At 37.6% G+C, this 64,330-nt stretch overlaps 2 protein-coding genes across 22 annotated transcripts; one reads left to right on the forward strand and one right to left on the reverse strand.

Annotated features, from left to right (window-relative positions):
- The first annotated feature begins 14,251 nt into the window (after positions 1-14,251).
- LOC140879816 (translin-1-like) lies at positions 14,252-34,204 on the forward strand. 21 transcript variants are annotated; one of them, XR_012149525.1, is made up of 12 exons: positions 14,252-14,738; positions 14,895-15,062; positions 15,151-15,324; positions 15,918-16,014; positions 16,077-16,192; positions 17,056-17,100; positions 17,349-17,374; positions 17,936-18,071; positions 18,212-18,294; positions 23,602-23,811; positions 24,193-30,760; positions 31,142-31,880. XR_012149525.1 is itself a non-coding variant. In XM_073283814.1 (10 exons), exons 1-9 carry the CDS (start codon positions 14,717-14,719, stop codon positions 18,265-18,267), a joined length of 840 nt encoding a protein of 279 aa, XP_073139915.1. In that variant the 5' UTR covers positions 14,252-14,716; the 3' UTR covers positions 18,268-18,313; positions 34,067-34,204. The 21 variants fall into 21 exon arrangements, 7 of the variants coding, with proteins under 7 accessions (XP_073139915.1, XP_073139876.1, XP_073139898.1 ...); XR_012149526.1 differs by lacking the exon at positions 23,602-23,811 and having other exon boundaries at positions 24,193-24,256; positions 24,330-30,760; XR_012149527.1 differs by lacking the exon at positions 23,602-23,811 and having other exon boundaries at positions 24,193-24,256; positions 24,339-30,760.
- A 103-nt stretch (positions 34,205-34,307) lies between these two features.
- On the reverse strand, positions 34,308-36,708 carry LOC140879886 (mavicyanin-like). The gene is made up of 2 exons (XM_073283845.1): positions 36,417-36,708; positions 34,308-34,804 (listed from the first exon to the last, which is right to left on the reverse strand). Exons 1-2 carry the CDS (start codon positions 36,601-36,603, stop codon positions 34,440-34,442), a joined length of 552 nt encoding a protein of 183 aa, XP_073139946.1. The 5' UTR covers positions 36,604-36,708; the 3' UTR covers positions 34,308-34,439.
- Positions 36,709-64,330: the final 27,622 nt, after the last annotated feature.

Below are 64,330 nucleotides of genomic sequence, written 5' to 3' on the forward strand. Positions count from 1 at the left end.
AAAATATCGGCAATTTGATTTGACGTGTCAACATATTGAAGTTCAATTTCATTTCGTTCGATGTGGTCACGAATAAAATGATGACGAATGTCAATATGTTTGGTGCGCGAATGTTGAATCGGATTCTTTGTAAGACAAATGGCGCTAGTGTTGTCACGGAAAATAGAGATTTTTGAAAAAGAGACGCCATAGTCGAGCAATTGATGCTTCATCCAAAGAATTTGCGCACAACAACTACTGGCAGCCATATATTCGGCTTTGGTCGTTGACAACGCAACATAGTTTTGTTTTTTGGAAAACCAAGAAACTAAACAGTTTCCTAAAAAGAAACAGGTTCCACTAGTGCTTTTCCTGTCCTCCTTATATCCATCAAAGTCGGCATCACATTATGTTTTTAAATCAAAGAAAGAATTTTTCGAATATCACAAGCCGAGATTTGGAGTATTTGAAAGATATTTGAAAATGCGTTTTAAGGCGAACAAATGTGATTTTTTTGGACATGATTGAAATCGTGCACACAAGCAAACACTAAACATAATGTCTGGTCTACTAGCAGTAGCATATAATAAGGAGCCAATCATACTACGAAAGGAAGATTGATCTACAGTTTTACCATTTTCATCCTTGTCGAGTCTGATTGCTGTGCTCATCGGTGTGGATGATGATTTTGTGTTCTTCATTCCAAACTTCTTTATAATCTCCTTGATGTATTTGCTTTGGTTCACAAAGAAATCATCCTTGCACTGTTTGATTTGCAATCCGAGGAAATAGTTAAGTTCCCCCATCATGCTCATCTCAAAGTATTCCTGCATAAGCTTGGAGAAATCTTGACAAAGAGATTCGTCAGTAGAACCAAATATTATATCATCAACATAAATTTGCACAATCAAAAGATCATTTTTGACATTCTTGGTGAATAAAGTAATGTCGATCTTTCCTCTTGAAAAACCATTTGAAAGCAAGAAAGTAGACAATTTATCATACATACCAAGCTCTAGGAGCTTGTTTCAATCCATACAAAGCTTTGTTTAATCTATACACATGATTAGGCAGTAAAGCATCAACAAAGTCATCAGGTTGTTCAATATAAACTTCTTCTTTTAATTCACCATTCAGGAAAGCACTCTTAACATCCATTTGAAATAACTTAAAATTTCTAGAGCAAGCAAAAGCAAGTAGCATGCGAATGGATTCTAGTCTAGCAACAGGCGCATATGTCTCATCATAATCAATGCCTTCTTCTTGACTATATCCCTTAGCTACAAGCCTAGCTTTATTTCTAGTGATAGTGCCATACTCATCAAGTTTATTCCTAAACACCAATTTAGTTCCAATAATAGATTTATCATGCGGCCTAGGAACAAGATACCAAACATCATTGCGTTTAAACTCATTCAATTCATCTTGCATAGCAATAATCCAAGAATCATCTAATAAAGCATTATCAATGCACTTAGGTTCAACATGTGAAACAAAAGCAAGATGATTGCAAATATTATTAAGAGAAGAACGAGTGGTTACACCCTTCGAAGGACTTCCAATGATAAGATCTATAGGATGATCTTTGTGAAGCGTCCAATCCTTCGGAAGTGGTGTTTTCTCAACAGAAACATCTAAATCATTTAGACTTGATGAAGCCATCTCTTCTTCGAGTAATTCTACATCATCATTGTTAGTGCGAGAGACTATTGACATAGATTCATCAAATACAACATGCATAGATTCTTCAACAAGTAAAGTACGTTTATTAAAAACTCTAAAAGCCTTACTTGTTGTGGAATATCCAAGAAAAATACCTTTGTCGGATTTGGCATCAAATTTGCCAAGGTTGTCCTTACCGTTATTATGTATGTAGCATTTGGAACCGAAAGCTCGAAAGTAAGAAATGTTAGGATTTCTCCCTCTCCATAATTCATATGGAGTTTTCTTGAGAATTGACCTTATTGATACACGATTGATGATGTAACAAGTAGTGTTCATTGCTTCAGCCCAAAAATATTTTGGTAGAGAATGCTCACATATCATGGTCCTTGCAATCTCCACAAGTGTCCTATTTTTCCTCTCAACGACCCCATTTTGTTGAGGAGTCCTAGGACAAGAAAAATTGTGACCGGTGCCTTTTTCTTCACAAAAAATTGTAAAACTCTCATTTTGAAATTCAGTTCCGTGGTCACTACGGATCTGTTTTATAGAAAGATTTTTCTCATTCTCAACTCGTTTGACAAAAGTTTTAAAATAATCAAAGGCATCATTTTTGTGGGCTAAAATCAATATCCACGTATAATGTGAGAAATCATCCACAATGACAAATGCATAAAGCTTCCCTCCTAGGCTAGCGTTCCTCGAGGGACCACATAGATCTAGGTGAAGAAGTTCAAGGGGCATAGAAGTAGATATAAAATTTTTGCTTTTAAAAGATTCTCTTGTATGTTTGCCAAGTTGACACGCATCACAAACAAAATCTAATTTTAAATTGAGTTTTGGCATTCCAACAACTAAATCAAGTTTAAAAAGTTTTTCTATGGTACTAGGACCAACATGACCTAGTCGTCTATGTCAAAGAATGTTGTCATCAACATTCAAGGATACAAGGCTTTTAATATTTGATAAAGATAAATTGTTTAAAGAAACCTTGTATACATTTTCACTTCTATATCCTTTGAAATTTATGGATTTGTTAGTCATGAGTGATATAGTGCAGTGTTTGGGGAGTGAATTTGACTTCATAACCTCTATCGCACAATTGACTTATGCTTAGTAGATTATGTTTAAGCTCTTTCACTAGGAGTACATCATCAATCAAGCAGGATTTAGAAATACCTATTGAGCCGATTTCTTCGATAACTCCTTTGCTGTTGTCTCCAAAGGTGACAGTTCCCTTCTCCTTTGGTTTGATGGATTGGAGTAGATCTTTGTTCCCAGTCATATGTCTAGAACATCCACTGTCTAGATACAATATGCTAGGAAGAACAGTTTTCCTATTTTCCTGCAATAATTGATTTTGGTACCCTTTAGTTCTTTTGGGTCCATAGTTTTAGAAAAAAGAGATACAAAATAGACTTCTAAGAGTTCAGTCTCTCATAGCAACATCATCGCCACTTTCTAAGAGTGCTCCCAGTAGTAGGTAGGGCTATGGCCTCTTTAAAAACCTATTTCCTTGGACAGAGCAGCGTTCATCAGGAAGACCAGTCGCAAGTCAAACCGGTCTATGATGAACTCCCTTAGATCATGATCTCATAATGCTGACTGATGAGTTGTTAAGTACTCTTAGGCCTCTATTTCATATAGCTCTTTTGATCATATTGAAATCTTAAAGATCTACATTTATGTCTAACATGACCAATTTTACAACAATAAGAGCATGTAGGGGGTGATCTCATTTTAGCTTTAGCAATGAGACTAGTAAAGTCTATTGATTTCTTTTCATACCCTAAACCACCTCTATCAAAGCTACAATTTTGCATGCTTAGTAAGTTATTCAATTTATTGCTACTAACATTGAATTTGTTAAATGATTTTTCTAAGTGAGCTATTTTATCCTTTAATCTTAGGTTTTCATGCTCCTTAGATTCTAATTCATTTTTAAGGTTTTTATTTTCCTTTCTAAGAGATTTAGTCATATCATACATGAGTTGATATGCATGCAATAGTTCATCATAGGAAGGTACCTCGTCATCGTCGTCGGAGACGATGTCATCATCCTTAGCCATGAGGCATATGTTGGCTTTCTCATCGTCGTCATCGCTATCGCTCCAAGTGGCTATGAGTGCTTTCTTCTTGCCTTTGTCATTTTTCTTCTTGAGAGGGCATTCATTTGCATAATGCCCTTGTTGTTGACAGTTGTAGCATGTCACTTTTTTGTCCGTCTTCTTGAATTTATTTCCTCGCATGAATCTTTTGAATTTCCTTGCGAAGAGCACCATGTCTTCATCATCATCATCTTCAACTTGGCTAGATAAGGCAATCCCCTTTGCCTTGATCTTTTCATCTTTTTTCTTTATTTCCTTCCTTGTAGACAATTCCAACTCATGGGTTTTTAGAGTCCCATGAAGTTTATCAAGGTCATAGGAAGCGGTGTCGCATTTGTGGGATTCTATGATAGCCGTCCTCTTAGAATCCCACTCCTTGGGTAAGGCGCGTAGAGCTCTCCTCCACACTTGTTTGGTTGGATATTGTTCCCCGAGTTGGGCTAGCTCATTGATAATTTGAGTAAGCCTTCGAAACATAGTATCTACATCTTTATTTGATTCCATCTCGAATGTTTCGTATTTGAGTTGGAGTAGATCGATCTTCGTTTCTTTGACTTGATTAGTCCCTTCATGGCATATCTCCAACTTGTCCCATATCTCTTTAGCGGATGAGCACATTGAGATCCGGTTGTACTCGTTCATATCTAAGGAACAATGAAGAATATTCATGACTTTAGCATTTTGAGATATAAGTTTCATATCCTCCTTAGAAAAGTCATGCATTCCCTTAGGAATTTTGACACCCTCAACCTCTTTAGTAGGTATGTAGGGACCTTTCACAGTAACCTTTCAAAGGTCATAATCTACGGATTTGATATATAGGGACATTCGGTTTTTTCAATATCCGTATTTTATGCCATTGAAAAGAGGAGGACGATTTGTTGATTGCCCTTGAGCATAGTCGCTCGCTAGATTTGCCATAAGAACCTTTTTTTTGAAAATATTTTGAAAAAGGTGGCTCTGATACCACTTGTTAGAACCTAATGGGGGGATTTAGGTTCTGTTGGCAACTTTAGCAATTTAAAGCGATTATGCAAATACGCAAGCGGAAGACTTAAAGCAATTAATAATAAGTGCAGTAATAAATGCGTAATGTAAATAAAGCAGTAAAAGGGATAAGAGATGTTTATGGAAGTTCGACGATAAATCGTCTACGTCTCCCCTTCTTGGTTAAGATCGATTAACCAAGGATCCACTAGCACTTTCAACGACTTGGCTTTGATGGCTCCAAGGATAGCCTTACAAATTGACACGATCACCGCGCCGATACAACTCAACACTTGGCCTTAAGGGCTCCAAGGATAGCCACAACACTCGTAAATACACTTGGCTTCACACACAAGTGTTTACAATAACCGAGCAACCAACTCACGAATGAACTTATACAAACAACCCTCGATTTTGAATATATATCTCACAAATATTTTTTTTAACTCTTGTACGAGATGAACTTCTTGCAAAGAGAGTTGAGAGTGAATTGGTGAGTTGAGAAGGCTTCAAATGGCATGTATTTATAGGTGCCAATCCGAACGGGCCTTCGGGTCGTCCGAACCTTGTCTGATTGAAATTCAAATTCTTACGGCTAGTGAACTGTTCGGGTGGTCCGAAGTAATCTTCGGGTCGTCCGAACGGCGGCATTAAATTCATTCCGGAAAATTTTCTTCCGACAAAATCTTCATGGCCGTAAAGGAGTTCGGGTCATCCGAACCTGTATTTGGGTCGTCCGAAGTACTCATTTTGTGGCCTCCGAGAGTGCCTCCGATCTTTATTTAATTTCTGGAAAATCTTCGGGTCGTTCGAACTCACTTCGGATCGTCCGAAGTAGTCTTCGAAGTCTCCGAACTTGTCCTCCGATCTTTATTAAATTTTGGAAATACTTCGGAGCATCCGAAGTTGTCTTCGGGTCGTCCGAACCTGGACAGATTTGAACTTTTGAATTTTTATTCCCAATTTTTTGATTATCGGTTCTTGCTTCCAATATTGTCTATACTCAAAATTATTATTACCTGCAAATTTCTCACTTTAAACTGTTAGTAACGTTTAACCGAGTTTTGTAATCATCAAAACAATTTAATTATGAGAATTGTTAATGCATTAAAAACATTAATCTCATTACACGAGATTTGTATGTGTTTAAGGCGTAACACTCTGTACTTGGTTAACATATCAATACCGATTATACAGTCAAAATCAGATAAACCAAGAACGATACAGTCAAGCTCAACTTCATTACCTTCGTACTGTAGTACACAGTTTCTGACAGACTTCACTGATACTATACCTTTTCCCAACGGTGAAGATATAGACACTACAGTAGCTAATGACTCAACAGGCAATGAATACAATGTAACAAATTGTTCATAAATGAAGGTATGCGATGCACCAGTATCGAATAAAACATAGGCAGGATAACCATAAAGCGAACAGTTACCTTCAATCACATCATCAGGCGCCGCTTGTGCTTGCTCCTCAGTCAATGCAAACACCCTAGCCTGCTGCCTTGGAGGTTGATTCACTGACTGACCTCCTCCTCCTCCTGCTCTACCCTGTGCTGCTGGTTGTGGTTGAAATGAATGCACAAAAGATCCTGATTGAGCCACTGGTCTCAATGATCCAGCACCCTGTGCACCTCCAGAACCACGCTATGGGCAGACTCGTGCAAAATGACCTGTCTGATTGCAAATGTGACAAGTACCAAAAACTCCTCGGCATTGTTCACTGGTATGTCGACCTCCATATTTGGTGCAATAAACATCTGACTTTTGTCCAGCTCTAGACTGTCGAGAACTACTTGAACTAGAAGAGCTACTACCACCTGATCTCTTGAACTGTTTGCTCCTACCCTTGAAGAAACTTTTCTTTCCACTACTGCTACCTCCAGCTTCAAATCAAGGTGGCGGTGGAATCTGTGGTTGTTCTTTTTGTTGCTTCATAGGTTGGGAAACAAACTGAGCTCCTCTTTGTTTCAGTATTCCTGCTTCTGCACCCTTTGCACGATTCAGAGCATCAGCAAAGGTACTCGGTCTTCCCGAATTCACAAGTGTAAACACGTCAGGATTCAAGCCATTAATAAACTGGTCGGCTTGCGCTTCATCACTAACAGCGACATGTGGAGCAAACTTCATCAAACTCGTAAATTTTGCAACATAATCTTCGATATTCATTTGGCCCTGTTGCAAACTTGCGAATTCCGCTCCCTTGTCCTTACGATAAGACACAGGAAAAAAACGCTGATAGAAAGCAGTTCAAAATACAGACCAGGTAATAACAGTACCTTGGTTTTCAAATGCTTTCTTTGTCGCTACCCACCAACTCTTGGCAAGGCCATGTAATTGATGAATTACCAGTCTCACACGACGATCATCTGTATAATCAAGGGACTCGAATAACTGCTCAATATCTTCCAACCAGTTTTCGCACTCCACAGCATTCTCAGTTCCTTGCAACTTCGGTGGTTTGAATGACTGGAATCGTTTCAGAAGTTTCTCCATCGGATTAGTATCACTAAAATCATCAGTAGAAGTACTACCCTGTCCATGTTCAGTTGCTGTCACCGGGACCTGTGCAGCATTCGTCTGTTCAGGCTGATTCATGGCCAATGTCTGTCTAACTCTCGGTGCTGGTCGAGAAGACATATCTGATAATCAAACAGATTAGTGTACAATTCATCATTACATCATAACACAATTCTGTTTCAGTCCCTCCTCTGATAAGCACACAATGACTTCTCAAAAGATCGAGTTCTGATTCAGTGACAGTCAAGACATGCTTCCAATCACATCAAATAAATAGATAGCATACAATTCTTAAAGCTGTAAATCATTTCAAATAATAAACAGGCTTCAAGATTAAATAAATCAGAATAGACGACTCGATCTACCCCGCTCATCTATTCCTAGTCCGAGAAACTTAACGCTCTGATACCACTTGTTGTGGGGACCTCGGGTTGCTAATCTCATCTTAGGCAAATTAATGAACAATTAAACATTCATTAATCATCAATTAAATAAACCAAAAGCAAAGGAATTTTTTTTTTTTTTAAATAAACAGTGCCTCGATCGATCGGTGAAATCTTATCGATCGAGCGGCTAAGAAATCAAAATTCTCGGGTCTGAGTATAATTTGGCCTCGCTCGATCGGTCAACTTCTGCCGATCGAGCGGCCAAGAAAATCCAAATACTCTGTTTGCAAAATACAGGCCTCGCTCGATCGGTGAAATCTTACCGATCGAGCGGCCTCCAACTCCAGAAAACTCTGCATAAATATTTTTGCTGTCAAAACCATACACTATCAATTCTTGTCACCAAAATCAATACAAGGAATGGTTTAAAAGATCTGGAACTTGTATCTACAAATAAACAAGGTCTCAAGCATTTATACATGCATTTATTACATCGAACAAGTTGCTCAAAGGTTAATAGAAAGCATAACTATCTCAAGTTCCATACAATACTTCAAACCAACAAGTTCTAAGGTTTAATGCTCCTAGAGTTCAAGACCTCATCTACAACCCGAGTCCTCACGTGCTAGACTCTCTCCCGGCTGTCAATGACGTCGATGATCAGCTCCTGCTCTCTCTGTTGTCATGCACATATACAAAACAAGACAACAGCCGGATAAACTCCGGTGAGAATAATTCTCAGTATAACCAACATATATATAAAGCGTTAAATAAATTATATCGACTCTATTTAAAACTCGACTCAACAAATAGAGTAATTAACGCTTTGAATAAGAACTGATTCATACAACTTCGAGGCTATCAAGATTCATAAATGATCTTGACATGGATATCCATCTATCGTAGCCATTCAGGGCTAGAAAATAAGGTTAACTGCAACCTTGACATAGAATCAATTCAATTAACATCGTATCGACTCAAATTCAAAGATCCACTACCTGACATGGATCGACAACATCAATTCAAATCAAAAACATAACAAGTATGTGATTTTTACGGGCCAACTCAAGAATAGTCGTTCTTGAGTTTCAAAATCCCTAACTCGCGATGTCGTCATTATACCTTCGTTTATCTCGATTTTGAACTCTTCAAATCTGAAAGATACAACCAAAATGTATATATCAAACTTCATTCCAATCTATCGTATCAAAATCGAGTTGAAAAACATCATAATATCGTCAATCGATTGCATTTCAAACCTCAATCAACGTTCTTTGGTTCAAAGTCGTTGTCTCGAGTCGTTGGCCTTCCAAACTCAACTGAAACCAAAGAATAAAATTCTATAACATTCACATCATCAAGATAAGTGTTTCAGCTTAGCTATCAAATATCAAAACAGTCCAAAAACTCGATTAAACGGCGTAGCGATTGAAAATCGGTAACCGACGTAATCCCGAAACCTTTTCTAACTTCATTTCAATCATTCATACAACATATATTAGCTAATATATCATCAAAATCTTCATAATATCAGCTATAAACAACAATCATAAGCTGGAAATCATGCTTGGACACATTTTATACAAACTCCTCAATCCGGTTTCGAGATAGAATCGCATAAACGTCGATAAACATAATCAAAAGCGTAAAATCTGATCTCTGCCACAAACTGATTTTGAAATCCATATAACACAACATAAAACTTACACGAGCTCGAAGCCCTCGTCGTAAGGATTCCAGAACAATTTACGGAATTGAATTCGGATAACCGGTTCAAAAGTTACGGTAAATCGAAAATCGAAAATTCAAAGAAACAAGAAGGAACTCGGCTCTTTGTTCTTGAATTCTGAATTTGTTAAAGCATGTACACGTATCATGCTGATAATAGAATTAAAATCAGATAACTTCAATATAAATTACAATTTAGTCCCTCAATTCTTCAATAATTGTAATTTGATCCTCGGCTCTTATTTTAATTCAATTTCAAACCTAAATAATTTAAAAATATTAGAATTTAAATCAAAACTTTAAATATTCCCAAATTAAATATACTCGTATTAAAATTAAATAAATTCGGATTAATATTAATTAATCTCGGGCCTTACACTTTTGCTTATTTAGGAGACATGTACATATAGAAGGAGAACAACGAAGAGACCGAGAGAGAGCTATGTGCATGCAACTTGAGAAAGTTCTGAAGATTTTCTGAAGCTCGTTCTGGTCGTGTTTCCTTGATTGCCTTGAAGCATTAGAGAACACTTGAAGATCGAAGATCAAAGAGTGTGCTGTTCTCATCGAGTTTTGGCATCAAAGATTAATTTACTTACTTTGTTTTCTTTATTTTATTTCGTATAGAAGATGTTTTTATCCTTTATTTTCTCACATGTTTTGAGGAAATTGACTTTTACAATAATTCACTAATTTTAGGGTTTTGTAAATTCTTTGATTTGTTTTCTTTGCCGCATTAATTCTCCCAACACTTGTTTTGTTTTGAGATATTTACAGGTGTTTTGAGATATTTACAAGGGGAGGGCTTGTTACATTTCATGCTTCCTGGAAAGATAAACACCTGTTTTGTTCTGAGATATTTACAAGGGGAGTGGGACTTTCAATTTTTGAGCAGCTTGTTACATTTCAAGCTTCCTGAAAGATAACAGGGGAAGAAGATTGGTATGGACTTTTCTGCTTTCGGATGCTCAATCGTACTTATCAATTTATCCTCGATCTTTGTCGGTGTTTTGATGATATGAAATTACACACGCCTACATATCTTATTATTTCAAACTTTCGAGCACTATGTGAGATCAGTCGGTATTAGTGGCCATATATTGCAATTGGCAACATTATGGAATGGCCGCAATTGTTTCAATGTAGTTATATAACATATAAAACGATTCTGCACATTTCAATATGCTTGTGATGTGATAAACCCCAACTTTTTTAATAATTTCGGTATAGACAGTATTGTATCGAAATCGTACGAAATTTCGGTATATCGGATTTTTTTTGTAAGAAAGGTATGAAATTTATGAAATATTAAAATTTCGATATATCGAACTCTCGGTACAGTATCGATATTCATTTTTCGGTTCGGTATACGATATTTTTTTGAAAACTCGGTATACCGTATCGAACGATGGCTACTCATTAATTGTTATTTTATTTTTTCAATTCAAGCATTATATTTTTTCTTATCCCAATTTAAAAATCATTCTATTAGCCTCTTGGCCATAACGCCTGCTCTTTTGCCGATCAAAATGTTGGATTCTAATTATTTCATTTATTATCGATCATTAGGCAATAGTTTGTGAAATTCGTTTTTTTTTTTTATTTTATGATGTGGGAACTCGTAGCCGCTACTTTTTGGTATACACGGGGTAAACCCTCGAACTGACGTAATAGCCTGCAAACCGCGTTAGTCAGATAAACCGCACAGGCAAGCCCTGTGCGACAGGGTAGTTCAAGAAAGTATTGGTAAGGACTAAGGAGAATTGATTATCTAACACTGGTCAATTTCTTGCTTCACCAACTTAGAGGGTGTTTGGCTAAACTTATTAAAAACAGCTTATAAGCTCTACGAGCTTATAAGTTGTTTTTGGAGCTTATAAGTTGTCGTGTCTTATTTTAAAAATAAGTTGTTAAAGTGTTTGGATGAACTTATTTTTAACAACTTAAATATGTTGATGTGTTTGGTATTATAAGATCTTTATATTGTTGAAATTACCAAAAAAGGGTAACATACTATAAAAATAATTTAAATAGTAACATACATTTAAAAATAGTTTTAAATTTATTATAAATATTAAATATATATTAAAAAAATAAAAATATTTTTAATTTTAATTTAGAAAAAAATTTTGATAAATTATGTATAAAAAATGGACAGACACCTTTTAATAGCATGAAATTCGTTTTTTTTTAATGATGTGGGAACCCGAAGCCGTTACCTTTTGGTACGCACTGACTAACACAATAGCCTGTAAACTAGGCTAGCCAGGTAAATCACACTAGGCAAGTTATATGCGACAGACTAGTCCAAAAAAGTATTGGTAAGGAGAATTGATTATCTAACACTGGTCAATTTCTTACTTCACCAACTTAGACACCTTTTAATAGCGTGAAATTCATTTTTTTAAATGATGTGGGAACCCGCAGCCATTACCTTTTTATACACATTGACTAACACAATAGCTTGTAAACTAGGCTAGCCAGATAAATCGTACTAGACAAGTTATATGCGACGGACTAGTCCAAAAAAATGTTGATAGAATCAAACTCATAACTTCTGACCAAATGCTTATACCGACTTAGATATACTTGAAAACAACGTGTAATTCTTTTTTGTTTATATAATATCTAGCATTCGTTTGCTTATATACGTGGATTCTAAAAATTTATGCCAAGTGCGTCTCATTAAGATAAAGCGGTCGTCTCACCTTGCATCTTAAATAATTATGTAAAAAATCATTTTATTATATTTATTCGAGTTGTAAGGACAGTTGTTTTTCTTATTTATGTTTTATACACATCAAACATAGTTTCTTGGAATGGATTACAATTTTATATTTAAGTAAGTATTTTGTGTACGGGTCAACTATGTCCATATTTATAATTACCTAATTTTGAAATACAAAGCAATATTTTTTATGAGTAATTCAAATAGAATATATGTCTCATAAATTAATTGAATTGTGATACCATTTCAGATGAGTGTTTTTATTTTTATTTTTATTCTTCCTACGGTCGACGTATTTGATTTCAGCAGTGTTTAAGTTACTCCATTATGTCACAATGAAGATTGGCGTACAAAAGACAAGTCTTTTCTAAAAGTCAATAATTGATAATCCCATATAACTTTTATAAATACTAGCAAATAGCGTGTGCAATAAAAAAATATTAGCAAAATCAACGGAAAAAAATAGTTTTTTTTTCTAAATTTGTCAGAAATTAAAAAAAAATGAATATAATTTTTGTGTTGGGTTGAAAAAGAGATCTCACCTAGATCCGAAAAATAAGAAATATGTTTAAAACAAAACAAAAGGAAAGATGAATGAATATGTTTGGAGTTTGGGAGGAAAAAAGAATGTGAATTAGTTGGCAGTTGAATTTAGAAACGTGAAAATGTGGAGAAGTGAGGTGAGTGTATTTTTGTAAGGTGATGATAATTCAGGTAGTTTAAAAATTAGACTAAGACACCATTAGTTACTCTACTATGCTCAACCTTAATAAATAGTAAAAGATGCGCATAATAATGTAGGGGTAGGAACAGCCAGTATGGTTTGATTTTATATAATTACGATTTCGTTTTTGTTATACGATTTTTTAAATGTATAATTTAATAACCAAATCATTTAATTACGGTCTAATTTATACGATCGATTTTGAAGTTTTTTAAAAAAATTCAATTCATTGATTATTTATCATTATACGATATGCGTATTGGTAATTTAAATTCAATTTTATATAATTTTTCAATAGATTTTTTGTATTTACAATTATAAATTTTGATTGAATTGTCTTAATTCTGTTTAAATTTTTTTAGTAAATCTAATTTATTTAAAATTTATTTTATAACTTTTCTAATTATATGATTCATACATCAAATTATTTTTAAATGTATACAAATATTTTTAAATGAAATTTTTAGTAAAATTATACTTAGTTAAACAAATTTAATGAATAAAAAATATATAAAAATAAATATACAATAATTTATAATTTTGAGTTATTAAAATTACATTTACTTAATAATATATAATATACTAAATATGAACATTTATTTTATTAAAATACAGTTTAAAACGGTTGAAGATCATAAAACCATAACCAAACAACAATAATTTCAGTTTTATATTATGATTTAGTTTGGTTTTCGATTTCTTAGGTTTGAATTTTCGGTTTTACCGACTTAAACCATATTATGAACACCTCTAGCATAAAGTCATGCAACTAGAAATTATTCATGACATGTAAATTTTAATTTGACTCATATTATAGACATTGAACACAACATATGTAAGCACTATTAGGCAGGCTGCGGAAGGTCCCATTGGTTCAATAATTAAATATGACAGAATTACCGATAGATAGTTTGAAATATGTTAGACGATCCGTAATATTTTTACTGGCTCATTCTTTAGCGTCATTTGTTTTATATATCATTTTTTACATTTTTTTTTGTAAGATGAACGGAGAGTTTTCTTATTAAGCACGCTTAATTTTGAAGTTCTTATGTGATGAGCTTTCGAAAAAAAAATGTACCTTCTTGATATGAATAATATATATGAAATCTTTTAACCCCTCCTCAACCATGTAGTCTCATACCTACACAGTGTCAGAATCCCTCTCATTTCGGCACGGGATCGGTTCATTCATGTCTCCTTCCGCCTAGAAGCCTACCAAGAGCCGCTCATTATCCGTGCAACCTCTTGGCACCGACGATCACTCCCTGCTTCTTCAGCCTCGGATCTTGTCTGAGTAAATTTCTCAAATTAATAATATTGATACGTGTTTTTTTTTAAAAAAATTAATTAAATAATTGCAAGGCAAGTTATTTATTTTACTCGGTGGTGTTCGTGTTTCCACGAAAGTTTGTCTTTGGTATGTCTCTAGCAAGAAGAAGCTTCGCTACTCTCCTTTCACTGAGCCCTACTCTCCGGGTGTTTTTTTGTCATGGACGATTTTCTTCTTCAACATCTGGCGGCGCCGAGGAGCCTCCGCCGCGATCACCAGAAAACTGGGTTATTATGGTTTCAGCGGAAGAAAATCTTGGAACAAGCTTTAAAGATTTTATGCTTGAATTCAAGAAATTGAGGGACGATTTGAACATCATCCGGGACTTCCAGCCCATGGCCTCGAATTCTCAGTTTCACGAGGCCGCCTCTGACTGGGTTATGTTATCATCGGAAGAAAAGATTCAAAGTACATTTTTGAAGATTTTCTGCTTGAATTGAAGGAATTTTGGGACAAATTTAACAGCTTCCCGGAAGAAAAGCTTCAAAGAATATTTGAAGATTTTCTGCTTGAATTCAAGAAATTGAGGGACAAATTTAAAAGCATCCAGGCCATGGCCTCGACATTTACACCTGGTGATTCTTACTTTGTGTACTTTTATACTTCCCATGATATGAATCTTTGAGCTTGTGCAAATGTATGTTGTATAAACTTTAGATTTTTAGAGTTGATTTGTTTAAATTTATAACTCCCATTAAATTAATTTTTATTACAATGTCACTTGGGATCAGGAAAGAAGCATATTGTACCACTGGCAGATTTGGTTCCGTTATATGAAGAACAGTTTGAGAAACTATTTGAAAATTTTAAGTTTGGTTACAAGAAATTGAAGGATGAGAACGTTGAGATCACTGCATCCGAAATTATGTCATGGTTGCAACACATGACCTTGAGATCTGGTGTGATTCTCTATTCGACTTGTTTCTTACATTTCAGTTTTGTGTTATTTTATTATTTTGGTGGGTTGAATCATTCAAAACATATCAGATGTCGACGTGCCACCACCACCAAAACACCAAGTATGTAAAGATGATGTAAAAAAGATAGAAGAATGGACTCATAGAACTTGGAGAACTCAGTACATCATGGGTAGAATTAAGACTGAAGTGCTGTTCATGCTCATGATATATTACAGCATCATTGACAACACTAGTACATCTGGTGTGATACTTTATTTGACTTGTTTCTTACTTTTCATTTTTGTTTGCTATTTGATTTTCTCTATTTTATTATACCAAGTTTTGGTTCCCTTTTCCATCTAAAAATTTTAAGATTGCCGAGCCTAGATACGTGATACTGTATATGAGATAATTCTGATTCAATCGTTGTTGTTTCTGTTGAAGTTACCTAAACTTTGAAATATCTTAGTCATACACAGGTCACTGAAGAAACTTTTGGTAAATTTACACTTTGATGACTGAAAATCCATTATTGGCAAAAACAAGTAGGGAAGAGTAAGGGGCTTTATTAGGCTAAATATGTTTTGCCCTAATGATATGAAAATTTGAGCTTATGCAAATGTATAGTAACAGGGGAAAGAACCAATAGCAACATCTAAAATTAGTTCTCTATAGCAATTTTTTTCTTTCAAATACAAGTGATGGCGTATGATATTTGAAAGAGGGAAGAGAAACATGCGAAGCTGATTTGGAACTAGAGATTTCGAATATTCTTTTTTGCATGTTTATCTTGAAAACTATACAATGTTTGTTCTATTTTTCACAATATTCAGCTGATGTTTGAATACTGCATAGATACTATGAAGGAGGTAAATGACCAAATGAATGTGTTGCGAGATCTTTACATCAAGCTTGGAGAACCATTCGAGGAGCATCCGACGGAATATTTCAGGTAGGAGAATTGATTGCAGTCAAGTTTTTCATATGGATATTTACATTTGTAACTCATAATAGGATTCGCAAGGAATTGAGTGTGATGACACAAAAACTGATCTCAATCCTTGCCTTCGTGCATTGGATGGAAACGGGAACTCCTCTTCTCAAGAGCACAGCAGTGGAAAAGATGGGGTGTATGTTCAAGTTTCTTTATATTCTAACTTGAATAAATATTTCTCAACTTGTTTGATGCACAACATTTATGGACCATTGCATACTTTGAGTAACAGTAGTGTATAGAAGTCATTGTATGTCTTTGTTGCAATTTATCGATGTCTCTCATTATAAATGTGTGAATCGTGTATTGTTACATGAATTGGTGTAAAGTGCTTGAGACAAATTTGATGACACTAACGAGGAAAAATAGAAAGATTGTCCATGTTGCGAGAATTTTAAGTGTTCTTTTTTAGAAAGATTTTCTTTATGTTATACATCAAGTGCAATGATTTTTTTCAGATCGTCTTCTTTCAGATTCGTCTTTTTTCTTGTTTCAAATAAACAATCTTGGTATATGATCAATTTAGTGCTTCTCGTTTTTGAAAGATTTTATGCAAGGATTTAGTCTGATCCCTATCTTACTACTGATTTCCCTATTGGGACAAGAGTTTAGACTCTACTTGATCAGATGGAGATAACTAATCATGTTGCGACAAGATCACCTATAACTTGTATGCTTTGTGAATATATTTACTGTGTAATTCCATGTGTTGAAGCAAATTTTATAGGAACTGATGTTGTGAATACGTGTAAGAGCGAAATATTACTCTGGAATCTGGACTGTTTTACAGTTCCCGAGATCTGTGAGCTACACACTATCGGGGACTAACTTTACATTTATATTCTTTCTATTTTGGAACCCAAGTGCTTTCTCAAAAGGGTGTTCTTGGTGCTCAGGTTTTATTTCTTTTGTCGCTAGGATGCTTAGAGAGTAGCCTTTGAGACGTCCACCATAAAATTGACATTGTTTGACTCTTTCATTTCTTGATCATGCATGCAGTATGGCCACCGGTGTTTGACCTCGATTTTGAGGACTACCTCTTTGGTAAGTGTAAACTTTTGACTAGTTTTGTCTTGATTCTAGATATTGTTTTGGAGAAGTTAATTTCTTCTTTAAAAACCTGTGTTTGTCTGATATGATGGCCAGGATATTGCATGTATTTTTAATGATTCATGCTTACTTTGTTTGATTCTATTTTTATTTTTGTCCTTTGTAGAATTCTATACACGTCCTATTTTGATGAATAGTTCTATACATATTCTGTTATGACGAATGATTTGGTTCATGTGCAGGACTCTGTTTTATGTTAGAAGACTTGGTATGTGCAAACGTCTAAAAACTTTTTATTGCGATGATTTTTTTTAAGCTAAGGTGGGGTTGTCTTCGATAAGAGTTGGAAGACCTTTCCAACTTTTGGAACAAATAGAATTACAAATCACGCATTCTCCTCCGTGGACCATGGCCGGAAGTTATCGAGGCTGAGAAATTTTTAAATCTCGTCTGGTTTGTTTGGGAGCTAAAAGGAAAGAAATGGAAATAAAGAGTATCTTTTGTTTATTTTTGAAAAATGGTTTTGTTATGGTGAGTTTCAAATTATTGTATAAGATTATTTTAAAAATCTTGTGTTAAAATATAACATAACGATTAACATTTTTGGGCTTAAAATATTTAATAAAATTAATTATTATGGTAGTATGTGTTGAGTAGTTGAAAATGTGTTTGGGAAAGAGAATGAAAATGAATAAAATAGCTCTTTTTATTTTGGAGTTTGAAAATTGTTTAAAAAAAATGAAAACGTGCAAGATTTTGGATTGAAATTTTTTCAATTATAGGCGAGGTTCTTGCAATTTTTATTAAAATGTGTTTTACATGTTGGCAGACTAGATATGCGACTACCCTATATTTTGGCGGGGATCATGATTCTTTATCAAACATGGTAATGTTTATGAAAACTGTGGAGAAACCATTTGGCATACTCGATCTGCCGAATGGCAAATTGCGCCAGAAATTTGATGGTAAGACGATAGTGTGGATATCCAAATTATTATGTTTGTGAACTTGATTTTGAGTTGGTTGTGTACTTATAACATGCTAGTTAGTTCAAATTTTGATCTCCCATTAAATTATTATCAATACAATGTTAATTGGGGATCAGGATTGAAGCATAATATTAAAAGAGTTGAAGACATGATGTTGGATGCAGGCCTTTAAAGGAATGAAAAACAAAGAGGTCAAAAAGTAAGTCTGTGCAAGACAGGTAGCCTTTCAAATTCGTGCTTGTGAAATGCTGTTTTGTGTGCAATTTTTCTTAAAAGAAGAGTTTAGATCATCTTTAAATGTAATCTAGCTTTAAGGTCAACTAGAAATATGTTTTGGTTATCTAAAAAGCATAGTTGTGGATGTGGAAATGTCATTCTCAACTCATTTATTTCATTCTAACAGTCAATTTTTCTTTATGGGTTAGCTTGCTTTATAATTTAAATCGTCACATCTAGACCTGGCCAAGGGCCGGGTTGGACCTGACCACGGGCCGGTTAACCGGGTCAACGGGTCCAACCCGGAACGGGGACCGGACCGGCCGCGGTTTTCACTTTGGAAAACCGCCGACCCGGCGGGTTGGCCGGTTCAACCCGGCGGGTCCGACCCTCCGGGTTCGCCGGGTTGACCCAGCGGATTTACCTTTTTAAAATAATATTTTAATTTTATTTTAAATAATATATATTTGATATTCATACATGGATGAGATTTGAACCCAAAACCAAATGATTTTGGGTCTTCATTCTTGCCACTAGGCCAAGTGTTAATTTGTTAATATTTTGTGATTGAATATAATTAAATGTAATAATATTTTTTATACAAGATGTTTAAAGTTTAAATGTAATATATTTTTTATTGAAATAAATAGAGTTTTTAATTGAGATAAATAGAGTTTTTAATATAAGATGTTGAAATATAATATATATTTTTATTGAATAAATATAATAAATTTTTTGTTGATATATATAATTTTTAATATAAGTTGTGAAAAGTTGAAATCCAATATATTTTTTATTTAATAAATATATATATATTTTTTATTAAACTAGATAGAGTTTTTAATATACAATGTTGAAAGTTGAAATGCTATATATTTTTTATTGAATAAATGTAATATTATAAGATGTTAAAAATTGAAATATAATATATTTTTTATTTAATATATGTATTAGCTTTTTATTGAGATAATGAAATATTTGATAGAGTTTTTAAAGTTTAATTTTATAAGTTTTTTTATTATTATTATTTTTTTAAAAAAACAAGGGTCGAACCGGACCCTGAACCGCCGGTTAACCGGACCCGAAACCGGCGGTTCCGGGACCCGGACCGGAACCGGCCACGGGCGGGCCGATTAAGGGTCGGCCTATTGCCGACCACCCGGACCCGGACCCGGCCCGTGGCCAGGTCTAGTCACATCATACTCTGGATTGATTGTGTAGAATCAAATTAATGAATTCAATAATGAAAACCAGAGATATTCGAAGATATCACGTAATCACTAATCCGAGACTTAATCAAACAACTCATCTGAATCACCAAGAACACAATCAATAATATGAAAACTTGAAAGAACAATAAAGAATACTTTCAGTTATGTGGTTCAGCCATTTGCATGACCTACATCCACGGAGGAACCCATAACCAATTTTATTGAATCACCCGAGAAGTTTACAATACAAATATACAGAATGTATAGACCAAGAATACAACAAGATCCCTTTTCCTCTTGGCTCCTATTCTTGTTTTCGATCTCCTGCCTTGTATCTCCTTCTCTCAGGGAGTATTGCGATTATTATTTCTTGTGTATGTGTTCTTCTATCTTGCAATAGTAATTCCCAGCAGCTTATATATCACTGATGATCAGAACCGGTATCATCCCTCATTTCATAGCAATCCATGCACCAGCTGGATCAGTTATCCGGTTACCCAACTAATTGTTGCAACTAACCAACTGCATTATGAGGCCTGAGAAAAATATCCAGTCCAATATACACGATGATTTTTGGCCGCCACATATTTAGGAAGTCCATACAAAACTTGGAGACACAGTACAAGCCCAACAATCTCCACTTTGGATCCAACTTTTGATCTGGAATTCCTCTCCAAGCTATCTTCAATAATTCTTGCTTTGTTTCACTGCTTTTACCAAGTCCATACAATAGTTGAACTTAGCAAAAGGCAGAGACTTTGTTAGTGCATCTGCTGGATTTTCTTCGGTAGCAATCTTCTCTAATCCAACCTCTCCTCTAGTTAGCATGTCTCTTATAAAGTGCATCTTCACATCTATATGTTTTGTCCTTTCATGGAATACCTGATGTTTAGACAAGTAAATAGCACTTTGGCTATCACAATGAACTGTTATCTTGTCTAGCTTAACTCCAAGTTCATTAACTAACCCCTTCAACCACACAGCTTCTTTCATTGCTTCGGTTAAAGCAATATATTCTGCTTCTGTGGTTGAGAGTGCCACCACAGATTGCAAGCTTGATTTCCATGTGACAGCAGTACCATATAGAGTGAATATATATCCAGTAAGAGACTTTCGAGTATCTGTGTTTCCAGCAAAATCAGCATCCACAAAACCAACTACTGCACTTTCATAGTTGGTCTTCTTTTCAAATCTGAGACCAATATCTGTAGCACCTTTTAAGTACCTTAGAATCCACTTTTAGGCTTCCCAATGTTCAATGCCAGGATTAGCCATGAATCTTGATGCAACACTCATGGCATATGTTAGATCTGGCCGGCTGCAAACCATTCCATACATCAAACTACCTACCCTACTGGCATAAGGCTTATTTATCATTTGTGCCTTTTCCTCATCTGTTTCAGGACACTGACTTTTGGAGAGTTTCAAGTGTTGTGCTAGTGGAGTAGATACTGGCTTTGATTTATTCATATTGTACCTTAACATCACCTTCTTGAGATATTCTTCTTGGCTTAGAAAAGTTATATTTTTCTCTCTATCCCTCCTTATATTCATGCCAAGAATCTTCCTTGCTTCTCCAAAATCTTTCATTTCAAATTCAGATTTGAGTTGGGACTTTATCCTTTTGATTTCTGACTCACTTCCACTTGCAATGAGAATATCATCTACATATATAAGAAAATACACCACTGTATTAACTGAACTTTCTCTAAAGTAGATGCAGTTGTCATACTTGCTTCTCTCAAATCCAGTGTTTAACACGAAGTCATCAAATCTTTTGTTCCATTGTCTTGGACTCTGTTTTAGACCATATAAGGATCTTTTTAGCAAACACACTTTATCTTTGCTTTCTGGTTTTGTAAAGCCTTGAGGTTGATCCATATATATTATCTCTTCTAGATCACCATGTAAAAATGCTGTTTTTACATCTAGTTGCTCCAACTCCAAATTATATTGAGTTACCAATCCTAGCATGATCCTTATACAGCAGTGTTTTACTATAGGAGAGAATATTTCATTATAATCGATCCCCTCTACTTGTGCAGAGCCTTTTGCCATTAGCCTTGGCCTTATATTTAAGGCCAACACCTCCTGATGTGTCTTCTTTAATCTTATATATCCACTTGCACCCTAAGGTTCTTTGTCCTTCTGGCCTGTCAACCAGTTCCCATGTTCTGTTCTTTATGAGAGATTTCATCTCTTCCTCCATGGCTTCACTCTACCTGCTTCTGTATTTACTCTTCATAGCATCATCATATGAGTTAGGTTCATTGCTTTCTAACTCTTGAGCCACTGCCAGAGCATGCCATACAAGGTCAGCCTCACCATACTTCTTAGGAGCTTTTATTTCCCTCCTAACTCTATCCCTTTAGGTGCTTAAATCTTCCTGATCATGTTCTTGAGATTGCTCATCTTCTTGATCTTGTTCTGGAAAAGAATCTTTTTTCTGAATCTCCACCTCAACTGGAATTCTTTCTGAGCTTATATGTTCTAGACCTTTATCATATGCTTTCCAGGTGTATCCCTTTCTTGATTCATCAAAAGTTATATCTCTTGAATTAAAGCACTTTGGTCCTTTATCTTCCAGATTCCAAACTTTGTACCCCTTTACACCTTCAGGATAACCTATGAAGATACATCTCACAGCTCTTGCATCTAACTTATTTTGCTTTAAGTGTGCATAGGCAAGACAACCAAAAACTCTTTAAGTTTTTATAATCTGCTGGAGTTCTTTGCCATATCTCCATAGGAGTTTTTGAAGTTTAAAGCAGTTGAAGGACACCGGTTTATCAAAAAAGTGGCAGTGGAGACAGCCTCTCCCCAGAATGATTTAGGTAAGGATGCATTAATCAACATGCATCTCACTCTTTCCAAGATTGTCCTATTCATTCTTTCTGCCAGCCCGTTTTGCTGTGGAGTTCCAGGAACTGTCTTGTGTCTTGTGATCCCTTTCATTTTGCATAGCTTATTAAAATCTTCAGATAAGTATTCTAGGCCATTGTCTGTCCTTAAATGTTTCACTCTCCATTTAGGTTTGTTTTCAACTGCTTGTAACCAGTCCTTGAATCTGCCATATGCCTCATCCTTTGATTTCAGAATGAATGTCCATAGCTTCCTTGAGTAATCATCAATAATAGTCATGAAGTATCGCCCCCCTCCATGGGTTTCTGTCCTTGAGGGACCCCAAAGATCAGAGTGAACATAAGCAAGATGATGCTCAGTAGTATGTCTCCCTTTAGGGAATGAAACTCTTCTTGCCTTACCTAAGGCACAGCTTTCACGGAGCTCAAGTGTCTGAATCTTATCACCTCCCAGAAAGCCTTGCTTTGATAGTTCTTGAAGACCTTTCTCACTCACATGTCCCAACCTTAAGTGCCAAAGTTTAGTCATGTCTTCTGTTCGAACATTTGCTGTGGTGCCAACAATTGTATCACCCTTCAGAATGTATAGGGCATTAGCTTTTACAGCCTTCATAATCACCATGGACCCTCTGGACACTTTCAGTTGTCCTTTTTCTGATTTAAATGAGTAGCCTTCTGTATCAAGAGTACCAAGAGATATAGGTTTCTCTTTAGCTCTGGTACATATCTAACCTTGGATAACAACCTATCCACTCCATCATACATTCTGATCCTCACTGATCCAATTCCTTTGATTTTACAGGCTTTGTTGTTCCCAAGAAGCACTACCCCTTGATCTGATTCCTCTAGTTCCTCAAACCATGACCGTATTGGACACATATGAAATGAACAACCTGAGTGTAATACCCACTCAGTGTTTGTGTCATGGTTTGATACTACTAGTACCTCTTCTGACTCATATCCATCTGATACAATACAACTGATCCATCTTTTTTTGGAGTATCATATTGCTTCCCCTTTCTCTCAGAGCAATTCCTTTTGAAATGGCCCTCCTTGTGACATATAAAGCATTTCAAATTTCCAGTATTTCTTCTTTGACCTCTTGTAACGCCCCGTTTTTATCTTAAATGAGTTTATTTGAGTTAATCGAAGATTACAGAGTTCAAGAGCCGGTTTGATTTTGATCAGGGTCCATTTTGCAAATTTTGGATTTTTCAGGGACTAAAGTGCAATTATCGGTTTTAATAGATATTTATAAGGCTTTTGGACCCATTCTCTTCTCCATCACCTCCATTGCATCGCCTCCCTCCATTAGAGACGCCCCTTTGAGGTTTCAAGCTTTGGGATTTCAGTCCGAACTCGATCCGGCCGTTGGAATTTATTTCTGAAGGCAGATAGAGATCACTGCAGCGAGAGCTCCGTTATATCGTAAGTATTTCTCCTATTAGATGTATTCTAGTTTTTGGATGTTGTTAGAATAATTTGAAATTCGAGTATGTTATTCTTGGCGGAGTTCTGATCGTTTATTATCTGTCGGTTTTGAATTTGAGCGTCGTTTGGAATTGTTATGATTTTCGGAAGCCTTGTTCGAAAATTTGGGTTTGAGATTTGTTGGAATTGCCTTGTTATTGTTGTTTTAGCATTGATTCGTATTGATATCGGTATTGAACTGCTGTCTGCATTTTCGGATGGTTCAATTATATCCGTTTTGCCGTCGGTTTGAGTTTTGAGATTTCGAACCATTTGAGGAGTTGTACTTTGGGCTTTGAGTTTGTTTGATGATGTTGATCATCTTTTGTCTCCGTACAGTTTCGTTGGAGTTGTCAAGCCTGGAGTTAACAACTGTTGAGCGTCAAGAGTTGGACAAAGATCGGTAAAGAGATTACCTTGTACCGTTGTTGTTGTTGTTGGGATTGTTTAGTCTTTGATACAATCTTTTGTTGTAGCTTATCCAGAGTTGGAGCTACGACATTGAAAGATAAAAGCAGTCATCGTTAGTGGGATAGCATACTCGGGACAGCTGGTTCTCGAGTTTCCCCTTTTCAATCACATATTACATCAATACGGGTTCTAGCATGGGGAACTTTGTATTTTGTTGGTTAATTGAGTTTTGTTATGTGGCTTATGTTTCTATGTTTTGATATGCATTCATCTTGAGCCAACTTTATTTCAGCGGGCAGAAAAGCCCTTTTTGTTTAGACGTTTTGGGAGCTATACTGCGAGTGGCCTGGGTGTAGAAGTTCACCTAGTGTCAGCATACTCCGTATAGTTGCACCAAAGTCTAAGGGAGTGGGATACGTCGCACCACCTCGATTGAGAGAGTCGGTGAGTAGTTACGTGATCTCATCGTCGGGATCCCAAAAGCACCGCAGCAATCTCTCGTTTATCAGAATTGATATCCCTATTTAAAGACATGCATTTCATTACGTTGATATTGATTTCGTATTGCCTTGAAAGCATGTTTATTAATTGTATTACTTGTTATGTTGCTTTTTCTGGGAATATCCTTCTCACCGGTTATCCGGCTGTTGCTTTGTTTTGTATGTGTACTTGGCAACATGTGGGGCAGGATCAAGTCAGCGAAGACCTGGTTAGCAACATGAAGGAGAGTTAGATGTGGGACTCGGTCTAGAAGTCTTGTTAGCATGACAATCTAGTTTACGTTTGAAGCATGTTTAGAATTCGAACTTGGATTGGAAGTTGTCTTGCTTGTAGTTAGAACTAGTTATGTTTGTAATTGGCTTGTAATAGCTAGCACCGATGCATGAATTTGTTGTTGGGACTTGATTGTTGCACCATCCGATCTTAAATATTGCGTTGGATTGTTTTTCCCCAGCAGGAGCAGCAGGTGAGGCGCGCCCGCGCGGCCGGCGCCCCTTCCTGGGCAGGGCGTCACGCGCGCCCGCGCCTCAGGAAGGCGCTTGCGCGTGAGCCAGGGCGCCGTGCGCGCCCGCGCGGCCCCCCTTAAAAAAAAAATAAAAATTCTTGCTTTGCCTTTAAGTCTTGGATCTTGTATGCTTATTGTTGTTTAATCCGAGATTAGCTGTTTAGAACCGAGGTCTCACATTAAGAGGTATCAGAGAGTTAAGATTCTTGGTTGAATTAGAGTGAGTGGGGTAGTTCGAGTCCGCATGTATTGGCTCCTCGCATGTGTTTGAGTTCTTTAATTGTTTAATTAATACCATGCGAGTATGCTTTATTATTTAAGAATTAATTGAATTACATGATGTTGTGATTTAATTTATAAAGCATGAACTACTTGAGATATAACTGTTTTTGTTCTCGACGGGTATCCGGTATTCCAAGCGGTTGTAAGGGCACCGAATTGTAGCGATTGAGATATCTTGTGTCCTAACCTTTGATTATTAGATGGGTCCTCGTCGAGTGATAAACAGAAACCCACCGCCAGTTATTCCTGCGACTGAGCAAGCTAGTACTGAAGTTGATCAGTTGGATGCTACAGCGACTCCTATGGAAACCTTGCTGAAGAGGTTTCAGTCTTTTAATCCGCCTTTGTTGATGGGTACTGAGAATCCAGTTGACTGTGAGAGTTGGTTGGATGACATTGATCAGTTGTTCGATTCCCTGGATTATACAGATGTCTGCCGAACCAGGTTAGTCATTCATCAGCTGCGTGGTGTTGCAAAGAACTGGTGGATCACGACCAAGAGATCCATGGAGAACAGAGGTACAGTTGTCGATTGGTCTGTTTTCAAAACTGAGTTTTATAAGAGGTTTTTTCCTGTTTCGTACCGAAAGGACAAGGGAGCCGAGTTTGCCAATCTGAGGCAAGGGAATCTGAACATTGAGGAGTACGTAGCCAAGTTTGACAGCTTGTTGCGTTTTGCCCCGCACATTGCCGATAGTGAAGAAGATAAAGCCAATCAGTTTATTAACGGCTTGAATCCCGACATCTTCACGTTGGTGAACACTGCTAGGCCAGATAACTTTGCGGATGCCATGAATCACGCAAAGGGAGCGGAAGCAGGCTTATGGAGGCAGAAAGGTAATCAGATGGTGTCTCAGCAGCAGAGGCAGTTTCAGAACCAACCATCTCAGCATCAGAATCAGCCACCTCAGTTTCAGAACCAACAGCAGAGGTACGAAGGTGAAAACAGTGAGGGAAACAGAAGGGATCAGTACAAAGCAAGGGGGAAACAGTTCAAGAGGCAGGGGAACAGTTCTTCTAGTTCCAGTGGTTCCAAAAAAATTGGTTCAGGACAGAGTTCTGGATCTTCATCCTTGTACTGCAGCAAGTGTGGGGGGAGACACTCACCGGATCAGTGCGTGGGAGTCTTCGGAAACTGCAACACTTGTCAGCAACCGGGACACTTTTCTAAGGTGTGCCCTCAGCGTAACAGAGATCGAGCTCAAAGTGGAAGTTCATCTCGACCTACAGCTCAGCCTGAGAGGCAGTCTTTTGCAGTGCACTCTTTCCAGCCTCAGCAGCAGAACCGACAGGGAGGTAAATCTGGTGCGAATCAGCCTCCGAGACAACAAGCACGAGTCTTTGCTTTGACAGAGGATCAGGCTCAGGCAGCACCTGATGATGTTATAGCAGGTAACTGTTCGATTTTCGGTTATTCTGCCCCATGTTTTGATAGATACAGGTGCTTCCCATTCCTTTATCTCTGAGAAATTTGTGTTATTGCATGCTTTGCCTACTGTAGTAGCTGTTACCTACTGTAGTAGCTGTTACCTACTGTAGTAGCTGTTACTTCACCTTTGGGTGGAGGAATTGTTTCTGTCAGAATAGTCAGGAACTGTGAACTCTGTTTTGAGGGGAATCTGTTAGAGTTCGACTGTATTGTGCTTGGATTGTCAGATTTTGATTGTATAGTCGGTATAGATGTTTTAACCAAGTACAGAGCAACAGTCGATTGTTTTCTGAAGATTGTCAGATTCAGACCTGAAATGGCAGACGAGTGAAAATTCTTTGGTAAGGGTTCTCGATCTAGAATTCCTTTGATTTCAGTGTTATCTATGACTCGTTTGTTACAGAGAGGTGCAGAGGGATTTTTGGTTTATGCAGTTGATGTACTGAAATCTAGCTCTGAATTGGTTGATATACCAGTGGTTAGAGATTTTGCTGATGTGTTTCCGGAAGATGTTCCTGGATTGCCGCCTATTCGAGAGATCGAATTCAGCATCGACTTAGTGCCAGGTACTCAACCCATTTCCAAAGCTCCTTATCGTATGACACCTATTGAACTGAGAGAGTTGAAGGAGCAGCTTGAGGATTTGATTGCCAAGGGATACATCAGACCTAGTGTATCGTCTTGGGGTGCTCCTGTTCTATTTGTTCGGAAGAAGGATGGTTCTATGCGACTCTGTATTGACTACCGTCAACTGAATCAAGCTACAGTCAAGAACAGGTATCCTTTACCCCGAATAGATGACCTTTTTGATCAGCTGCAGGGTTGTTCTGTCTATTCGAAGATTGATCTGAGTTCAGGTTTTATCAGCTGAGAGTGCGAGAGGAAGATGTTCCTAAGACCGCATTCAGAACGAGGTATGGTCACTTTGAGTTTATAGTCATGCCGTTTGGTTTGACTAACGCTCCAGCAGTTTTTATGGGTTTGATGAATCGTATCTTTCAGCGTTATTTAGATGAGTTTATCATTATCTTCATTGATGATATTCTTATCTATTCAAAGAACCGTACTGAACATGCAGAGCACTTGAGAATCGTCTTGCAGATTTTGCGAGTTGAGCAGTTGTTTGCCAAGCTGTCTAAGTGTGAATTCTGGTTGGATCGAGTTGTTTTTCTCGGTCATATTATTTCTGGAGATGGGATTTCTGTCGATCCCAGCAAGATTGAAGCGGTTATGAATTGTCCTAAACCTACATCAGTACCTGAGATCCGAAGCTTTATGGGTTTAGCTGGTTATTATCGCCGATTCATCGAGGGTTTCTCGTCTATTGCCAAGCCAATTACCCAGCTGACTCAAAAGAATGCGCCTTTTATCTGGACTGCAGATTGCGAGGCTAGCTTTGTTGATCTGAAGAGGAGACTGACCAGTGCTCCGGTTCTTTCTATTGCGAAAGGTACTGGAGGTTTCACAGTCTATTGTGATGCTTCTAACCGAGGCTTGGGTTGTGTTCTTATGCAGCATAAGCATGTGATAGCGTATGCATCGAGGCAGCTAAAGCCGCACGAGACTCGTTATCCGGTTCATGATCTTGAACTAGCTGCGATTGTTTTTGTTCTGAAGATCTGGCGTCACTATCTTTACGGTGAGTCATTCGAGATCTTTTCTGATCATAAGAGGCTTAAGTACTTGTTTTCACAGGCAGAACTGAATATGAAACAGAGAAGATGGTTAGATCTGTTGAAGGATTTCGACTGTGAAATCAAGTATTATCCGGGAAAGTCGAATGCAGTTGCAGATGCCTTGAGTTGAAAGCTTTGTTTTTTATCTCTTTTTACTATTGGTTTTTCTCAGTTGATCGATGATTGTTGCACTTCTGGTTTAGAGTTTGAAACATACAGGAAGACTATCAGAGTGTTTGCAATTCAAGCCGAGCCGCAGTTGTTGATTGCGATCAAAGAGGCACAGAGGTCTGATCCGAGCATTCAGGTTTCAGTAGAGAAAGTTAGAGCTGGGCATTAGTCTGAATTTCAGGTTAGAGATGACGTTTTGTTCGTGAATAACCGTATTGTTGTGCCTGATATTTCAGAGTTGAGACAGCGTATTCTCCGAGAGGCTCATTGCAGTCGGTTCAGTGTTCATCCTGGAGGTCGTAAGATGTACAACGATATGAAGAACCAGTTCTGGTGGAAGAGAATGAAGAGCGATGTTGCGAGGTTTGTATCTCGGTGTTTGAACTGTCAGCAAGTGAAAGCAGAGCGGAAGCGATCGGGTGGTCTATTGCACAAACTATCTGTTCCTGAATGAAAATGGAATCACATTTCTATGGATTTCGTCACGAAGCTACCGCGATCTGTTCGAGGATGCGATGCTATTTGGGTAGTGATCGACCGATTGACGAAGTCTGCTTGTTTTATTCCGTACAGGATGACGTATCGTCATGATCAGATGCCTGAGTTATATGTTAGCAATGTTGTGAGATTGCATGGGGTGCCGAAGTCGATCGTTTCAGACCGAGACCCTAGATTCACTTCGCACTTCCGGCACAGTCTGCAGGAGGCACTTGGTACTCGATTGCATCTGAGTACGGCTTATCATCCTCAGACCGATGGACAGTCAGAGCGGACTTTCCAGACATTAGAGGATATGCTTCGAGCGGTAGTGGTAGACTTTGGCACTAGTTGGCAAGATTCTTTGCCTCTTGTCGAGTTCTCTTACAACAACAGCTTCCAAGCGAGTATCGGTATGGCGCCTTTTGAGGCTTTGTACGGCAAGAAGTGCCGATCTCCGTTGTTTTGGGATGATTTGTCCGAGTCACCCGATTTGGGACCGGAGATGCTTAGAGATATGACAGAACAAGTTAAGATCATTCAGTTGAGAATGAAGTCAGCTCAGGATAGGCAGGCGAAGTATGAGAATGTCAGATGTAGACCTCTAAGTTTCGAGCAGGGAGACCGTGTTTTCCTTAAGATTTATCCCTTCAGAGGCACTGTCAGATTCGGTAAGAGAGGGAAGTTATCTCCGAGATTCATCGGGCCGTACGAGATTCTCGAGAAGATAGGCGATCTTGCCTATAGACTTGCACTTCCTCCGTCTTTATCTGGTATTCACGACGTTTTTCACGTCTCTATGCTACGGAAGTATCATCCAGATCCTTCTCATATTCTTCCGCCTGACGAAGCCGAGTTAGATGAGACTCTGAGCTACTTCGAGCGACCGATTCAAATCCTAGATCGGAAAGAGAAACAGTTCAGAACCAAGTTGATTCCGTTGGTGAAAGTGCAGTGTAGCCGTCACGACATTGAGGAAGCAACTTGGGAGACAGAATCTGACATGAGACAGCGATTTCCGGAGTTGTTCGGATGACGTGAGTTCTTCTTATTGTCTTTAGTTCTTTATTTTATCTTATGAGTTGTGGTTCTCGTTGATTTCGAGGACGAAATCTATTCTTAGTGGGGGAGAATTGTAACGCCCCACGTTTTTATCTTAAATGAGTTTGTTTGAGTTAATCGAAGATTATAGAGTTCAAGAGCCGGTTTGATTTTGATCAGGGTTCATTTTGCAAATTTTGGATTTTTCAGGGACTAATTATCGGTTTTAATAGATATTTATAAGGCTTTTGGACCCATTCTCTTCTCCATCACCTCCATTGCATCGCCTCCCTCCATTAGAGTCGCCCCTTGGAGCTTTCAAGCTTTGGGATTTCAGTCCGAGCTCGATCCGGCCGTTGGAATTTATTTCTGAAGGCAGATTAGAGATCACTGCAGCGAAAGCTCCGTTATATCGTAAGTATTTCTCCGATCAGAAGCATTCTAGTTTTTGGATGTTGTTAGAATCGTTTGAAATTCGAGTATGTTATTCTTGGCGGAGTTCTGATCGTTTATTATCTGTCGGTTTTGAATTTGAGCGTCGTTTGGAATTCTTATGATTTTCGGAAGCCTTGTTCGAAATTTTGGGTTTGAGATTTGTTGGAATTGCCTTGTTATTGTTGTTTTAGCATTGATTCGTATTGATATCGGTATTGAACTGCTGTCTGCATTTCAGGATGGTTCAGTTATATCAGTTATGCCGTCGGTTTGAGTTTTGAGATTTCGAACCATTTGAGTTGTTGTACTTTAGGCTTTGAGTTTGTTTGATGATGTTGATCATCTTTTGTCTCCGTACAGTTTCGTTGGAGTTGTCAAGCCCGGAGTTAACAACTGTTGAGCATCAAGAGTTGGACAAAGATCGGTAAAGAGATTACCTTGTACCGTTGTTGTTGTTGTTGGGATTGTTTAGTCTTTGATACAATATTTTGTTGTAGCTTATCCAGAGTTGGAGCTACGACATTGAAATGTAAAAGCAGTCATCGTTAGTGGGATAGCATACTCGGGACAGCTGGTTCTCGAGTTTCCCCTTTTCAGTCACATATTACATCAATACGGGTTCTAGCATGGGGAACTTGTATTTTGTTGGTTAATTGAGTTTTGTTATGTGGCTTATGTTTCTATGTTTTGATATGCATTCATCTTGAGCCAACTTTTTTTCAGCGGGCAGAACAACCCTTTTTGTTTAGACGTTTTGGGAGCTATACTGCGAGTGACCTGGGTGTAGAAGTTCACCTAGTGTCAGCATACTCCGTATAGTTGCACCAAAGTCTAGGGGAGTGGGATACGTGGCACCACCTCGATTGGGAGAGTCGGTGAGTAGTTACGTGATCTCATCCTCGGGATCCCAAAAGCACCGCAGCAATATCTCGTTTATCAGAATTGATATCTCGATTTAAAGACATGCATTTCATTACGTTGATATTGATTTCGTATTGCCTTGAAAGCATGTTTATTAATTGTATTACTTGTTATGTTGCTTTTATTGGGAATATCCTTCTCACCGGTTATCCGGCTGTTGCTTTGTTTTGTATGCGTACTTGGCAACAGGTGGGGCAGGATCAAGCTAGCGAAGACCTGGTTGGCAACATGAAGGAGAGTTAGATGTGGGACTCGGTCTAGAAGTCTTGTTAGCATGACAATCTAGTTTACGTTTTGAAGCATGTTTAGAACTCGAACTTGGATTGGAAGTTGTCTTGCTTGTAGTTAGAACTGGTTATGTTTGTAATTGGCTTGTAATAGCTAGCACCGATGCATGAATTTGTTGTTGGGACTTGATTGTTGCACCATCCGATCTTAAGTATTGTGTTGGATTGTTTTTCCCCAGCAAGAGCAGCGGGTGAGGCGCGCCCGCGCGCCCGGCGCCCCTTCCCGGGCAGGGCGTCACGCGCGGCTGCGCCTCAAGAAGGCGCGGCCGCGCGGCCCCCTTAAAAAAAAAATAATAATATTAATTTCTTGCTTTGCCTTGTATGTTTATTGTTGTTTAATCCGAGATTAGCTGTTTAGAACCGAGGTCTCACACCTCTCCCTGGCTTCTTGATCTTGATGTAAACTTCTTGCCACTATAAATTCTTTTATCTGATCTTCCTCGAGCAGTAAGGCTTTCCCCTTGAGATTCTGCACTTGCATTAGTTTTCCTTTGGAGTTCCTTCAATTGAATTGCAGACATTACTTCCTCCAAAGTAATTGTTTGATCTCTTCCATACAATAAGGCATCTATGAAGTTTTCATACTTCTTAGGCAATGCATTCAACAGGATTAAAGCCTTGTCCTCATCTTCAAGTTTGACCTCAATATTCTCAAGATCGTCAAGAATTTTAGTGTATTCATTTATCTGATCATCCAGGATCTTATCCTCTCTTATAATAAACGAGTATAGCCTTTGTTTCATGTATAACCGGTTGGCAAGAGACTTTGTCATGTACAAGCTTTCAAGTTTTTTCCCCACAGCAGCTGCAGAGGTCTCCCTACATACTTCTCGAAGGGGCTTGTCACCCATGCACAAGATTATCGCACTGTGTGCTTTCTCCAACAGTTCAATCCTGTCCTTATCATCAGTAGATAACCCTTCTGATTTCTGTTGAGCATCTAACCATCCCTGTTGGATCAAGATGGCTCGCATCTTGATGCGACAAAGTGAGAAGTCATTCTTTCCCGTGAACTTCTCTATATCGAATTTCATAGTTCCAATTCCCATTCGTTTCGATTCCCACGGACGACGCCAATTGTAGAATCAAAACAATGAATTAAATAATGAAAACCAGAGAAATTCGAAGATATCACGTAATCACTAATCCGAGACTTAATCAAACAACTCCTCCGAATCACCAAAAACACAATCAATAATATGAAAACTTGAAAGAACAATAAAGAACACTTTCAGTTACGTGGTTCAGCCAATTGCATGACCTACATCCACGGAGGAACCCATAACCAATTTTATTGAATCACCCGAGAAGTTTACAATACAAATATACAGAATGTATAGACCAAGAATACAACAAGATCCCTTTTCCTCTTGGCTCCTATTCTTGTTTTCGATCTCCTGCCTTGTATCTCCTTCTCTCAGGAGTATTGCGTTTATTATTTCTTGTGTATGTGTTCTTCTGTCTTGCAATAGTAATTCCCAGCAGCTTATATATCACTGATGATCAGAACCGGTATCATCCCTCATTTCATAGCAATCCATGCACCAGCTGGATCAGTTATCCGGTTACCCAACTAATTGTTGCAACTAACCAACTGCATTATGAGGCCTGGGAAAAATATCCAGCCCAATATACACGATGATTTTGGGCCGCCACATATTTAGGAAGTCCATACAAAACTTGGAGACACAGTACAAGCCCAACAGATTGAATTGATTTTACAGTGTCAGGTTTGCAATCGATCTTCTGTGTTTTATTTTATCTACTTAAGTCGGTATGTTGATTCTCAATATATGTGCAAAGAGTTGTTCCCAAGTATACTTGGCTTTTTAACAACTATAGAATTAGTAACTGTGCGAATAAGATTGTGTTGCCTTGGCACCATTGTGAACATAGGATTGGGGAAAGTTGGAGGTGGATAAGAGTGATTGACTTATTATCTTGGGTTGTGTTTGGGCTGAGGGATTTGGATTTGATGAATATATATATTTGAAAGTGGATATCAAATCACTTAAATTTTGGAAGATTTTGAAATCTATTGGAATTATTTACGAGTTTTGTTTTTCTTCAATTGCAGTTCATGGCGGTGGACGCAATTTAGCTCAGGAAAGTTCTAGTAGAGTAGAACCTTGCTGGTCGATTAACATTTTGCTGTTTTGTAATGCTACGTACATATGAAGTACTTTTACTTTTGAGGAATTTGATTTTTGTTTCAGTGATGATCTGGAATTTGAAGAACTAATGCACAACTTAAACCCCGACAGTACGTACACACATCCAAAAACCAAGCTTGAAATTAATGATGAAACTGAACTAAAATAGGAAGATAGAATGGATTGACAGAAGAAAGAACTATGAGCCATAATGAAAAATGGACATAATGTTTCTTCTGGGGATAGAACATTTATTAAAGCATCGGCGAGAAGTCATTCATTTATCGAATATTTTCTTTACGTGTGTTTGTAACTTAAGATATGAAAAATAGTGAGGAAAATTGTGATGGTAATCCAAGCTTGGAGGCATAGAGTGGACTGTGCAGCTGCATAACTGGGAGAAGGTGCTGGTACTTTAACTTGGGCAACCGGCTCAGACGAGGGTCCAGCTGGTACGATTCGTAGGACATTGATGTCGACTTTCTGTCCTGCTTGACAATGTCCTGGTACTCCACACAGGAAGAAGTGGTGGCCATAAGAATCGACAGTTATCGTGTCGTTCCCAGTTGTGTGAGTCGAGATAGGGGAAGACGCATTGCACGCCTTGTAGCCACCATGTGTTACTTGCATCACGTTGTGAAACTGCGGGTGGTACACGAAAACTGAAATATTGAAACCTTTTTAGATTCAAAATTATGATAAAAATTAAGCATCCTTATATATCTTAATGTGAGAAGAAGTAGAAGGGAAAAAGAGAGGTATATATGGTAGGTTCTAGTTTTATTAAATTTTTTTTTTTTAAAAAAAGTAGCGAAATATTTCCTGTGTCGAAAATTATCATTTTTTTTAATATTAATTTTCACATAAATTGACAAAATTAACTCAATTATATGATAAAATATTTGTTGATTAGTTTATTTTTTTTAATTTTTTGCTCCTAAATTTATTATAGAGTTTTATGTGAGATTAATTTTTGAAATTTAAAATATTGGAAAAATGAAAAACGGGAAGATTACCATCGAAAGACTATTATTATTTGTAACATTTACTTAATCCACTTAATAATTAATTTTTTATGTTTTTTTCATTTTGAAATAAAAAAATATATCAAAATCAAGAATAATAATATTAATATAAGGTATTTTGTCAATTTATGTGATAATGGGTTTAAAATAAGGATAAATTTCTATACGGGAGGTTTTTAATTAGCTTCGTTTGGACAATTACTTATAAAAAAAAATTATACACTTTTAAAAAACATTTTTATGGGATAGTATGGCATTAGCCACGTAGTTTAGATTCTCCATCCCTTGTGTGTGTGTTTTTTATTATTATTTTTTTTTTAAAAGTAAAAAGTAAAAAATCCCAAGCAACGTGAAACGAAAGACAACGCACAATGGGGACATCTAAAGGTGAAAGTTTGGGCATCATCATTTATGGCGTGCAATTTTTTAAAATTCGAATCATTGGCAACTTGTAATGTGTTGTGGTCACCATTAACTGTCGGTAGGCTCGCAAAAAAATTGTAACAATAATAATAACAAAAACATTCCTTAATTAAATAGTCGAATTCTTAAGAAAATAAATAGTTTTCGTATACTAAAATATACTCAGTTTAGCCAAATATCATCTTAGTTATCTAACCAAGTTCGTAAACTTTATATAGTACATATTATGGTGGGAAATTAGATCAACACCCTTACGAAAAGTACATAAAAAAGGTATAAAACATATGTACTCAATAAGCTTGAAAACCCTATGTATAAATATTTTTTTGAAAAAAAAAACATTTGGTTCTATATTTTATTTCGAATAAGAAATTCTGCGTTTTTATTTGTATGAAAAAAAAATAAAAACACAACATTCTATTTGATGAGTAAAATCATTCTGACTAGAATACATGTTTTATTAAGGAAATTAGTATAGTTGAATTTTTTTTTATTATTGAAATTCATAATTTCGGCATGCATAAATTTGAGACGTACACAGCAAAATGAAAGGAGGCACCAAACCAAAATATGATACCAAAGCCAATTGGTCATCCATTAATCCTTAAACAAGTAAAATGAAAGTGTAAAAAAGTTGGCCATATTTATTTTCTAGTTGGAAGAAGGCAGCTACGTACTCATTCAAATTGCAATCTAATAATGATTATAATGTTAATATATACATTATCTCTTCATTCTTATCATGACTTGAAAACTTGTACGAATCCAAACAAATAACAAATTAAGAAACAAAATATGAATGATAAGGAAAGATTAGAAGACATGCCTATAACATCACCAAGTTGAAAGTTTTTTGTAGCTGCCCATTGCTTGTAATCCACATTTCCAATGGTAGTCCAGCCGGCGGAGTCTCCGACGGAATGAACAGCCCCGGTTGACAGATCAATCACTGAAGAAATTAGAATGATAAAAAACATGAAATAATATCCCACATGAGATGATTTTTTCTCCATAAATTAAATCTTAAGTTTTCTTTGAGGATATATATAATTGAAGTTGCGAGAACTGAGAGGACGTACACTTTGTTTTATTTTGTTTTGTGGCTTTTTTATAGAGAGATTGTGGGGATATTTGGAGCCTTTCAACATATATATATGAATCCTTCTTTTATAATTCTCTTCTGTTAAGACGATATATATTATATTATTTTGTGTAAAGATATATAAGACATTAAATGATTATACAATATTCTTATTAATTTCATCCTACGATTCACTCGAGTTTTACGAATATTAGAATTATAAATTATTATGTTATATATACACATGTTTATTAATCGATTATCTTTATATTATATATATGTATATTATCATGCCCACATGCCACGAGTAAAATTAATGGTGCCTAGCTAATTTTTTTTAAAGATAAAGTGGCTTTAGCTAGGAATTAAAGAAGCCTTTTTCCCATATCCATTTGTGAGGGAATAAGTTGAGTGGAGAGGTAAACTATGTGGAAAATGAATGGCACACCTCTTCCACTCAATTTGAGTTTTGCACATGATTTTGATTGATAGATGCCATTTCATTTGAAATTTGAAGGCTATTTCAATTAAAATTATTAGATGAAAATCGTTATAAAAAAATAAATATAGTACCATATATATTAAATATAATCATCACAAATAATTTAGATAGTTAAGTAAATTCTTAGAGATTAATAATTCTGTACGTGTAGCTTTTTAATTAGCTTTCCAAATTTATAATCCATCCCTAACAAGTAACAACCATAAATTATCAAAAACTTTCTCTATGTTTTTCTATACCTTTCAAACACGTGTTACTTATTTTCACGTATGATGATTTTGTATTGTGAATATCGACTTTTTAATTATTTCTTTCTTGCTTTTTGTTTTTGTTTTTTTCACCAAAGTTTTCTTTCTCGCTTTTAATAAATATATAAATACTAGCATGCATAACATACGCACGCGTTTGATATCTACATGAAAAACACCAAATTTTTGCAATGGTTTTTTGGAAACCATAGCAATATTGCTACGGTTTTAAAAAATAATGGCAAAATTTTGTTACGGTCCACACCGTTGCAATAAATGTGATGTCTAGAGAAAAACATGTGTTGTAATATAGGACGACGGCTCAGTTAAGAACAATTTAAAAACCATTGCAAAAATCGTTGCAAAACCTTCTTTGCGACGGTTTTTGGAACGTTTTTTACGTACGTAACAAATGGCCGTTGTTTTTTATACATCGATGCACGTACACGATACAATTATTAAACTATGTTTTCGATAATAAATTTTAATAACTTTGAAAATGTTGACTTAACAATAAATATAGTTAATATATGGAGCTAGACTAGGGCTGGAGAAAAATATCGAAATGTTGTCATACCGCTTATATCGTACCGAAAAAAAACCGTATATACAAAAAATTTCGGTACGGTATCAATTTTCGGTATCGGTATTGGTATAAGATTTGCGAAATTTTGGTATTTCGGTATACCAGAAAATTATAAAAAAAATTCGGTATACACGGTATCGGTAGAAAAATTTCGGTATACCGAAATTCGGTACGGTATCGGTAAAAAATGTCGGTATACGCGGTATCGGTATGTTACCGCGTATACCGACATTTTTTACCGATACCGTACCGAATTTCGGTATACCGAAATTTTTCGGTAAGAAAGATATTGGTTTATGTCATACCAAAATTTCAAAATACCGACATTTCGGTACGATATGCAATATTCTTTGAATACCACGGTATATCGTACCGAAACACCCCTAAGCTAGACACACACATATATATACATATATATATATATATACATATATATATATATATATATATATATATATGGAGACAATATGCCCTTCAATAATGTATTATGAATAATAGTGTTTATGATGACTTATAACTAATTTAACATTAGTTTTAAATTTGATATGAAATCTCAAGTTCGTAACTCAATTATGACAGTATCTATACCCATTATATTTCAAATCAATCAATGAGAGTAAATTTTTCATCCATTAATGGAAGGAAGAAAATTATCTCACATCACAAGTAGCTATATATTGACGGATGTGCAACTAATAAATGAACATGGCAGCAATTCATGAATTACTTGAAAGCAAAGAATCATATGCAAAGTTAAGGTCGTTCGACGGTGCATGTCTGATTAAGACACCATCATTGATTAATATTTAATTTTGATGAACCTTTTTAAAAAGAAACATTTTTGTTAGGGAAAAAAAAACTGAATACGTTTTAATTAATGGATACAGTACTTTGCGAAAACTAGCATCCCCACTTTTTAAAAAGAGAAGCAAGATCATAACACCAAAAAAATTTATATATTCAAGATTCGATGTTTTACTTAAATAATGCAAGATTGTGTTTGAATAGAGGAATTTGAAGTTATGGATTTCAAAACAATTTGATGAATTTATGTTGAGCGGATTTCAAATTCATTTCTTCTTTAACTTATTAAATGCGATATGACTATGATTGATCAGAGATCCAGTATCCAAGATGGGTGCCTTTGAAATCTGCTCTTCAAATCTCTTCCCAAATCGGATCTCACTCTCTCCATATCAAATACTTTCGTCCAAATGCAACTTAAGATTTGCAAGCGTTCCAGACTCTTGTGGTGCTAATATGTGATTAAAATACAGAAAATCTAACTTGGATATTCTCAAACGATTGTGAGCCCTGTTTGATCGCGCTAGCTAGCTAGTTCTAATTTCCCTGCTTAAGTGTCTGAAAGAAATGTTTATACCTACAAAATTCCTTAAGTATTTAAAAAGATTTAATTAAAGTTTTTTGTCTTTCTTGGACTTGAAGTCTCATGATGATAAAGTTTAATTATTTTCTTAGTTAGTAGATTTGAGATATTATTGTACTTTATCATAATATTTACTTATCTCATGTTTAATTGATTTATTTCGTATCTTTGTAGATTTGATTTGATCCAGAAGGAATAAGATCAAGTTTAATAGGAATCCTATGCCTACAAGAAAACAAAGAAGAGAATGATTCTTTTCTATATATTGTTGTGAAGGAAGCGTGTAGAAGTGACGACCAATTGAGAGATTTGTGAGAGATTTTGTACGTGCAAAATTGGGAGATTTTGGAATCAATTTTTGAAACTCGTTCCGGTCGTATTTCCTTGGATGCCATTGAAGGTTTGAAAGCATTGAAGATCGAAGAGTGTTGCTCTCGTTTATTCGGCATCAAGGATTCGTCTTCTTATTTTATTTCTTTATTATATTTCGTATAGAGTTTTTAGGAGATGCTTTGTTATTTATTTTCTCACTTACTTTGTGAAAATTGATTTTGACAATAATTCACTAGTTTTAGGGTTTGTAAAACTCTTTGATTATTTTCTAGTGAAAGTTTTGCCATGAGACATTGCAAGAGTATTGTATACTCTTGCTTAAATATTTGAGTCTATTTATTTTGTTTTTTATTTATTTTTCACGCTTTTACTAATTTTCGCTGCATGTTATTTGAGATGTTATTGAAGATGTTGTCAACATCTAGTGACAACATCTAAATTTGTTTTATGTGAAACCGTTTATTTCTTACAAGTGGCATCAGAGACATATTTTTGATACACTAATAACTTATCCTGGTTTGCTTATTTTATTTCAGGGAATACTATGGACTCGTCTATTACTGCAAACTTGTTTCTGAAACCTCCGGTTCTTGATGACATGAATTATTATTTGTGGAAGACAAGGATGCGCTTTACGATCAAAGCTATGGATGAACGTGCATGACAGAGTATACTTACCGATTGGAGTGCACCAAAGATCGTGGACAAATATGGTGACTACATCATAAATCCAGAAACAACATGGACAACTGAGGAGGCACAGATTTCAAGCTTTAATGCTAAAGCTATCAACGCCATATTATCTAGCGTGTACATGAGGATGTTTGGTCTTATTGCTGATTGTGTTACTTCCAAGGATGCATGGGATACTCTACAAGAGCATTGTGAAGGATCGGAGAGTGTCAAGAGAACAAGGATGAGGCTGTTGAATTCAAAGTTCGAAAACCTTTGTATGAATGATGATGAAACAATCTCCAAATATGATCAAAGACTTCGAGAGTTAGTTACTGAAGCATTCAATATAGGATAACCGATTTCCAATGAGAGACTTGTGAATAAAGTCCTTCGGTCATTGCCTGAGAGATTTAATGGAAAGGTTTGGGCACTTGAAGAATTAAAGGACGCTTCAAAGATGAAGTTGAAAAAATTAATGAGTATCCTTTAAGTGTTTGAGATGAATACTATTGGGCAGAATAAGGACAAGGGAAAATCTATAGCCTTTCAAGCTTCAAATGACTCATATGAGGAGTATGTTCAGTTTCGTCAAGAAGTTCCTCAATATGATCTTGAGGATGATACGATCTCACTCATCACCAAAAAGTTCAATATTATCTGAAAAGGATGAAGGAGATTAAGAAGGCTGACCAGAAACTTAAGGCTCCAATATTTTCTAACAAGCCTTTAAGAATTGCTGGATCAGATCAATCACCAAGGAAACTTCTTGATTCTCAGAAACCTCGACTGTTGTTGGAAGGGAAAAAGAAGCCTACTTCAAAGAAATTGGACACTGTTCAGTGTCATGCATTCTTTGGACATTATGCCAATGAGTGTGCTAATACTATTCGAAAGGGGATGAACACATCATTGAGTGATGAATCTAAAGAAGATGAAGAACAGGAAGATGAATAAAGTTACACTGCTCTTACATCTTTACTGGAAAGCAAGAAGTTGTTTCAAGTCAATCTTTTAGGTGTTGCCGAAGGTGTTGCCACACCTGGCTGAAACATCTCCCAAAGATCAGTATGTTTGACTTCTTCTAATGCTAATGATATGAAAGAATGGGTGCCCGGTGAGCCAACTTGTGGCTAAGGGCTTTGTGACATACTATAAGATGTTTAGATGAAGACCTTGAATATACTATAGTGTATGTAAGATGTGGTAGCACATAGGGATGGCTATCATGAAACACATCTTATAGTCACTGTATATTCTAAACAGTTCCTAGTCGATTGAGCCGTCCGTTAATAAGGATAAGGATCGCTCGAGATTGAGACTAGCATTTGCGATGCCGAGTACCACGTTTCATTGGTATGGAACATAGAGATGTTCAAAGCATGCAGATGGATATTCATACGATGAATGATCGAACTACCCTATCCGGACTTTCCAAGTGGTTATCACTTATCGAGTGGATAAAGTCCGCGGTTTTGGTTGTACACCATTAGTCCTTACTACTTGAAACATCATTGAGACTCTATATGCTAGTACTGCGCTTTGACTCGTTTACCGACTCTATTGGGGTCATCAGGTGTCGGGATTGGGTACAGTTACGACACATATAGGAGTCGATGCTTTGTTGTCAAGGATTCACCACATACTTGCTAGTGTGGATATCCTATGCAATCTGAGGAGATATTAGTGTGACGAATCTCTGGCCAGAGTACATGATGTGCAACGACCCACTGTATCAAGACGGGTCTTTTCAGCGTGCTTATGTCCTCACTCACACGCACCCTGAGAAACATCCCAGGGGGTCACCCATCCTATAATTTCCCCAAGTCAAGCACGCTTAACTTTGGAGTTCTTATGTGATGAGCTTCCGAAAAGAAGATGCACCTTCTTGATATGAGCAGTACATATGAACTCTTTTAAGCGCTTCTCAACTATGTAGTCCCATACCTACACAGTCTCAGAATCCCCTCTCATTCTGGCACGGGATCGGTTCATTCATGTCTCCCTCCGCCTAGAAGCCTACCGAAGCCGCTCATTGTCCGTGCAACCTCTTGGCACCGGCGATCACTCCCTGCCTCCTCAGCCCCGGGCGTCACATGCCCACCAGCTTCCGCTTGGTTCGTCCCCGAACCATACCGTACTAAGAGAGGTCGGCTCTGATACCATTTGCAACGACCCACTGTATCAAGACGGGTCTTTTCAGCGTGCTTATGTCCTCACTCACACGCACCCTGAGAAACATCCCAGGGGGTCACCCATCCTATAATTTCCCCAAGTCAAGCACGCTTAACTTTGGAGTTCTTATGTGATGAGCTTCCGAAAAGAAGATGCACCTTCTTGATATGAGCAGTACATATGAACTCTTTTAAGCGCTTCTCAACTATGTAGTCCCATACCTACACAGTCTCAGAATCCCCTCTCATTCTGGCACGGGATCGGTTCATCATGTCTCCCTCCGCCTAGAAGCCTACCGAAGCCGCTCATTGTCCGTGAAACCTCTTGGCACCGGCGATCACTCCCTGCCTCCTCAGCCCCGGGCGTCACATGATGTGTTTTAAGAAATGGTTTCTTAGTAGCACATGCGATGTCACTATTTGATCTTCAAGATGCATTGCATAGTTATCGAATCTCGAACGACTCTCGATTTACCAATGGTTGTTGATTCGATCGGGATATATGGATGAAGGGACCGTACTGTACGCTAACCAAAATCTATTGGTTCTTGCAGGCACTATCAGTGATACCTAGGGAATCATGGGGCGATGTTGCTAGGCGCTCTTACCATGATTCGATGGGCAAGTCGGAAATTGTTGTTCCGAGTCACAAGGAGTTGTGAGCCCACGGCTAGCTGTATCCCTGAACCATTGAGGGTCACACAAGTAAGGGATTTTTAATCCCCGTTGAGATAGTTAAATTTAAAGAGTTAAATTTAATGAACAAAGAAGTGGGACTTCTTATATCAGAGTAGAAGAGTAAGATTTCCTAAAATGACATAGGGATGAGCATTTTTGGAAATCACTGAATTCGGATTCAGAAAATTTATCTTGACTTTAAAAGATGCAGAAATGGTTTCTGTGCACATTGGTGAAATTGGTTTATCAATCTGAGTCACGATGAATTTTATATTAATTTCTGAACATGCGGGCTTTGCTTGTCAGGCTTGAACTTATGACTAATGAGCCCTAAGCTGTTAGCAGCCCACATTATAAATAAGTTATTGCAGTACAGAAATTACACAACAGAGGTCACAATTTTCGAAAACCCTAGCTGTTTTTATCAAATTGGCCGCCGCCCCCTCTCCCTCTCTGCTCGAAAAATTCCAGCCTGTGAATTTTGAATTTGCAGTCTGGTTTAACGGATCAAATTCGTTAATTCTCTTCGTAGAAAACTTCTGATAGATTTTCTAGTGCAATCTATCAGAGGGATTAAACTTCTGTTCGTGGACCTGATTGAAGAATTGTTCGTCCATCAGTTCCTGGGATATACAACAAGAGCAGAGTAATCTGTTGGTGTCCATAATCTCGTTTCGAGATTTCAAGGTAAAAATTTAATTGTTATTTAATTTTTACACACACAATTTAATCGTAAAGTTTTGATACCCATGATATGGAATCATTCCATATAAAATTTTAAAACTTCCGCTGCACCGGGTATCAATTCTGATTGATCTGATCACCGTTCTCCAACAGTGGTATCAGAGACAAGTTGCTCAGATCAAGCGATTAAATTAATCGATTGTACAAAATTTTTAAGCCTCGGTTTTTGAAACAAAATAAAATTTTAAAATTTTTGACGGGCAAAACACGGGCAGCGATGGTCGCTGCCCGGGGCAGCGCACGGCGCTGCCCGGCCCGAGCCCCTTTTGGGGCGCGGGCTGCCCGGGATCGTCCCGGGCGGCCCGAGAAAATTAATTTTTTTTATTTTAATTAAATTTTAATATGTTAAAATTCTATTTTTGGTCCGATCGAAAATTGTTTTTGATTGGTCCACGAGGCGTCGGATTGAATTGTTCGAGTCCGAAAATTTTAAAATTGATTTTTGGATAAATTTGAATTTTTGGAAAATTTATAGATTTTATCCGTTAAATCAGATTTTATGAAATTAATTATTTTTGGTACAATTGATGATAAGTTATGATCTTATGAAAATATTGAGTAAAATATGATTTTATGTATAAAATTGGATTTTATATGTAAAATATGATTTTATTTGATAAAAAGATAAAATATGATTTTGTATGTAAAATAAGATTTTATATATGGAATATGATTTTATCCTTTTTAATTTAAATTGCCATTGCATGTTATCCAATAAATTAATTTTGAATTAAATATTATTGGATAAGGATGATCGATTGCCATGACCAATTTTGTAGGTGTATGTTAGAGAATTTACATTTGTTTTTATTGTTGTTGGATTTATTAATGGGCCTGGTTTATGGCCCAATATGAATTATCATATGTAATAAAAGTGGGCCTGGTTTATGTCCCGTTCCCACCCCTTAAAATGTATCCCCTACTTGTCATAGTTATTTATTATAAATACATTAGACTTAGTGGGAGATGAAGATTTGAAGACAAAGGTGGGCCCAGCAGACAATAAAGATGAAGAAATGTAAATTGGAAGCTCAATGTAATAGGATTGCATTGCATACCTGTATATTACCTAGGATTGGACTTAGACTCGTGATTGGAAACCACGGGTTGATTAGAAATGGAATCGATCATCCTATATAATATATGATATTATCGTTGTATGCATGTTTTAGACTAAATTGTATGAATCCCGCAAGCATACAAATTTTAAATGATGAGACAAATTTTCAAAATTAAAATCCCTCATTTTAAATATGATTTAAAATTGATATTAAGATAAATAAAGGGAATTTAAATATTGTTTAAATGTTCCTACCTTCCATCAACGATCAATGTATGAGATGCTACCCGCGGATACGGTTCGGCTCATATTATTGGGGGGGCCCGTTCGTCGGAAAGCTGTACATTGGATCGACACATGTTGTAAGTTGGGTGGAACTCCCATGGGATCGGCTCATATTATTGGGGGATCCACATGGCGACCGTCCATCACAACTTAATATTGATGGGTCATCTTGACATGTCACAATAAACGGCGTCATATTATTGGGCCCTTATTGGACATGAGGTAAAAACATGGAGGTTGCTTTGGAAGCAATTGGGCTTTACCTTTTGAAAATTATGGTTGGCTGATATTATTCGGGACCATAGTTTGTCAATTGGACTCCATGTTCCCACTAAGGAAAACAGTTTCCCGTTTTCACTAGAGGGTAGTGAAATCGTTAAAATAGTGGGAGTGAGATTCATAAAATAAATTTCGCCTATTTTATGTCTTAGTAAATTAATTAAACAATCACTGATTATTGTCTGTTTCTTTTCAGTATTTCATAAAGATGAATTCGCGCAATCCACTATTCTCTATTCTCGAACAAAATAAACTGACTGGCGCAAACTATACGGAATGGTTCCGTAAGTTGAAGATTGTCTTGACCTCGGAGAAGATGCTCTACGTGTTAGAAAAATCTCCTCCGAAGGAAGCACCAGCTGACATAAGTCCGGAAGAGTTGGCCAAACTTGATACATGGTGGGACCATGATATCAAGGCCAAATGCTATATGCAAGCCTCGACGCCTGATGAACTCCAGAGGCGATTTGAGGATACCGTGAATGCTGCTGACATTCACGTACAAATCAAGGAACTTTTTGGGGCTCAATCGAGAGCTGAAAGGTTCGCAACTGTAAAAGAGTTAATGACGTGTCGCATGCGTGAAGGGACTTCGGTCCGTGATCATGGGGTACGAGTGATTTGGCTCATTCAGAAGTTGGTAACGCTTGATTTGGTATTGGAGCATGAACTCAACGTGGACTTATTACTTCTCTCTCTTCCTTCTTCGTTTGACGGATTTGTGGTGAATTTCAATATGAACAAGATAGAGGCCTCCCTTGAAGAGATGGTCAATATGCTTGTAACATATGAAGCCACTTTAAAGAAGGATAAACCAGTTCTCTTGGTGGGCTCCTCTTCTTCAGCTAAGAAGGGGCCAAGTACAAAGGGTAAGAAACGTTCTGCCCCACCCAAGAAAACCGGACCCGAGAAAAAGAACAAGACAAAGGCTTCAAACATGGAAAAGTCCAAGGATGTTTGCCATCACTGCAAGAAACCCGGTCATTGGAAACGTAACTGCAAGGAATATCTAGAGCAGTTGCGAACTGCGAAGGGTATGTTCTATATTGAAATAAATGTTTCACTTAATACTACTTCTTGGGTATTGGATACCGGATGTGGATCTCACATTTGCAATGATTTGCAGGTGATGACAAGAAGTCGCAAGCTTAGAATGGGTGAGACCCAGCTGAGGCTCGGAAATGGTTCTAGAGTTGAAGCTAAAGCTGTGGGAGATGTTTATTTAATTTTGCAGAACGATTTTAAGTTACTTTTGAGAGATGTTTTATTTGTTCCAGATTTGATTAAAAATATTATTTCTGTTTCTATGCTTGATAGAGATGGTTTTTCTTGCAATTTTGTGAATGTGATTTGCAATATTTACAAGAATGAATGTTTGATTGGAAATGGACAACTTGAAAACGATCTATATAACTTAAAATTAAAAGACGTTCCAATAAATTATGTTGATAAACCGGTAACAACGAATAAAAGGAAAATCGATAGTCAAAACCCGGCAAACCTTTGGCATGCTAGGCTAGGTCATATTTCCTCAAGGAGGATGAACAAGCTAGTGGGAGAGGGAATGTTTGATATGTCTGATATTAACTCTCTACCTACTTGTGAGTCCTGCCTGAAAGGAAAAATGACTAAATCTCCATTCAAGGGGAAACCTGAGCGTAGTCAAAATCTGTTGGATTTGATCCATACAGATGTTTGTGGTCCATTTAGAATTGGTACTCAATTTGGCCACACCTACTTCATTTCCTTTACTGATGATTATTCAAGGTATGGGTATTTATATTTAATGAAATATAAGTCTGAAGCATTTGAAAAGTTCAAAGAATTCAAGGCTGAAGTAGAAAACAAGCTAGGTAAAAGTATTAAAGCACTTCGATCGGATCGAGGTGGAGAATACTTAAGTACCGAGTTTTTGTACTATCTGAAAGAGAATGGGATTCTCTCTCAGTGGACTCCTCCTATGACACCTCATCTAAATGGTGTATCGGAGCGTCGTAATCGAACTTTGTTGGACATGGTTCGATCCATGATGAGCTTCACTGAGCTTCCACCTTCGTTTTGGGGCTACGCGCTTGAAACGGCGGTGTTGTTGTTGAACAACGTCCACACCAAAGCAGTGGATAAAACACCATACGAGTTATGGAATGGCAAAGCTCCTAAGTAATCGTACTTGAGGATTTGGGGATGTCCTGCTTACGTGAAGCAGACAGTGGGAGATAAGTTGGATAGTCGATCCACCTTATGTTATTTTGTAGGATATCCGAAGAATTCAATCGGATATTATTTCTATCATCCTACTGAAACAAAAGTGTTTGTTTCAAGGAATGCCACCTTCTTGGAGAAGGAGTTCTTATTGGATAAGAAAGGCGAGATGATGGAACTCGAAGAAATTCGAGAAGAACCCGAAATACAAAATAATGATCCCATACCTCAAGAATCTTCAGAGGACACGCCTATACTTAGAAGATCCGAGAGGACTTCTAGACCTCCTATTCGATATGGTCTTCTTCTTGAAGGGGATCAAGATGAACCCGACGTTGGATGTGATCCAAGAAACTTCAAGGAAGCAATTTCTGATGCGGATTCAAATTTATGGCTTGAAGCTATGCAGTCGGAAATAGATTCGATGCATACAAACCAAGTTTGGTCTTTAGTAGATCCTCCCGATGGAATTGTTCCAATAGGGTGTAAATGGATCTACAAGAGAAAGCTTGGGCCTGATGGTAAGGTATTGACCTACAAGGCACGATTGGTGGCGAAAGGTTATACTCAAAGACAAGGAGTTGACTATGATGAAACCTTTTCACCAGTTTCAATGTTCAAGTCCATAAGAATCCTTATTGCCATAGCTGCTTGGTATGACTATGAGATATGGCAAATGGATGTGAAGACTGCATTTCTTAATGGAAACATTAAGGAAGAGATCTATATGATGCAGCCTGAGGGATACACATCCATGGGAAGCGAGCATAAGGTATGCAAGCTTCAGAGATCGATCTATGGTCTCAAACAAGCATCAAGAAGTTGGAACCAGAAATTTGATGAAACAATAAAGGATTTTGGTTTCATCAAGAACCCGGAGGAACCGTGCGTGTACAAGAAAGTAGTTAAGGATGCTGTGACATTCTTAGTACTTTATGTTGATGACATCCTACTCATTGGGAATGATGTAGGGATGTTGCAGTCAACAAAGATATGGTTATCAGGTAGATTCTCGATGAAGGATTTGGGTGAGGCATCCTATATTCTAGGGATACAGATCTATAGAGATAGATCTAAGAGAATGATAGGACTCACTCAATCAACTTACATCGAAACCATATTGAAAAGGTTTTCAATGGATGGGTCCAAGAGAGGACATCTACCTATGTGTCATGGAGTTTCTCTATCCAAGTCCATGTGTCCCAAGACTGATGAATAGATAGAGAAAATGACACATGTACCATATGCGTCAGCCATAGGTAGTATCATGTATGGGATGATATCTACCAGACCGGATGTAGCATTTGCTCTGAGTGTCACGAGCAGATATCAAGCTAATCCCGGTCAAATGCATTGGAAAGCCGTGAAGGACATTCTTAAGTACTTACGAAGGACTAAGAATATGTTCATGGTATATGGAGGAAGAGAACTGAAATTGGAAGGCTATACCGACTCTAGCTTCCAAAGTGACGTGGATGACTCGAAGTCAACCTCTGGATTTGTGTTCACGCTCAATGGCGGTGCTGTCTCTTGGAAGAGTTCCAAGCAGGACACCACAGCGGATTCCACCACTGAGGCAGAATACATTGCGGCATCAGCTGCTGCTAAAGAGGCCGTTTGGATGAGGAATTTCGTCCAAGAGTTGGGCGTCATTCCTGAAGTTGTTGGTCCAGTCCCGGTGTACTGTGACAACACGGGTGCCGTTGCTCAGGCAAAGGAACCAAGGTCTCATCAAAGATCCAAACACGTACTGAGGAAATACCACATCATCCGGGAGATCGTGGAAAGAGGAGACATCACCGTCGAGAGAGTGGCCTCTGCAGACAATATAGCTGATTCACTTACTAAGCTCTTGCCAGGACCATTATTTGACAAACATCGCGAAGCAATGAGACTGCGTAGTATGACTAGTTGGCTTTAGGGCAAGTGGGAGATTGAAAGAGTGGGTGCCCGGTGAGCCAACTTGTGGCTAAGGGCTTTGATGACTCTATGTATAAACAATCTTTTGTTTAATATAATTTACACTTTTATAATGGCATTTGCTTTATCTTTTATCATATTATTATGTTGTGACATACTATAAGATGTTTAGATGAAGACCTTGAATATAATATAGTGTATGTAAGATATGGTAGCACATAGGGATGGCTATCATGAAACACATCTTATAGTCACTGTATATTCTAAACAGTTCCTAGTCGATTGAGCCGTCCGTTAATAAAGATAAGGATCGCTCGAGATTGAGACTAGCATTTGCGATGCCGAGTACCACGTTTTATTGGTATGGAACATAGAGATGTTCAAAGCATGCAAATGGATATTCATACGATGAATGATCGAACTACCCTATCCGGACTTTCCAAGTGGTTATCACTTATCGAGTGGATAAAGTCCACGGTTTTAGTTGTACACCATTAGTCCTTACTACTTGAAACATCATTGAGACTCTATATGCTAGTACTGTGCTTTGACTCATTTACCGACTCTATTGGGGTCATCAGGTGTCGGGATTGGGTACAGTTACGACACATATAGGAGTCGATGCTTTGTTTTCAAGGATTCACCACATACTTGCTAGTGTGGATATCCTATGCAATCTGAGGAGATATTAGTGTGACGAATCTCTGGCCAGAGTACATGATGTGTTTTAAGAAATGGTTTCTTAGTAGCACATGCGATGTCACTATTTGATCTTCAAGATGCATTGCATAGTTATCGAATCTCGAACGACTCTCGATTTACCAATGGTTGTTGATTCGATCGGGATATATGGATGAAGGGACCGTACTGTACGCTAACCAAAATCTATTGGTTTTTGCAGGCACTATCAGTGATACCTAGGGAATCATGGGGCGATGTTGCTAGGCGCTCTTACCATGATTCGATGGGCAAGTCGGAAATTGTTGTTCCGAGTCACAAGGAGTTGTGAGCCCACGACTAGCTGTATCCCTGAACCATTGAGGGTCACACAAGTAATGGATTTTTAATCTCCGTTGAGATATTTAAATTTAAAGAGTTAAATTTAATGAACAAAGAAGTGGGACTTCTTATATCAGAGTAGAAGAGTAAGATTTCCTAAAATGACATAGGGATGGACATTTTTGAAAATCACTGAATTCGGATTCAGAAAATTTATCTTGACTTTAAAAGATGCAGAAATGGTTTCTGTGCACATTGGTGAAATTGGTTTATCAATCTGAGTCACGATGAATTTTATATTAATTTCTGAACATGCGGGCTTTGCTTGTCAGGCTTGAACTTATGACTAATGGGCCCTAAGCTGTTAGCAGCCCACATTATAAATAAGTTATTGCAGTACAGAAAGTACACAACAGAGGTCACAATTTTCGAAAACCCTAGCTGTTTTTATCAAAGTGGCCGCCGCCCCCTCTCCCTCTCTGCTCGAAAAATTCCAGCCTGTGAATTTTGAATTTGCAGTCTGGTTTAACGGATCAAATTCGTTAATTCTCTTCGTAGAAAACTTCTGATAGATTTTCTAGTGCAATCTATCAGAGGGATTAAACTTCTGTTCGTGGACCTGATTGAAGAATTGTTCGTCCATCAGTTCCTGGGATATACAACAAGAGCAGAGTAATCTGTTGGTGTCCATAATCTCGTTTCGAGATTTCAAGGTAAAAATTTAATTGTTATTTAATTTTTACATACACAATTTAATCGTAAAATTTTGATACCCATGATATGGAATTGTTCCATATAAAATTTTAAAACTTCCGCTGCACCGGGTATCAATTCTGATTGATCTGATCACCGTTCTCCAACATGATAAGTGTAATTATGATGCAGGTGATGTAACAATGTCTATGGAAGATGTTCAAATGATGTATGAAGAGCTGTACACTGACTGGATTGAAAGAAATAAGTCGAATACTATTCTTTAAAAAAATACTGATTTGAAGGTTGTTGTTTCAAGACTTGAGGTTGTGCTGAGCAAGAAGGACCTGGAGTTGTGTCAGGTAAAGGAGTAACTCATGAAAGCTAAAGCTACGTTGGCCAAGTTTAATTCAAGCACAACCAAGCTTGATTCTTTGCTCATGATGGGAAGAGATGGTAAGGCTGGACTAGGCTTTGAGAACAGTAAATTTGAGGTTGGTGAATGCTCAAAACTCCTGTGTTTTTCAAAGAAATTAGCTCAACCAAAAAGGTCACATCCACCGATCCTCCAAAACCAAAGCCACAGTCTACTGCTCCTTTAAAGTCTAGAAGGAAATGTAAGTTTATTTGTCACTACTGTCATAGACCTGATCATATCAAACCATACTATTTTAAGCTATAGGAAGACTACAGACAGAGATCTGCATCGAAGGTGTTGCCTAAGGTGTTGCACAATACCTCTCACAACAACAACACCTCTCACAGCATCTCCAAAAACAGATCTACTGTGAGAAAAGTGTGGGTACCAAAAGCTGATATTCAATATTATATGATTTATATTATTTTAAAAACTAATGTTTCAGGTGCTTGGTACTTTGATAGCGGTAGCTCACGTCATATGATAGGTTTCATAAAGTTTCTCACTTATTATGTTGAACAGAAAAGTGGAAAAGTAACCTATGGAGGAGGTTCAAAGGAAAACATTGTTGAAAAAGGCACACTGAATGTTGCTGGTTTGCCTAAGCTTCAAAACGTGCTTCATGTAGAAGGGCTTATAGCAAATCTAATAAGCATTAGTCAGTTTTGTGATGATAACTTGCATGTTCAATTTGATAAGAGATTATGCAAAGTGTTTGATAATTCTAACTTGTGTGTAATGACAGGTACTAGGTCATCCGATAATTGTTATCAACTTGGAGAAGAGATGACTTGTAGACACACAAATGAGACTGAATTTGACCTATGGCATCAAAAATTGGGTCATGCAAATTTCAGACTTTAAAGAACCTAAGTAAGCTTGATGTTGTTAGAGGTATGCCTAATTTGAAATCTGATATTTCATTTATGTGTGAAGCATGTCAAAAAGAAAAGCAAACTAGGGTGTCGCACCAGATGTTGCCAACATCTAAGACAACACGCTGTCTTGAGCTTATACATATTGACTTAATGGGTCCAATAGATGTTGAAAGCTTCAGAGGTAAGAAATACTCTTTTATTTGTATTGATGATTTTTCGACATATACTTGGGTAAATTTTTTGAGAGAAAAAAATCAGACACATTTGATACCTTCAAGAAATTGATCACTAAGATTGTGAATCTACACAACCTGAAGGTAGTCAGAATTCACACTGATCATGGTAAGGAGTTAAAAAACTATTCTTTTGCAAGTTTGTGTGATAAAAAAGGTATTTCTCATGAATTTTCTGCTACTAAAACTCCACAACAGAATGGAATTGTTGAAAGAAAGAATAGACTTTGCAAGAGATGACAAGAGTGATGTTAAGTTCAAAGAATATTTCAAAACATTTTTTGGGCAGAAGCCTTGAACACTGCATGTCATATTTCAAATAGATTATATTTGAGAAATGGCACTACTATGACATCCTATGAATTTCTCATGGGAAAGAGGCCAAACCTTAAGTAATTTCATTGTAGGATCGGTTCTCTTGTGCCCGGAAGCGCAATGGAAGTTTAAAATTTTATGTAAAAACCGAGCACATGTGTAGCATTCAAAATGTTAAACATCCATAGAGTGTTTAAGATATTTTTACCTATCAATCTCAAAAGATTGATTTATGGCTCCAACCAAGTTGTGAACAACTTAGCTCTTGAAAAGGTAGATACTATCTACAAGCCTCCAAGAGCACACCTTGCTCAAAAATGGAACAAGCCTCTAAGAACACTCCTTGTTCGAAAATGAACTCCTTTCTTCAAATTAGGTCCACGACTAGTCAAACTAGATTCACTCTAAATATGCACTAGAATATTTAGAGCATTTTTCATTGAGATTTTCTTTGCCTTTTCTCCCAATATGAAAGACAAAATTTGGAGAATTATTTGATGTAGTGTTCGGTCATTTTGAGAAAAATTGAGAGGAATATTGAGAGTATTGGTACTTAAAAAGTGTGTTATGATAAAAGACAAAGCATGCATGAAAAAATTAAAAGCATGCATAGAAAAGTGTGCACTTTTTTTTTAACCCTTCATATTCATTCTCTCTCATGTATTGTATATATTATATGTCAAACATGTATATATATACATGGCCCATGAACTTAATATTTAATTAAATATCAAACTCAAACCCATTTAAGTTTAATCAATTAATTAAATCCAACTTGAACTCATTCAAGCCCAGTAGTATAATAATTATTCAACACTATTTCTATTTGGGCTCTACAAGACCCAATAGTGTTTAATTAATTCAACACTTGAATTAATTTAATTATTTAGACTCTAAAAGGCCCACTAGTATTTTATTAATTCAACGCTTGAATTAATTTAATTAAGTTCATAATAATAATTTCAAAAATCACCATTTTCAAAATTAATTATTTTATTCAAGTCAACTTTTAATCTTGGAACACATTAACAAATTAAAAGTTGCAGTGGGTTCACATCTCCATGTGATTCGGGATCAACAAGTCTCTTTGATGTGATGATATTTTCCTATATTTATGTGTGTTAATTGGTGTGATTAGAAGAGTTTGCATTGATTAAATTCATTGTATTGTTACGTATGAATGTTTTTGGTTTGATTTAGGAAAAGTGAATAAATGGAGCTCAAGATGGAAGAAAAGAGCCGAGATAAGAGAAGAATTACGAAGAAGCAATGGTCTATAAATCATTTTTAATTTTAGATAAATCCAAATCCGATCTCCACCATTCAGAATAAAATTCAAGATTTTTTGAAGCAGCTGTCCAAATTTCAGCTCAATGCAACGACCGCTAGATCTCCGGATATGAATTTTTCAAAATTGCTGCTCGCTGAAAAAAAAAAGTTGGGCGCTCGATCCGTCCAATTCAACCGATCGAGCGTGAGCAGAAATAAAATCTGGACAGAAAGTTGGCATAATTTGGGGCGCTCGATCCGCTGAACTCGCGCGCTCGATCGCGACGGACTTTTCCGAGAAATCATTTTAAATTAGAAAAATTATTTCTTTAGGACTCTAGTCTTTAAATACTCCTATAACTCAAAAATTAGGGGGATTTGGATCATACTTAGACGAATTGGAACGTGAGAAACACATTGGCGGCTAGTTTTCTTCTCTCTTTTCTTAGATTTAATTTTATTTCATGAAATTTTCTAGGGAATTCATGAATATTTGTGGCTAATTTTTAGTACTTGGTTGAGGAAGACAAACTTATTTGTGAGATTCAGTTTTCTATTGTTTAATTCCAAATTGCGTATCAAGAGTTGTTTTGGATTGATTGTCATGCTTGTATGTGAGATTTTAGGATTGATCACCTTAGGATTTTGCTATACAATCTATTGCTAAATTAGAATTCAAATCCTTAATTGTTTGAATCATCTGATTTTTGAAGCAACTATGATTAATATTTTCCGCTGGTGAATTTGTTAAATCGTAGGAACAACAATTTACTAGATTAAATACAAACGCTGATATTTGTGTTGTCTAGATTCATCAGTTTTACTCATTTGAATGATGCCGTGGATTTAAATCTAATCGCTGGTATTGGATTAATTTATGGGGTAAGGGTTAACTTAAAACGCTGGTGTCTAGTTAACTAAAATTAAGGTGAAACATGAATTAAATTTCCAATGATGAATATTCAATGTGGATTAATTATTTTTAGGGAATCGATGATCGAATGAATAATTTCAAGGGTGTAGTCGACCTTTCTTATTTTAATTCTTGCATAGTAGTTAATAAAATCCAAAAAACCAATTTTATTACTTTTAGTATTTTAAGAACACTATTTAAATTTCACTTTTCTCGTGAAAACGATCCCTACTCGCACTACTGCATGTTTTGTTTATTTGATTCGAGTTGGGTAATTTGAGCGTGACACGACTTAGCGCTACCAAATTTTGGCGCCGTTGTCGGGGAAGGCGTTTAGTTTATTTGTGTTCTTGTTTTTATTTTTATTTTCTATTCTTTCCACCAGTGCTTCTCGGGTTTGTTAATTCTTACAGGAGAATCTTCTGAAGAAGAATTTCCCTACGATTCAGAGATAGAGAGAACACTCCTTAGAAGAAGGAAGGAGGCTCGTAGGAAACAAAAAAGGACGAGCTGCAGACCGATATTCCTGAGGAAGAGATGGATGCCAACGCAAATATGAGCCTGAGACAATTGGGCACTCCTGATCCCAATCAACAACCTTTATGCATTACTTTTCCTACTTTAGAAAATAATGCTACTTTTGAGCTTAAATCTGGGTTGATTCACTTATTGCCTTCTTTTCATGGTCTTGCAGGTGAGGACCCTAACAAGCACTTGATGAAATTCCATGTGGTTTGCACAAGTATGAAACCCCATGGAATGACAGAGGATCAAATCCAACAGAGGGTATTTCCTTTCTCTTTGAAGAGTGCTGCTAAGGATTGGATATATTATTTACCCTCTGGATCCATCATGACTTGGACTGAGATGAAAAGAATTTTCTTGTAAAAGTATTTCCCAGCTTCTAGAGCCACCAACATCAGGAAGGAGATCTATGGGATCAAGCAATTTACAGGGGAATCACTTCATGAATACTGGGAGAGGTTCAAAAAGCTTTGTGTTAGCTGTCCGCAACATCAGATAAGTGAGAATTTGTTAATTCAATATACTTATGAACGGTTGTTACCTCATGATAGGAGCATGCTAGATGCGGCCAGTGGAGGATTTTTTGTGGACAAAACTCCATTTCAAGCGAGAAATCTGATAGAGAATATGGCTGCCAATTCTCAACAATTTGGCACCAACAGGAGTGATCCAGGACCCAAACGGGGCAACGAGGTAAATGTTTCTTCTCTTGAACAACAATTGATTGAACTGACGAATTTTGTGCGTCAAATGGCTATAGGGAGTAGACAAACTGTAAGAGCATGTGGAGTTTGTGCTAAAGTGTGACATGCAACTGACATGTGTCCCACTCTTCAAGAGGGATCTGCTGAGCAAGTCAATGCAGCAGGAGGATTTCTCGGACCACCACAACAGAAGTATGATCCTTATTCCAACACATACAATCCAGGTTGGAAGGATCATCCCAATCTCAGATACGGAAACTCTCCAGTACACCAACCACATAATCAAGCTTACGGAGCACCGTATCATCCTCCACCACAACGTCCTCAAATTCTAGAGCCTGGTGAGTCTTTAGAAATTTTTTTTAAGGATCTTGCTACTAATACTTTAAATTTTCAACAGGATACAAGAGCAAGTATCCAATAGTTGAACACTCAAATAGGGCAGTTGGAAACCGCAGTTAACAGGTTGAGGCACAAAGTTCTAGTAGTCTGCCATCACAGACAGTGGTGAATCCGAAGGAGAATGTTAGTGCAATCACCTTGAGGAGTGGAAAAGAGTTGAAGGTTCATGAAGAAGTGGTGAAAGAACCAGTACAGAACGAGGATGAAGAAAAATCCAAGGTAGAGGAGGATGAGATAGTTCAAAAGGACGCACCAAGAGGTAAGTTTCCTCCTCTCTCTGAGTATAAACACATACCCCCTTTTTCCTTAGCATTGAAAGAGTCTAGGAAGGATGATGGAATTAAGGGGTTGTATGAAACTTTTCGTAGATGTGAGGTAAATATTCCTTTGTTAGATACTATTAAAAAAGTACCTCGCTATGCTAAATTTTTGAAAGAATTATGTACTGCGAAAATAAAACAAAAGTTAAAGGGGTGTAAAAGAGTTGAACTAGGAGAACAGGTTTCTGCTGTCATTCAGAGGAAGGCACCTGAAAAATGCAAGGATCCAGGTATGTTTTCGATTCCTTGTAAAATAGGAGATGTTCAACTTGATACGGCCATGTTAGATTTAGGAGCATCGATTAATGTCATGCCATATTCTGTTTATTCTTACTTAAAACTTGGACCCTTGAATGAAAATGCAATTGTTATCCAGATGGCTGATAGATCTACTATTCATTCTAGAGGTGTGTTAGAGGATGTTCTTGTGCAAGTTGATAAATTGGTTTTTCCTGTTGATTTCTATGTGCTTGATATGAAAAATAATGATTTGAAGAGCCCAATTTTGCTAGGAAGACCATTTCTAAAAACTTCGAAGTCTATCATAAATGTTAACAATGGCACTCTTACTATGGATTTTGATGGGGAGATTGTTAAGTTTCATATTTTTTATACCCAAAAAATTCCTAGTTGTGAAAGTGTTGTTAATAATATTGATATTAATGATAACTTGTCACAAGAACACGCGAAAGATGTGAATGAGGATAAGTTGAAGGAAGTTTGTGAGACCTCAGTTCTAAACAACTAATCTTGGGATTAGACAACACTAAGACATACAATAACCAAAGGTAAAAGCAATAAAAGAATTTTTTTTTTTTTTAAAAGAGAACAGTGTCGCGCTCGATCCGGCAAAAAGCCAGGATCGAGCGCACCACTTCTCTCAACTCTCTGCCGAGAAAAATTAAGGTGCCGCGCTCGATCCGGCAAAAAGCCAGGATCGAGCGCACCATTTTTCTGAAACCTCTGCCTCAAACAAAACAGGGGCTGCGCTCGATCCTGGCTTTTCCTAGGATCGAGCGCACCCTGGGCATCAGAAACAAATCAGAACAGGGCAAGCTAATCAACTCAAACCAACAATATTCATAACAACATGCATCCATCCAAATTCAACATAATCTCGACTACTTGATACAAAATCAATTCTTCCAACTAGTACATAAAATTCTGGAGTTCAACAACTGTTCAAAGTAGAGGATATGCAACAACAACATAACGATGAAGTTCGATATCTAAACATGTTCCAATCTAAACTAGATGAACATGCTGACACGACTTCTATACCGAGTCTCACTTCTACAACTTCCCCTCGGAGCTAACCATGCCTCTTCTGACTTGATCCTGCCTCACCTGTTGCCAAGTACACATACAAAACAAAGCAACAGCCGGATAACCGGTGAGAATGATAATCCCAGTGAAAGCAACATATCAAATATTGAATAAACATCATGCTATCAAGACAACATATTCAAGTCAAGGTTAATGAAATGCATGTCTTTAAAAACCAGGATATCGATTCTGATAAACAAGGGATTGCTGCTGTGCTTTTGGGATCCCGAGGATGAGATCACATAACAACCCACCGACTCTCCCAATCGAGGTGGTGCCACGTATCCCACTCCTCTAGACTTTGAGCAAACATAACGAGTATGCTAGCACTAGGCGAAATACTACAACCTAGGCCACTCAATCATAGTTCCCAAACGTCTAAACAAAAAGGGCGGTTCTGCCCGCTGAAATCAAAGTAGGCTCAAGATGAATGCATAACAGAAACATAAACATAAGCCACATAACAAAACTCAATCAATCAACAAAATACAAGTTCCTCATGCTAGAACAAGTATCGATGCAATATGTGATTTAAAAAGGGAAACTCGAGAACCAACAGTCCCGAGTATGCTATCCCGCTACGATGACTGCTTTTACATTTCAAGGCAGTAGTTCCAACTTCTGGAAAGCTACAAAAAAAGATTGTATCAATAACTATACAACCTAAACAACAATCAACGGTTCATGGAAATCTCTTTACCGTTCTTCGTCCAACTCTCAACGATCCAATGCTGCTAACACAGGGCTCGACAACTTCAATGAATCTGTACGAATACAAGAGATGATTGATCAATAGCCACGATCAACTTTCAAGCCAAGTTCATAACTCAAAATGGTTCGAAACTCCAAAATTCAAACCGACGGCATAACGGCTATAACTGAACAAATCGGCAACGTAGACAGCAGTTCAATACCGATATCAACTCAATTCAATGCTAATACAACAACAACAAGACAAACCCATCAAATCTCAAAATCATGATTTTCGAAAATAGCTTCCAAAAATCGTAACAATTCCGAACGTCGCTCTAATTCAAAACCGACAGATAATAAACGATCAGAACTCCGCTAAGAACAACATACTAGAATCTAAATCGATTCTAACAACCTCCGAAAAACAAAACATATCCGATCGGAGAAATACTTACGGTATAACGGAGCTCTCACTGCAGTGATCACTAATCTGCCTTCAGAAATAAATTCCAACGGACGGATCGAGCTCGGAATGAAATCACAAAGATCAAAAGCTCAAAAGGGCGCTTCAATGGAGTCTCTCGGTTGGGAGGAAGATGAAGAATGAATGACCAAGTCAATACAAGTGTAGATAATATATAAAATCCCATATTTGCATTTTAGTCCCTGAAATTTCCAAAATTTGCAAAAAGGACCCTGATCAAAATCAAACCGGCTCGAGAACTCTGTAATCTCTGATTAACTCAAATAAAATCATTTAAGATAAAAGCAGGGCGTTACAATTCTCCCCCACTAAGAAGAGATTTCGTCCTCGAAATCAACGAGAACCACAACTCATAAGATAGAATAAAGAACTAAAGATAGTAAGAAGAACTCACGTCATCCGAATAACTCTGGAAAATGCTTTCTCATGTCAGATTCTGTCTCCCAAGTCGCTTCCTAGACTCTGTGACGGCTCCACTGCACTTTCACCAACGGAATCAACTTGGTTCTGAGTTGCTTCTCCTTCCGATCAAGGATCTGAATCGGTCGCTCAAAGTAGCTCAGAGTCTAGTCTAACTCGGCTTCGTCGGGCTGAAGGATATGAGAAGGATCTGGATGATACTTTCGCAGCATAGAGACGTGAAAAACGTCGTGAATACCAGATAAAGACGGAGGAAGTGCAAGTCTGTAAGCAAGATCGCCTATCTTCTCGAGAATCTCGTACGGCCCGATGAATCTCGGAGATAACTTCCCTCTCTTACTGAATCTGACAGTGCCTCTAAACGGAGAAATCTAAAGAAAAAAACGGTCTCTCTGCTCGAAACTCAGAGGTTTATGTTTTACATTCGCATACTTTGCCTGTCTATCTTGAGCTGACTTCATTCTGGTCTGAATGATCTTAACCTGCTCGGCCATATCTCGAAGCATTTCCGGCCCCAAATCTGGTGACTCGGACAAATCATCCCAAAACAGCGGAGATCGGCACTTCTTGCCGTACAAAGCCTCAAAAGGCGCCATACCGATACTCGCTTGGAAGCTGTTGCTGTAAGAAAACTCGACAAGAGGCAAAGAATCCTGCCAACTAGTGCCAAAGTCTAGCACCACCGCTCGCAGCATATCCTCTAACGTCTGGATAGTCCGCTCTGACTGTCCATCTGTCTGAGGATGATAAGCTGTACTCAGATGCAATCGAGTACCAAGTGCCTCCTGAAGACTATGCCAGAAGTGCGAAGTGAATCTAGGATCTCTATCTGAAACAATCGACTTCGGCACACCATGCAATCTCACAACATTGCTAACATACAACTCAGCCATCTGATCATGACGATACATCATCTTGTATGGAATAAAACAAGCAGACTTTGTCAATCGGTCGATCACTACCCAAATAGCATCGCATCCTCGAACGGATCGTGGTAGCTTCGTAACGAAATCCATAGAAATGTGATCCCATTTCCATTTAGGAACAGATAGGCTGTGCAAAAGACCTCCTTGTCGCTTCCGCTCTGCTTTCACCTGCTGACAATTCAAACATCGAGATACAAACCTTGCTACGTCGCTCTTCATTCTCTTCCACCAGAACTGACTCTTCAGATCGTTGTACATCTTACGACCTCCAGGATGAATACTGAACCGACTGCAATGAGCCTCTCAAAGAATACGCTATCTCAACTCCGCAATATCTGGCACAACGAGACGGTTATTCACAAACAAGACGTCATCTCTAACCTGGAATTCAGACTGATGCCCAGATCTGACTTTCTCTACTGAAACCTGAATGCTCGGCTCAGACTTCTGTGCTTCTCTGATTGCAACAAACAACTCCGGTTCGGCCTGAATAGCAAACACTCTGATAGTCTCCCTATCTGTTTCAAACTCTAAACCAGAAGTGCAAAAATCATCGATCAACTGAGAAACACCAATAGTAGAAAGAGATAAAGAACACAGCTTTCGACTCAACGCATCTGCAACCGCGTTTGACTTCCCGGGATAATACTTGATTTCACAGTCAAAATCTTTCAACAGATCTAACCATCTTCTCTGTCTCATATTCAGCTCCGCCTGTGAAAACAAGTACTTAAGGCTCTTATGGTCAGAAAAGATCTCAAAAGACTCACCATAAAGATAGTGACGCCAGATCTTCAGAGCAAAGACGATCGCAGCTAGTTCAAGATCGTGAACCGGATAACGGGTCTCGTGCGGTTTCAGCTGTCTCGATGCATACGCTATCACATGCTTATGCTGCATAAGAACACAACCCAAGCCTCGGTTAGAAGCATCACAATAGACTGTGAAACCTCCAGTACCCTTCGGAATACAAAGAATTGGAGCACTGGTCAGTCTCCTCTTCAGATCAACAAAGCTAGCCTCACAATCTGGAGTCCAAACAAAAGGCGCATTCTTCTGAGTTAGCTGGGTAATTGGCTTGGCAATAGATGAGAAACCCTCGATGAAACGACAGTAATAACCAGCTAAACCCATGAAGCTTCGGATCTCAGGTACTAATGTAGGTCTAGGCCAATTCATAACCGCTTCAATCTTGCTGGGATCGACAGAAATCCCATCTTTAGAAATAATGTGACCGAGAAAGATAACTCGATCCAACCAGAATTCACACTTAGACAGCTTGGCAAACAACTGCTCAACTCGCAAAATCTGCAGTACGGTCCTCAAGTGCTCTGCATGGTCAGTATGGTTCTTCGAGTAGATAAGAATATCATCGATAAAGATAATGACGAACTCATCTAAATAGCGCTGAAAGATACGGTTCATCAAACCCATAAAAACCGCTGGAGCGTTGGTCAAACCAAACGGCATGACTATAAACTCAAAGTGACCATACCTCGTCCTGAATGCGGTCTTAGGAACGTCTTCCTCTCGCACTCTCAACTGGTGATAACCTGACCTCAGATCAATCTTAGAGTAGACAGAAGAACCCTGCAGTTGATCAAAAAGGTCATCTATTCTGGGTAAAGGATACCTGTTCTTGACTGTAGCCTGATTCAATTGGCGGTAGTCAATACAGAGTCGCATAGAACCATCCTTCTTCCGAACGAATAGAACAGGAGCACCCCAAGGCGATACACTAGGTCTGATGTATCCCTTGGCAATCAAATCCTCAAGCTGCTCCTTCAACTCTCTCAATTCAACAAGTGCCATACGATAAGGAGCTTTTGAAATAGGTTGAGTACCTGGAACTAAGTCAATGCTGAATTCGATTTCTCGAATAGGTGGCAAACCAGGAACATCTTCCGGGAATACATCCGCAAATTCTCTAACCACCGGTAAATCTACCAGAGCTGGGCTAGATTTCAGTACATCAACCGCATAAACCAAAAATCCTTCTGCAACTCTCTGTAGCAAACGAGTCATAGATAACACTGAAATCAAAGGAATTCTAGATCGATAACCCTTACCAAAGAACTTCCACTCGTCTGCCATTTCAGGTCTGAACCTGACAACTTTCTGGAAACAATCGACTGTCGCCCTGTACTTGGTTAAAGCATCTATCCCGACAATACAATCAAAATCTGACAGTCTAAGTACAATACAGTCGAATTCTAACAAATTTCCTTCAAAACACAGTTCACAGCTCCTGACTAATCTGACAGAAACAATTCCTCTACCCAAAGGTGAAGTAACAGCTACTACTGTAGACAACAATTCAGTAGGCAAAGCATGTAATAACACAAATTTCTCAGAGATAAAGGAATGGAAGCACCTGTATCTATCAAGACATGAGCAGAATAACCGAAAATCGAACAGTTACCTGCTATGACATCGTCAGGTGCTGCCTGAGCCTGATCCTCTGTCAATGCAAAGACTCGTGCCTGCTGTCTCGGAGGCTGATTTTCACTAGAGTTACCTCCCTGTCTGTTCTGCTGCTGAGGCTGGAAAGAGTGCACTGCAGAAGACTGCCTCTCAGGCTGAGCTGCAGGTCTAGACGAACGCCCACTCTGAGCTCTATCTCTGTTACGTTGAGGGCACACCTTAGAGAAGTGTCCCGGTTGCTGACATGTGTTACAATTGCCAAAGACTCCCACACACTGATCCGGTGAGTGTCTTCCTCCACACTTGCTGCAGTACAAGGATGATGACCCAGAACTCGGTCCTGAACCGAATTGCTTCGAACCACTGGAACTGGACGAACTGTTCCCCTGTCTTTTGAACTGTTTACCTCTTGCCTTGTACTGATCCTTTCTATTTCCCCCACTGTTTCCACCTTCATACCTTTGCTGCTGGTTCTGATGCTGCGGTGGCTGATTCTGATACTGAGATGGTTGGTTCTGATACTGCCTCTGCTGCTGAGGTGCTACCTGATTACCTCTTTGCCTCCACAAGCCTGCTTCTGCTCCCTTTGCGTGATTCATGGCATCCGCAAAGTTGTCTGGCCTAGCAGTGTTCACCAAAGTGAAGAT

Source organism: Henckelia pumila, chromosome 1, assembly GCF_033568475.1.
Source record: "Henckelia pumila isolate YLH828 chromosome 1, ASM3356847v2, whole genome shotgun sequence".
In the NCBI taxonomy this organism is placed as follows: domain Eukaryota; kingdom Viridiplantae; phylum Streptophyta; class Magnoliopsida; order Lamiales; family Gesneriaceae; genus Henckelia; species Henckelia pumila.

Coding starts and splice junctions, on each gene's coding strand:
- LOC140879816 (XM_073283814.1), top strand. CDS start 14,717: ATGGCCTCGACATTTACACCTG. Junction 15,063..15,150: donor ACACATGACCTTGAGATCTG/GTGTGATTCTCT, acceptor AAAACATATCAG/ATGTCGACGTGCCACCACCA. Junction 16,015..16,076: donor CATCCGACGGAATATTTCAG/GTAGGAGAATTG, acceptor AACTCATAATAG/GATTCGCAAGGAATTGAGTG.
- LOC140879886 (XM_073283845.1), bottom strand. CDS start 36,603: ATGGAGAAAAAATCATCTCATGTGGGATATTATTTCATGTTTTTTATC. Junction 34,805..36,416: donor TCAACTTGGTGATGTTATAG/GCATGTCTTCTA, acceptor TCAATATTTCAG/TTTTCGTGTACCACCCGCAG.